This window comes from Hyperoodon ampullatus (assembly GCF_949752795.1).
Source record: "Hyperoodon ampullatus genome assembly, chromosome: 1".
Taxonomy (NCBI): domain Eukaryota; kingdom Metazoa; phylum Chordata; class Mammalia; order Artiodactyla; family Ziphiidae; genus Hyperoodon; species Hyperoodon ampullatus.
The window spans coordinates 196,904,352-196,965,299 of NC_136914.1; the positions used below are offsets into that span (position 1 = coordinate 196,904,352).

Below are 60,948 nucleotides of genomic sequence, written 5' to 3' on the forward strand. Positions count from 1 at the left end.
GCTTCAATGCCTAACGTGAAACTCTTGTGCAAGTTCTCAGGTCCCTCATCTGTAACAGGAGGGAGACACAACTCTCCTAAGGTTTACTTGTGAGCTGTAGATGACAGCACGCATGTAAAGTGCTTACATGCTGCCTGACACATAAGCACTCGCTAAGAGGGTATTATTTTATTTTTCATATTAGCATTTATTTTTATTAAAAAAATTTTTTTTTGGCCGCGTTGGGTCTTCGTTGCTGCGCGCGGGCTTTCTCTAATTGCGACAAGCGGAGGTTTTTCTTCACTCTGGTGCGCAGGCTTCTCATTGTGGTGGCTTCTCTTGTTGCAGAGCAGGGCTCTTAGGTGCTCAGGCTTCAGTAGTTGTGGCGCACAGGCTCAGTAGTTGTGGCTTGCGGGCTCTAGAGCGCAGGCTCAGTAGTTGTGGCGCACGGGCTTAGTTGCTCTGTGGCATGTGGGATCTTCCTGGACCAGGGCTCGATCCTGTGTCCCCTGCATTGGGAGGTGGATTCTTAACCTCTGTGCCACCAGGGAAGTCCCAAGAGGATATTATTATTAATATTACTAGGAGGCCAAGTTGTGAAAGATGCTTTCTTAAAATGTGTTGGTTTGGGTAACTTGTTTCCCCAGTTACCCAAAAGATTGACTGTAGTCATTTTCAGACATATCAGCTGGAGAACGCCAGGAGGGGAGAAGAAAATCAAATGAGAGAAAGGGAATTATGCATCCCTTTTGGTGTCAAATCACTAAAAACCCTGGTGGCCATTTGCACCTAATTTCTTTTGTAGCATCTTGAAAATGAAGCAAGTAGTGGAAAGAGCAAAACTTCCTTAAAGAATGGATTCTCACAAAGAGAAAAATAAAAAAAATAAAATAAATAAAAAAGAATGGATTCTCTTGCTTCTTGCTGATGAATTACTGAGAAGCAAATCTCTACACTCATGCCTGAGGGCACAAAACTGATTTGAATATCGTGGGATGCCAGATCCAAGAATTCCGCATTCTTTGGAGGTCGGGGGGGGGGGGGCAGATGCTGCTTTGGGGAATTTTGGAGAGATGGGTGGAGGTTGGTCAGCAGGGGGCCTGGTAGAGAATGAGAGCAGGCAAGGACATCGCTGTGCTTAGGAAGCAGGGCCGAGATGAAAATGAATGGGTCACACCAATGGCCTAGCCTTCAGGCCTCTGTTCATCAATCTAAAAAACGCTTGCTCCAATATGTCTCATGTTGTTGCTTGGATGAAAGCATGTGTACATAGTAAAATCCCAATGCTATACATTTGTACTCTATTCGACCAAGGGTGTAAGGTTTGGCTTTGAGAATGTTTCTTGCTCTTAGATAATCAAAATAAGATGTTTAAAGTGTTGAGCTGGGTGGACCTTTGGGAGTAACCAGAAGGAGAGAAGGCACTTCTGTCCACTTCCACTGTATTAATGGAAGGGCCTGCCCTAGGTCAGGGGTTTGGGTGGGGGACAAGAGGAAGGGACAGGGCTTCCCTGGTGGCGCAGTGGTTAAGAATCTGCCTGCCAATGCAGGAGACATGGGTTCGAGCCCTGGTCCAGGAAGATCCCACATGCTGTGGAGCAACTAAGCCCATGAGCCACAACTACTGAAGCCCTCACGCCTAGAGCCCATGCTCCGCAATAAGAGAAGCCACTGCAATGAGAAGGCTGCGCACCTCAATGAAAGAGTAGCCCTCACTTGCTGCAACTAGAGAAAGCCCACGCACAGCAACAAGGACCCAACACAGCCAAAAGTAAATAAATAATACATAAATTTATTAAAAAAGAAAAGAGGAGGGGGAAGTTTGAAGGCAGCTGCTGCTGGGAGATCCATTTTTTTCTGACTGGGCAGGGGATTCATTAATTAGAATATGCTGCGTTTACTTGAGAAAGACTTACTACTCTGAAGTAATTCAGTTAATGAAGCGTTTACTTGAGAAAACCATTTTTATGGTTGGTGAATAGAGCTGACTACTCTGAGAGATGCATTCTGATTGAGGCTGGAGAGATAAAAGGAGGAAGCCAGGAAGAGGGAAAACAAGGTGGCACAGGGAAAGAGGGGGAGAACCAGAGAACATGAGAGAGACGGCAACGGAGAGGAAGACAGATCATTTTAAACGGCCTGAGGGAAAAAACAACAGCAATTGCAGAAATGGGGCAACAAGCCTCACCAAACTAATATAACCTTAACAAGGTTAAAAAATCAACAACAATGGTGTTAAGGTAGTAGCTGACATTCCGGAAGCTGTTGGAAGCTTGTCAGAGGTGATTGGAAGAGTTCACTGGGGGAACTCATTACACAAGGCCAAATTGAGTCACATGGGTGTCCTGGGAAGGTTAGCAACACTTTGTCAGCATTCATCAAGAGGAGATGCTGAGCACCGTGGAAAGGGCAGAAGGGAAGATGGCGGGCGTGCCTATCGGGTATCGGCCCTTCTCCATTACCTCAGCAAGTCTGTCCTGTCTCCAAACTTGCTTGCCCTGTCTCTTAAACCTGTCTTCGAAACCTTCGGTTACCTCGACCCACTTTGATGAATGCTATTTTAGTGACCATCTCTAGTCACTGGGCCATGCCTCTTAGGGATCTTTCTGCCTGCTGCCCCAACTGGCTGAACCAGGCGATTCTTCCAGGTATGCATGGCTCTCTCTGTGAGAGGAGGTCTTGGAAAATCACACATTTCCAGGGATGTTTGAAGTCCTTTTTAAACTGGCAATCTAAGTTGTGCTTGCATGGTCTACCTGTTTATCTGACTCTGTAAGCAGGAGATAATCTGAAAGAATCATGTCCTACGGCCCAAGGAGTAAGGGCAACTGGACTTTATACAAGGGAGAAGTGGACAGAGATACCTATCTCCTCCCTTAGGCCAAAAGAACCAAGGGCTTCTTCATTTGACCCTGATTAGAATTAGAGCAGAACCAGAAAGCATGCTAGACCCTGGTTCTCAGAATCTGTTGCAGCCCGGGCTGCCACTTCCAAAGAAGGAAGGTTAATCATGGTGAGCCCTCCAACAGGAGGAAAGTAAGGACCCCAAGGGGTCAATGGCAGCCCCTCTGTTTGACTCAGTGTGACCCCTGGACAAGGTTCCATGGGGTTAAACAATGTGATTCCACCAGTTGGTATTTAAACTGAAGGCTGCTCCACTCTTAGGTTCCAGAAGATACTATACCTGAACTAGGGCTTCTAACACTCAGACTTTTTCTGGGCACACTCACAGGTTGCAGAATTTTAGCTCCCCGACCAGGGATTGAACCCGGGCCCTGGGCCCCAGCAGTGAAAGTGCCAAGTCCTAACCACTGGACCACTAGGGAATTCCTGACCCAGACCATTCTTGAGGGTTGGGAGCAGAGCCAGCCAGGTAGCCCTGGGCTTGTGGGAAGAGAACTCTCAGGTCGTTCAGTGAACAATATCATGTGCCCCCTCTGTTCCAGGTCCTCTACTCAGGGCTGGAGAACCAGAGAACAAGGATAGGCCCTCATCCTCGAGGTGCTCACAGTGGAGTGGGAGAGACTGATAAAGACATGGGTGATTACAAGACAGTGTGATAGACACACTCTTTTTTTTTAATTGAGATATAATTCACATATCAGAACAGTTACCCTTTAAAAGTATACAGTCCAGTGGTTTTTAGTATATTCATGAGGTTGTGCAACCATCACCACAAACTAATTCCAGAACATTTTCATCACCGCAAAAAGAAACCTTATACCTGTTAGCAGTCACCCCTTGTATCCCCTCTCCTCCCAGTCCCTGGCAATCACTAATATACTTTCTGTCTCTGTAGATTTGCCTATTCTGGACATTTCATACAAATGGAATCATACAACATGTGGCCTTTTGTGTCTGGCTTCTTTCACTTAGCGTAATGTGGAAAAGGTGCATCCTTGTTGCAGCATGTATCAATACTTTGTTCCTTTTTATGACTAAATAACATTCCACTGTATACATATACTACAATTTGTTTATCCTATCATCAGTTGATAGACATTTGGTTTGTTTCCACTTTTTGGTTATTATGAACAATTCTGTTATGAACATTCATGTACAAGTTTTTGTATGAACATATGTTTTCAATTCCCTTGGATGTATACCTAGAAGTGGAATTGCTGGGTCATATGGTAACTTTATGTTTAACTTTTTGAGGAACTGCCAAACTAGCTTGAGTCAGTTTTCTGTCCTTTTAACTGGCAGAACCAATATACCTTGCTGAATGAAAAGCATGGGCCACTTTATTATTTTATGTATTATTACCTTATATATTTTAATAAAAATTTTCTGAGGATATGTATATGTACTACTAATCATTTTAGACAATTTTGAAAATGCAGAATAGTTTAAAGAAAAAAAAAAGAAAAGCCTCCATATCCCTCAATGTCCAAGGTTACCTCTATTCCCATTTGGTTTGCTTTTTCCCTTTTAATCTTTTTTTTTTCGGTACGCGGGCCTCTCACTGTTGTGGCCTCTCCCCTTGCAGAGCACAGGCTCCAGAAGCACAGGCTCAGCGGCCATGGCTCACGGGCCTAGCCGCTCCGCGGCATGTGGGATCTTCCCGGACCGGGGCACGAACCCGTGTCCCCTGCATCGGCAGGAGGACTCTCAACCACTGCACCACCAGGGAATCCCTACGTTCAGTTTTGTATTCTGCTTTTCTCTCCAATCATTATATTGTAAGTAGTTCAGCACTCACTGTTTTATAAACTGGTCATCAATTTTATTTATTTTAATTTTTCTTTAATGTTATCTTTATTTTTCTTACTTTTGAAGAGGGGCTTAAGGTTGGGAGTGGGGGGATTTGGGGGCAAGAGGAGGGAGGTGCCAAATAGAGTATGTACGTTGAAAGAGAAAGAAAAGAGAGCAGAGATGGCCCTTGTTTGCTTTCTTATATGTCCCTATTTTATCCTACCTGGTTCCGGGAAAGATTTAAGGCACTGCTGTCCTTGTGGCCATAGAACAGCCCTTCAGTCTCTTTCTGGTGGCCGCACTGCAGGGGCTGCTGCTGTTCTATGTGCCTGTGCCCTGAGGCTGAGCCAGAGCTGGCTCCTGCGGGCTGCAATGCAAGACGGCCAATTCGCAACCCTAGCAAAATCAATCTATTGGAAACTAATGAGGCACAAATAGTTCATGCACTTTGAGGCTGATCTGCCAAATGAGATAAACAGGGCTCAATCAGCAGGGAGAATCAATGATGCAAAAATGCATTTCAGACTAGCATTATTTCCCCCCTGGGATGCCCACGACATCACATTCTATTGTTTTGATGCTTCTGTGGCAATTCTTGTCTAAGCCTCTGTGGGCCAGGCCAGGAGAACTCCCTAACCCAGGGTTTCCTGTGCCCAGGGGTTGGTAAATGCCAAGATTTGGCAGCTGTGAATGAGGGGCCTGGGCAGCCAACATGTGTGAGAAGTGGGGACTTTCAGTTTTGTAAGAAAACGCTAACTTCTGTGTTTCTAAACCACCCTCTGTAACAGGTGATGTAATTAGCAAGGAACAGCATTATGAACTTTCCAAGAGAGCAAATCACAAAAGGATTGTCTTAGTAATTCACATTTATAAAACACAAAATATAGAGTGATTTTTTTAATTCCATAATTTCTTGAGCCACTAAGTTTATTTTCCCTTAAACAGTCTATTAGGAAGATATGATCATTGTGAAAAAATTGGAAACCATTGATAAGCAAAAAGAAAAACTTTTTTTTTAATACGTTGGCCACACACGTTTCATTTTTTTAAATTTAATTTTATTTATTTTTGGCTGCATTGGGTTTTCATTGCTGCATGGGCTTTCTCTAGTTGCAGCTAGCGGGGGCTACTCTTCGTTGCTGTGCGCAGGCTTCTCACTGTGGTGGCTTCTCTTGTTGCGGAGCACGGGCTCTAGGTGCGCTGGCTTCAGTAGTTGTGGCACGTGGGCTCGGTAGTTGTGGCTCACGGGCTCTAGAGCGCAGGCTCAGTAGTTGTGGCACACGGGCTTAGTTGCTCCGCAGCATGTGGGATCTTCCCGGACCAGGCTCGAACCCGTGTCCTCTGCATTGGCAGGCAGATTCTTAACCATTGAGCCACCAGGGAAGTCCCAAGAAAAACTTTTAAATCATCTCTAATAAATTTTATTTTTATCTTGCAAAATTTCTCCCACCATGCAGAATTATTTTAAAAATAAGTCCATGTAAGCAACCTAAGTGTCCATCGACAGATGAATGGATAAAGAAGATGTGGCACATATATACAATGGAATATTACTCAGCCATAAAAAGAAACGAAATTCAGTTATTTGTAGTGAGGTGGATGTCATACAGAGTGAAGTAAGTCAGAAAGAGAAAAACAAATACCATATGCTAACACATATATATGGACTCTAAAAAAAAAAAGGTTCTGAAGAACCTAGGGGCAGGACAGGAATAATGATGCAGACGTAGAGAATGGACTTGAGAACACAGGGAGGGGGAAGGGTAAGCTGGGACGAAGTGAGAGAGTGGCATGGCCTTATATATACTACAAAATGTAAAATAGCTAGCCAGTGGGAAGCAGCTGCATAGCACAGGGAGATCAGCTCAGTGCTTTGTGACCACCTAGAGGGGTGGGATAGGGAGGGTGGGAGGGAGACATAAGAGGGAGGAGATATGGGGATATATGTATATGTATAGCTGATTCACTTTGTTTTAAAGCAGAAACTAACACACCATTGTAAAGCAATTATATTCCAATAAAGTTGTTTAAAAAAAATTCCGTGTGATACATGCTGTTTTATAACCTACTTTTTATTCCAATCAGGCCTTTTCCACAGTGTCATGACATTGCCTGGCAGGGTCTCATGCTCTGTCTGTTTGGTAGCCCATTTGGCCCTTGGGGGGCCTAATTGGAATGGTTTGGCTCAGGCAAGTGGGGAAGGGACAGGTTAACATAAAATCTAACCCCTTAAGGGGGTGTGTCCTGCAGGAATTGGGGTCCAAGATTCATGAGAAGAGTACAGAGGGTATAGGAATGTAAGTAGTTTTTTTTTTAATTAATTAATTTATTTTTGGCTGCGTTGGGTCATCGTTGCTGCGTGCAGGCTTTTCTCTAGTTGTGGCGAGCGGGGGCTGCTCATCGTTGCAGTGCGCAGGCTTCTCATTGCGGTGGCTTCTCCTGTTGCAGAGCACCGGCTCTGGGCGTGTGGGCTTCAGTAGTTGTGGCACGCAGGCTCAGTAGTTGTGGCCCATGGGCTTAGTTGCTCTGCGGCATGTGGGATCTTCCTGGACCAGGGCTCAAACCCGTGTCCCCTGCATTGGCAGGCGGATTCTCAACCGCTCTGCCACCAGGAAGCCCAGGAATGTGAGTAGTTTTAAGCAAAAAGCTAGAGATATTAATTGAGGCTAGAGTGTAGTGTCCTTGGAAGCTAAGGTCATGATCTTGAATTTTATCTGGTAGCCAGTGAGGAGTCACCAAAAGCTTTTAAACAGGGGAGTGGTGTGATGGAGGTGGCATGTAAGCACAACCCGTCAGGTGGCAACAGCAGGATGGACTGAAGCTGAGAAAGACGGAAGGCAGAACAACCAGTTGAGAGGTTACTTCAGTAGTCCTGGCGTGAGGTAATAAAGGCTGGGAGGTGACCATGGGCAATGGAAAAGAAGAAACATTTCGTTCATCTTCTCGTTCATTCATTCAAAAAATATTCACCACTGAGAGCCAGGAACTGTGCTAGATCTGGGAACTGAATTCCTAAAGGAAGACATGGCACGACTTGCCTTCTGCTTAGATACAAGGTCCTAAGTGAAAGGTTACCAAAGATGACCCCCCCCAGATGACTAGGATCATGGTGCTGTCATTAAGAGAAATAGAGGAGTCAGGATAAAGACGAAATTTGAGCGTCTAAGAAGAAATCGTTCTGAATTTAGTTTGGTGATACAGTAGGACAGGAAGATGGAACCACTCATCAGACAGGTGGAGATGTAGGACTTGAGCTGGAGAGGGAGGTCAAGGCAGAAGGTGGGGAATGTGTGTACCTCAGGAGTGCTGTGACTTAGGAATTTCTGAGCGAGCCTGAATGAGCTCCATTCCACACTCAGAGCAGCAAAAGAACAACACAGACCTGGTAAAACCTGCTGCCTCATTCCTGTGATTCCTGACACTCTGGCTCCATCACACACGTAGAGATGATTTTTCAAGGTTGATTATTCAAAGCTTCCAATCTGGCTCCTGTTTCACCTCTGGCTTTGATAGTGCTCTTCCGCCTCTCAGCTAGGAAGGGGTAAACTGTGCCCCTGCAGGCAGATGGTAAACTGTGAACAGAAATAAACTCTCTTAACATGTAGCAAGTATATTTATATCCAATCCTATAATACTGCTGCAAGCATAATTATAGCCAATCCCATAATTGCGTTGCGGGTGTCAGGCATCAGAAACCAGCTCATTGTTGGTGATCAGGAGGATATGGCTACTGGGACAGCAGCCACAGGGACAGTTGCTGCCCACCTGTGAGAGGACGGGGTGACACGGGGCAGGGCAGTTTACAGAGTGTCCAGGGGCTCTACCAACACAGGTGGGGAGGGAGGGGGTAATTTTGTGGGATACATAGCTCAAACTCATGCTTTTAGTCTTACTTTTTAGTAGAACTGCATGCTTTTAGTCTTACTTTTTAAAAAATTATAAAATCAATGCTTATTCACTGTATAAGGTTTACGAAATATGAAAAACTATCTATAATCCCACAATCCAAAAGTAACACTGTTAACGTTTTTATATTTGCCATTGCAGCATTTTATTTTGTATGTATGTGTTTTGTGTCATACTGTAAGTAAAGTTTTTTTCTAACAGATTTATTTATTTATTTATCTATCTATCTATCTATTTATTTATTTATGGCTGCGTTGGGTCTTTGTTGCTGCACGTGGACTTTCTCTAGTTGCAGGGAGCGCAGGCTACTGGTTGTGGTGCGCGGGCTTCTCACTGTGGTGGCTTCTCTTGCTGTGGAGCACGGGCTGTAGGTGCGTGGGCTTCAGTAGTTGTGGCATGCGGGCTCAGTAGTTGTGGCTCGTGGGCTCTAGAGCACAGGCTCAGTAGTTGTGGTGCATGGGCTTAGTTGCTCCACGGCATGTGGGATCTTCCCAGACCAGGGCTCGAACGCACGTCCCCTGCATTGGCCGGCGGATTCTTAACCACTGCGCCACGAGGGAAGCCCTGTCATATTGTAAGTAAAGTTTTTTTTCTCACTAATATCTTGAGTACTTCCCTATATCTACATATGCTCCAAAACATTATTTTAAAACTTTTCATTATTGTGGTATATCCAAAAGATGGAACACTCTACAGCAGTTAAAATAAATGAACTAGCGCTTCATGTATCAACACAAATATATTTTTAGGTAAGATTAATAAAAAGATAAATTGCAGGGCTTCCCTGGTGGCGCAGTGGTTGAGAGTCCGCCTGCCTTTGCAGGGGACACGGGTTCGTGCCCCGGTCCGGGAAGATCCCACATGCCGCAGAGCGGCTAGGCCCGTGAGCCATGGCCGCTGAGCCTGCGCATCCAGAGCCTGTGCTCCGCAACGGGAGAGGCCGCAACAGTGAGAGGCCTGCGTACCGCAAAAAGAAAAAAAAAAAAAAGATAAATTGCAGAGTCAAATATATAAGTCCATTTTTGAGAAGTAAAATATAAAAACCAATATTATATATTGTTAATGTTGACAGACATGTAAAAAGTATAGAAAGGGCTTCCCTGGTGGCGCAGTGGTTGAGAGTCCGCCTAACGATGCAGGGGACACGGGTTCGTGCCCCGGTCTGGGAAGATCCCACATGCCGCGGAGTGGCTAGGCCCGTGAGCCATGGCCGCTGAGCCTGCGCGTCCGGAGCCTGTGCTCCACAACGGGAGAGGCCACAACAGTGAGAGGCCCGCGTAACCGCAAAAGAAAAAAAAAAAAAAAGTATAGAAAAATGGGTGGAAGGAATTTTCTCTGGTGAGGGAGGAAAGAGGTTGAAATTAAATGGGAGTGATACAAAGAGGCTTTGTTTCTGTAATTTGTTATTTCTTTAAACAATAATCTAAAACAAATATGGCAAAATCTTAAGGCTTATTAAATCTGCGTGGTGAATAAATGTGTTCGCTATATTCTCTGTATTTTTCTGCACATTTGAAATATAGAATAGATTGGTTTTTTAATTAATAGACTATTTTTTAGAACAGTTTTAGGTTTACAGAAAAATTGAGCAGAAAGTACAGGGAGCTGCCATATACCTTCTCACCGCCCCCCAGCATACACACAGTTTCCCCTATTATTAACATCTTGCCTTAGTATGGTACATTTGTTACAACTGAGCCAATATTGATATATTCTTATTAACTAAAGTCCATAGTTTACAAAAGGGTTCATTCTTTGTGTTGTATAATCTATAGGTTTTGACAAATATATGACATGTATCCATCATTACAATATCATACAGAGTAGTTTCACTGCCCTAAAATCCTTCCTGTTCTACCTATTTCTCCCTCCCTACTCCCTCCCTCCACCCAAACCCCTGGCAACCACTGATTTATTTTAAAATTTTATTTATTTATTTGTTTGTTTGTTTTTGTCTGTGTTGCAGGCTTTCTCTAGTTGCGGTGAGCGGGGCTACTCTTCATTGTGGTGCGTGAGCTTCTCATTGCGGTGCGTGAGCTTCTCATTGCGGTGGCTTCTCTTGTTGCAGAGCACAGGCTCCAGGCGTGCGGGCTCAGTAGTTGTGGTGCATAGGCTTAGTTGCTCCGTGGCATGTGGGATCTTCCCGGACCAGGGCTCGAACCCGTGTCCCCTGCACTGGCAGGCGGATTCTTAACCACTTCACCACCAGGGAAGTCCCAACTATTGATCTTTTAACTGTCTCCATAGTTTTGCCTTTTCCAGAATGTCATATAGTTGGGATGATACAGTATGTAGTCTTTGCAGATAGGCTTCTAAATAAATTATTTTAAAATCAAAACTTTCAAGCCAATCATAAGAAGAAAACAAAATCCACCAGGAATTTCACTATTTTGAGATAATCACCATTAACCATGCACACCATGTATCTTTTTTTCATGTAAATGGCATCACTATTTGCAAAATGTTATATTACTTTTTTTTTCACTTCACAAAAATATATTATGAAACCCATGTGATTCAGAATTCTTTCTAAGTCCTTTAAGAATGTTTTGTGTTGTGGAATAGTATATCAGTGAGCTTACCCTTTACTATTGGACATTTAAGCTGTTTTCACGTGTGGCAGGAATCTTTTCTGGCTTTGGGGAGCCCCCCTTCCCCCCTTTAAACTAGAAAAGGCCCTTGAAATCTCCAGACAATTGGGAGTATTCAGCTTTCTAGATATGTGTTGCTTAGACAACATGCTTGACATTGACTGTGATTTCCTTACAGCCAAAGATACAGATTGTTTACTTTTTTTCCTTCTTTCATTGCCAGACACAGAGTCTAGCACAAAGCAGTTGCTGGGAAACATGAGTTGAATGGATCTAAGTGCCTCTAAGCAAGGTACTCTGGGATGGACTCTAAGGAAACTCCCGAACCCCAGAGAGACGGACTTTTTCAAGAGCTTGTATCCTTCACTAGAAACCCAAGGAAGAAATCAGGGAGGTCTGTTTTGTAGAGCAGAGCTATCTGGGTGCCATGAAGAACTGGGACGCTGGCATTGGACAGGAACAGAGGGCAGTGGGCATGGATGCCGAGAGGCTGTGGCGCGTGGGACAGTATGAATCAGCCCCAAAGCCCTGGGATGACTAGAGTTTTGTGTAGGCGGAGGAAGTGCTCAGGCTCCCCTGAGAGTATTTTCTTTTTTTCAGTCAGTTTAATCATACTGGTTGAGTACTTAGGATCTGGAATGGGACTTCTGGTTCAAATCCCAATTTAGCCACTCTCAGACTTTGGGCAAGTAGCTGAGCTGTGATGGCTTCAGCCCCCAAAGGAGAATAGAATACAAAAGCACCACCTGAAAGAGTTGTTGTGAAGGGTAAATGAGATTATATATGCAAAGCGATAAGCAAAATGCCGGGCACTTACTAAGTGCTTAGCAATAATAATAATAACAACAGCAATGACAGCAGCAGCTTAGCATCTTTTCTTTAAAAAGGCAAGGTGATCAGACAGCAAGAGCGTGGATTAGCCAAACCAAGAAAGTCTGTATGATTCTCACACACACACTTTCCTCCTAGAGAAAGGCCCAGCACATGTCACAATGCCAGGTATGGCCTGGATCCAAGTGGGTAGGGAACCATAGGAGCATGAAATGGAAACACTCTACATTAGGGAACTCAAAAGAAATTTGAGTTACTTTAATGATTTTTGCAAGCTACCTGCCAGTCTATGAACACTCCCTGTGCTTTTACGTTTATTCTCATGTGTAGCCATCTCTAGCTCCCATCTTTTGTTTGGTTGCTAAATCAAGCCATTGCAAGTGGATTTTCCAATGGATACATGGCTTTGAATTCACCTAGTTCTACTTCCCACTCAATGAGGGGATTTCTATCCATAATATCCCTATATCTCCTCGTCTAATCTAGGAGACATTCTGGATTCCTCCCTTTCCTTCAGTCATTTCCAAGCAAACCTTGTTGATTCTTGTTGAGATCTAAAATCTCTCCTCTCCCTGGTATCACCCCTGGCATCCTCCTAGAGCAAGGCTTCTTCCCTCACCAAGACTGCTAGGATCCTAACTGGTCCCCTTACTTCCACGCTTGCAATCTCACAGTCTATTCTCCCCCAGAACCAGGGTACCTTTTAAAATGTCAATCACATCATGACTCTCTCCTCATCTTAGGTTGAGTTCCCCAGAAGCAAACCCCAAGACAAGAATTCATAAGCAAGTGTTTTATTTTTAAAAGTGCCCCAGGAGAAACTGGAAGGGAGTAAGGGAAGCTGCACAGGCAAGCGGAAGACACTAAAGGAAGAAGCCTAGAAGGCTGCAGCGCACCCCGAACGTTGTTTCTGGGCTTTCACACTCCTACTCTACTGACTGAGTCCTGGGCTAAGGGCAGTTAGGGGTTGCTCTCTGCGCATGCAGGTAAAGAGCTCCAGTGGCCCAAGGGCTCTCCTTGAAACTAAGTTACAGGAGTCAATTCTTACAGCAAAAGTGCACAGATGCTGGGGGACTGGCACACAGTAACCATGATGGAATCCAGAGAACCCTCAGCGGAGCACCCACAAGACCCACTCCAGTTTCCTCCCTTATTGCCTATCTCAGACCCTTGTTTATTTCCTTCATAACCCATGTCATGATTTATAAGTAGTTTATATAATTATTTGTCTCTATATTTGTTTATTGCCTGTTTTCCCCAATAAAATACAATCTCCAGGAGAGTAGTGAGCATATTTGTCTCCCTAGAATACAGATGGCACATTGTGGATCCTCCACAGAAATCTGTACGAATGGATGAATGAACGATGGACACCTTCAGTAATGGGGAGCTTCGACAGCCGGAAGCAGCTCATCCCACTTTCAGAAAGCCTTGACTGAAAGTCTGACCCAAGACTGAACTGTAATCACCTCCCCGTCACACCCATGGGTCTCCTCTCTGGAATGACTCTGGAGATGACCACCACTTCCAAGTCAGTCCCTCAAATATCCAGTGTCCCACCTTTCTCTCCTCCGGACTAATTAACCACAGCTTCTCCAAAGGCTCCTCTTTTGACGTGGATTTTAGAGCACTGGCATCTGTAATTTCACTAGTCTGAAAAAATTTTTCTTCCCTACCTACAAAATGCATAGCAACCCCTCCCATACCACCCTGAATACACCCAATCTTGGGTGGTAAACTGGGTCAAGCCAGATAAGAATTTGGAGAAGCGAAGCTGAACGTTACCCAGCCAGGGCTCCAGAGTCAGCAGCCTCAGGTTGAATCCCAGCCCACTTATTGTTAAATGACAGATCTTGGGCAAAATACTTAATTTCTCTGAACCCCAGTTTCTTCATCTGTACAGGGGAAAAAAATAAGAGCACCTACCTAACAGAGTTAGTGTAAGGGTTGAATTAAATGAGACAGTGGATGTAAACCACTTAGCAGAGTGCCTGGCACATCTCTAAGGACTTGGAGTTTCCCCAAACCTTACCTTGGACCTAACAGCTCTCCATGCCTCTGCACGCTACTTCTTTCCCAGCCAAATCCTCCTGCTAACCCAGCTCCATCTCCGACACCCCCAAGCTCCTTCAGTCAAGATAAGGCTTCAAGCCCTGTGTCCAGATGTTTTCCTGGCTCTTATTTCTTCCCATTTTCTCCTGCTCACTGTCCGCTTCAGGCTTCTACCTCTCCATCGTACCCCTTGCTACTTGTCCATCCATCCACATGTCCATTCTCCGTTTCTCTTTTTTGTCCTTCTTGTTCAATTCTTGCTTTTTGTTTTTCCTCCTATCTTTCTTACATCATGTCTTCTCTCATGGAAACTCTAGTAAAGTTCTTTTTTGATTTTCCTTTTCTATTCTGCCTCCTACCTTGGCTCCAGATAGAAGAGAGGAAATGATCAACCTAGTAACAGTAAAATCAGTTAAGTGCTAATTGTATCACCACATAGGCATCTTAAGCTACAGGCCATTTTCCATCACTCCTTGCCACAGACTGAGTGGTAAAATCAAGGCTGGAAAGGAAGCCATCAGCAGTGAGGACTGAGGGGAAACAGGAAGCTCTCTTTCCCTCTCACCTATATGTATGCTTCCCGTTCCTTTCCTTGTCCGCTGCGTTAGTACACTACAGTGAGTTGCCTGTACTGTTCCTGACTTTAATGGAAATCCTTCAAATATTTTGCCATTAATTAGGATTTTTTTCTAGGTCTTGTACCAAATAGCTTTTATCCAATGGTGGCAGTTCTCTTTGATATCCAGTTTGCTAAGCTTATATAATATGCAGTTGTGAGTTTCTAGGTTGGAAGTAAAGCATGAAAATCAGGGAAGCAGGGTGATAAGTAGGTTGACTTGTGAGGTGTCCTGGGAACATCAGAAGAAAGAATTGAGGCCAAGCACTCAGGCTGGGGGATGATGGAGCATCCTGTCCTGAGGGACTTTCATGGCTCTGAGAGTTACTCCTATACTCAGCTCTTAAACTGTGACACTGGGGTTCAAAGACTCTCCTGGACACTTGAGTGTATCAATGACAAAAGTTGGCTCTACTTATAGTTCGTGTTTCTTCTTTCATTAATTTAAATAAGAAATTATGAATTTTCAAGAAGCTTTTGGAACTTCTTGAATTGGAGCAGATAACTGAAACTTCATCCCTTTTCACGTGAAAGTTTTTTGGAGGTGGATCTGATCCTGGTTTTCCATTCCAATCAGCTGCTGTGAAAGCCACTTCTTGTTCTTGCTGGGGGCAGATCAAGCCTCTTTTTCTCCTTGATAGAAATTCAGGAAGGAAACCAAATAATTCCCAACAGAGACAAGAGTTGACCACAGTACCATCCAAAAGCACTTTTAAAGATTTCAATCTTGAATATGAGAACACTGGCAACTGAGGTTGGTTACTGGCTCTACACTGTCAGCTAGATAGAGGCTTGGGAGGATATTTGGTTCTGCCATTTTGACAGGAAAATCTTCTTTGATGGAGAAGAGGTTGCAACTGAAGCATCACTGAGGTGCCCTTTAACACTGGAAAATTTCAGTAAAAGTGTTTGTGACAAGCATCCGAAATAAAATACTAAACTCCCACATATAGACATTTCTCAGTAAACTAACCTGCACACACTGTGGGACTGGTGAAAGGAGGGACATTCTAACATCAAAGTTAATCAGCGGGGCATCTACTGATTGCCGTTCTATGCCTATTATGTGGTGGCCCTGGGGGTTTTTGTTTTGTTTTTACCATGATTGACAGAAAATTGGCCAACCTGCCCCCAGATAACCAAGAGTTGACTGTGCTTGACTTCTTCACTTAGTTCCACTCTTAACTGAAGAGGGGTGAGGAAAATAAGTGCTAAGAAACCTGTCATAGAGGGAAATTTGAAACAAACTGGTAATGTGTCAGACAGCCTTGGAATAGTCCCAGAAGGTGGCAAGTAAATAAAATCTATGAGGGAAAATTGAAAAAACTGGCATAGGTGAGCCTTAAAAAAAAAAAAAAAAAGGTGACAGGCTCATATATGACTGTTTCTAGTACAGCAAACTAGATAATGTACATATTCCAAAAACATCTCCGACGCTCAGCTGACGATGCACTGGAAAATGTAGTGGACTTAGGAGAACTAGGCACTAGTCCCACTTCTGCCAGCCGATGACTTGGCAGTCTCTTTGTCTACCTCATTTTCACCTCCATAAAATTTTATAGCTGGAGGACTTTGGGGTTCCCAGCCAAGACTCCCTTTTAGGCTCCACAAAAGAAGAAATGTTTGGACATTTCAAAGCACTCCAACGATATAGTATATTATTTTTTTATTTATTGAAGTATAGTTGTTTTACAATGTTGTCCTTGTTGTTTATTTTATATATAGTAGTGTGTATATGTTAATCCCAAACTCCTAATTTATCCATCCCCCGTTTTCCCCTTTGGTAACCATAAGTTTGTTTTCTATGTCTGGAGTCTATTTCTATTTTGTAGTAGTGTTTCCCCATCCCAAAATTATTTTGTTTAATATATTATTTTTATGACACATTTGTGTCATATTTTAGATTCCACCTATAAGTGATACCATATGGTATTTATCTTTCTCTGTCTGCCTTACTTCACTTAGTATGATAAATCTCCAGGTCCATCCATGCTGCTACGAATGGCATTATTTCATTCTTTTTTATGGTTGAGTAATATTCCGCTGTGTGTGTATACATATATATATATATATACACCATACAAAGATATAGTATTTTTAAATTATTACATAATACCTTTATTTAGTGATCAGAATCATTTAAACATGGGGCTTGCCAGGATAAAGAATAACAGAAGAGGTGCTCAGTGATAAGAGTTTGGGAACCGGGCTGTAAGACACTCTAGAGGAGGGATGGTGCCTGCTTCATCTCAAGATCCTCAGTGCTGGCACGTACCTCCTAAGTGCTCATTAAGATTCAAACATACACAGTGCAAAGAGAACATAAAATAAATTCCCATGTACCCATGGGAACATGGGAACCCAAGAATCATCCCTCATGGCCAATCTAGCTTTCCTATGCTCCCACCCAACTGACTTCTAAGCCTGCTCACAAATTATTTTGAAGCAAGTCTCAGACATTGTATAATTCTACCCACAAATATCCCAATATGTCACCCTGAAAGATAAGTACTTTGTAAATACAACATCATTACACCTAAAAAATGAACAATAATTCCTTAAATATCATCTAATGTAAATTCAGTGTTCAAATTTCCATGATAATATCCGAAAAATGTTTTTTAGAGTTTGTATAAATTAGGATCTAAAGATTGCTATTGGTCACAGCAATATATTTTTGGATCCATCTCCTAGAGAAATGTAGGTAAAAACAAAAATAAACAAATGGTAGGAACTAATTAAACTTAAAAGTTTTTGCATAGCAAAGGAAACCATAAACAAAATGAAAAGACAACCTACTGAATGGGAGAAAATATTCGCAAACGATGCGACTGCTGAGGGATTAATTTCCAAAATATACAAATAGCTCGTACAGCTCAATATCAAAAAAACCAAACAACCCAATCAAAAAATGGGCAGAAGATCTAAATAGACATTTCTCCAAAGAAGACATCAGATGGCCAAAAGGCATATGAAAAGATGCTCAACATCGCTAATTATTAGAGAAATGCAAATCGAAACTACAATGAGGTATCACTTCACACTGGTCAGAATGGCCATCATTAAAACGTCTATAAATAATAGATGCTGGAGAGGGTGTGGAGAAAAAGGAACCCTCCTACATTGTTGATGGGAATGTAAAATGGTACAGCCACTATGGAGATCAGTACGGAGGTTCCTTAAACTATAAACAGAGCTACCATATGATCCTTCAATCCCACTCCTGGGCATATATTGAGAGAAAACCTATTTCAAAAAGATACATGCACCCCAATGTTCATAGCAGCACTGTTTACAATAGCCAAGACATGGAAGCAACCTAAATGTCCATCAACAGATGAATGGATGAAGAAGATGTGGTATATATATATACAATGGAATATTACTCAGCCATAAAAAGAATGAAACAACGCCATTTGCAGCAACATGGATGGACCTGGAGATTATCATACTAAATGAAGTAAGTCAGACAGAGAAAGACAAATATCACATGATATCGCTTATATGTAAAATCAAAAAAAAAATGATACTCGGGAAGTCCCTGGTGGTCCAGTGGTTAGGACTTGGTGTGTTCACTTCAGTGGCCCGAGTTCAATCCTTGTTCGGGAAACTAAGATCCCACAAGCTGCACAGTGCAGCAAGAAAAAAAAAAAAAACGATACAAATGAACTTACATACAAAACAGAAATAGGCCATAGACATATTACAAAATATTAAGTATAGCTCCCTGTGCTATACAGTAGGTATATATACATAACGGAATCACTTTGCTGTATACCTGAAACTAACACAACATTGTAAATCAACTATACTTCTATAAAAAATAAAATACATATCGCAATTGGGTGATATGTATATTAAGTTTTGTTTAATCTAGACTCACCATACAAACACACACACACTCACACACACACACACATTCTCCTTGTGATTTACATTTTGCAGGGGCCAGGTCACTTGTCCTAGGGTTTTCCACAGGGGATGTTGCTGGTTGCCTCTCCATCATATCATTTAACATGAACCTTGTATTTCCTACAAACTGGTAGTTAGATCAAAAGACTACTTGTGATGGTTCAGGTTTTTTTTTGTTGTTGCTTGTTAAGAATTCTTCATAGGTAGTTTTTTGTATTTCCATCAGGAGACATATAATGTCTTTTTTTTTTTTGAAAGTGCTTTTTAAAAAATATTTATTTATTTATTTTTGGCTGCGTTGGCTCTTTGTTGCCGTGCTCCAGCTTTCTCCAGTTGTGGCGATCGGGGGCTACTGTTCGCTGTGGTGCGTGGGCTTCTCATTGTGGTGGCTTCTCTTGTTGTGGAGCACAGGCTCTAGGTGTGAGGGCTTCAGTAGTTGTGGCACGCAGGCTCAGCATCTGTGGCTCGCAGGCTCTAGAGCACAGGCTCAGCAGTTGTGGCGCACGGGCTTAGTTGCTCTGCGGCATGTGGGATCTTCCTGGTCCAGGGCCCGAAGCCGTGTCCCCTGCACTGGCAGGCAGATTCTTAACCACTGCGCCACCAGGGAAGTCCAGTGCCCTTTTTTTTCACATTAGCAGCCATTGATGATCATTGCCTAGATCTATTATTTAATTAACAGTTGTAAAAATGTTGATATGCTAACCTTATTTCTTAGCTTCATGTCTTCTTAATTTATTAGCTGGCATATTTCTATAAAAACTTCCCCTCACCAACAATTTGGCTATCCTGACATACAGTTGGAAAAGGGATTGCAGAATAAACACTGTTTCTTTCCCTTTATTTACCAGTTTCAAAATAATAGGCTGATTCCTGGAGTAGCCTTCAAAAGATGACAAATGAGGTGTTTGTTTTTTTTTTTAAAGTGCTGTATGAACTCATGAGTTTAAACATATTTAAGGAGCTTGAGTTCAATGAAGTTATAATTCTTACTGACTATCCCGTCATTGGCCAAGGGGACTGTGGGAGCCCCCGATCTGCTCCTGATCCCTTTTGGGCCAACTCCAGTAGAGTTTGATAGGCTCTTACTTTCTGTGGACTCAACTTCCTAGATAACGTCTCAGGTCCTTCTTAGCACTGCCCTCAGACCAGGGGAAGAGGGGGCCTGCCCTTGGCCTCGCGTATCATATATGTTGAGACACAATGTGTTTTTTCTTCTTTTGGTCTCTCATAGGAAAGTTTTCTGAAAGGTAAGTGAGTGATCGAGTCATAAAGGGAGGGGACGTGTGTAGGCCCATCTGGTCCTCTCAGGCCAGAGAACGAGGGCTGAGGCTGCCAGTGAATGTGGTAGGGGTGGGGGATGAGAAGACAGAATCACAGCTTCTGCCCTGGGAAGTCAGGGAAAGAGCGCCCGCTCTGGTGTACAGTTGGCCCCTCAAGTCAACCCAAATGCGTGTCTAGACAGAACTCATTCCCCAGTAACCACCTTCCTGCTCATTCCTCCTTTCCCACTCCCTGCTCCTTGGCTGTGATGGTATCTAAAGTATCAGGAGGCATCCAAAACTGAAAAGTAAGGTGTGGGGAAAGGGTGACCTGCTCACCTTGACTCTATTCTGGGTACATCCAGTCACCACCCAGGAGTCCTGGGCCCAGGACCAGCTTCTACCCTGCCCTGTCTCAGCACGACCATACTACATATGACTCTGGCATCCAGCTGGAACAACCTAGGGAGAAGCTGGTTCCTATAACTTCCACATCTCAGAGAAGTGGGCTATAGGGAGAAAGAAAGGCCTGACTGGGAGCATGGGACATCGGTGGATATAGCTTGATTTATAGCTTTTAAACATTTAGACATACGGTACATGGGGAAATATTTGCACTTTTGCAAATATCAGGGCAGCGTTGGTCCTTCTGGCTCAGACATTCCAAGTCAGTTTTTGTATCTCGTAAGTAAGGAGATGTAGACTTCACAGTCCAGTCTCGTCCTTTGCCCAAATTTTTCCTCTTCCTTTCCCAGTCATCATGGAAAACAGACTGTCTTTGGCATTACTGAATTCTGAGCATGCTTAGAATTTGGCTTGGGGCTTCTGCTTTTCATTTAAAGTTGGTGGAAACCTGCAGTTTTGGAAGAACATGCAGGAGCATGAGACACATCTTGGGCTCACCATGGTTCTCCCTTCTCTCAGAAGAGTCCTGATAACAAAGGGTGACCTTCCTCAGTTAGTAACATCTATATGACCCTGCATCTTGGCTATAGTTGATTAATTACAGGGCAGACACCTTGCTGAAACTCTCTCATCTGAGAACTCTGCATCTCAGAGATGCAGAGGCTGAACTTTTCTGAAACAGTCACATCAATGACATGATCCATGGATGCTGGCTGCAGAGGTATCTGGTATTGTCCTAATTCTTTCCTTGTCTAAATCTTCTTTGTTCATCTCTTTCTTCATTTAGGTGACACACTCACTGGCCTTCAAAAAACTATTCTTTTGTATATTAGTTTGAGCTAACCTATGCCAGTTTCTATTGCCTTATGCACACATACCAACAAACAAAAACTCTTAACTAAAACCATTGTTAGAAGGACCACTGGATGAGGAGCCAAAGTACCTGGATTCACCTCTTTTCCACTGACACCCCCATCCCTGTCATCACATCTTTAAATCCCAGACATTTTCTCTGACTATAGCCAGAGCTGAAGCAATAAGGTGAAATAAAATAATAATAATGATGATGATCATGGTAAAAAAATAATATCTATCATTCTTTTTTTTTTTTGCGGTACATGGGCCTCTCACTGCTGTGGCCTCTCCCATTGCAGAGCGCAGGCTCCGGACGCGCAGGCTCAGCAGCCATGGCTCACGGGCCCAGTCACTCCGCGGCATGTGGTATCTTCCTGGACAGGGGCACGAACCCGTGTCCCCGGCATCGGCAGGTGGACTCTCAACCACTGTGCCACCGGGGAAGCCCTGAGCACTTTTTATACCAGGAACTATGTTAAGTGCTTTACCTAAATTATATGACTTAATCTAATCCTCAGTAACAACCCTGAATTCATCAGGAAGATTTTGACTCTACATAAGCGAAATCTCAAACTCACAAGAGCTTAAATGTAAGGGAATTAGTTATTTTATATGTAACAAGAAGTCCCTAGCAAGGGCGGCTTCAGGATTGGTTAAATCAGAGGCTTGATAATGTCATCAGGGACCCAGGTTTTTTCCATCTTTTTGCTCATTTGGCTTGGGTCTCTAGGCTAGCACCTCATGACTAAAATAGCTGCTGAATTTCCAGGCATCCAGTTGAACATGACAATGTTTAGCAGAGGGATGGTCTCTTCTTTGTATCTCTTTTTAATTTTTATTTATTTTTTTTATATTTAATTATTTATTTTTGGCTGTGTTGGGTTTTAGTTGCGGCACACGGGATCTTATCTTTGTGATGTGTAGGTTCTTTGTCGCGGAGCGGAGGCTTAGTGGGCCAGGGGCCCTTGGGATCTTAGTTCCCTGACCAGGGATGGAACCCATGTTCCCTGCATTGGAAGGCAGATTCTTAACCACTGGACCACCAGGGAAATCCCCTTGTATCTGTTTTTTAAGTACAAGAAAAGCTTTCCAAGAAGCTTCTGGTTGATCACCCCTCTCACCTCAATGGCCAGAACTGGGTCATCATACACACATGTTTAATCCAACCATTGCCCAGGGAGTAGAATTACTACAATGGGCCTAGACCAAGCATGACTCACTCCTGAGTTGAGAGGGAAAGAGGTGAAACACTCTGGGAAGAAAAAAAAAAGAGGCCATTTTCAGCAAAGAAGGGAGGAAACTGTTAGGCAGTTAACCAACAGTGCCTGCTACCAGCGTGTGAGACAAATAGGAGAGGCAAAGCGAGTTGCCTAAGGTCAAACAACCAGCTAATGGCAGGTGTGGGATCTGAACCCAGAACGGTCTGTTTCTAAATCCTGCTCTCTTGCCCTACACTATGAAAGGCAGTTAGTTCTCACCAGATTATTTTGCCTTTGAGGAACTCAAGTCTCTACAGCTATCCTGGGCAATTCATGAGATGAACTAGTGTGGGAGCTACCAGACAATCAGATTCCAGAGACCAAGCAACATAGCAACCTCGTTGCTATGGAGAGGACCAACCTCCTTTGGTCTCCTCTCCACAGTTCACTCCATTCTCCCTGGCCATGGTGGAGAGGAAAATTAGAATGTAAATTCAGCAAATAGCAGCCTTCAGTTCCAGATTTCTGGCTCTATGAGTGAGCCTCATAGTGAACAAACATCCCTTTTTATGTCCTTTCATTTTTCCTTTTATTCTGGTATCGCCCCCTTTGGGGGATTCCTTCTCCCCAACTTCAATCATTTGGTTCTGGTGAGGACTTTCAATGACAGTACCAAGGAGTGACATCAAAGTAGTTGACAAATAGGAAAGCACAGACACCAACCAATCAGAAGGGATATTTGCAGCAGTGGTAAAGCAGGGTCCTGGAAGCCCCTGGCTGGGTCAGCAATGAACTCTTTAGTTGTTGGATCATGGGGAACTCCAGGATGGTCCAGGGAGGGCCAGATAGCCATGGAGGTGGAGGATAAGGAACTCAGGAGGCTTGGGCAAGTAGGTATTTACCAACTGGTAAGGAAGCATTTCATTTAGTGAGTTCTTAATTTCAGATATTGCATTTATCAGTTCTAGAATGTCGATTTGATTCTTTTGTTATAGATTTCAATTTTGCTGAAATTCTTTACCTTTTCATATATTGTGTTCTTTTCATTTTCTATATTTTCTCTCACATATTTATAATACTTATTATAAAGTCCTTGTCTGCTAACCTAAATGTCAGAATCATTTGTGGGTCTGCTTCCATTCTCTGCTATTTCTCTTAATTATTAGTTATATTTCCCTGCTCTTTGCATGTCTCATAATTATATAAAAGAACCACAGAGGTTGTAGATGATATTTTCCTCCAGTGATGATTCTCTTTTTTTTTTTTTTTTTGGCTGCTCCGCGGTATGCGGGATCTTAGTCCCCTGACCAGGGATGGATCCCGCGCCCCCTGCAGTGGAAGCACGGAATCTTTTTTTTTTTTTTTTTTAAGTTTCTGCTTTATAACAAAGTGAATCAGTTATATATATACATATGATCCCATATCCCTTCCCTCTTGCATCTCCCTCCCTCCCACCCTCCTTATCCCACCCCTCCAGGTGGTCACAAAGCACCGAGCTGATCTCCCTGTGCTATGCGGCCTCTTCCCACTAGCTATCTACCTTACGTTTGGTAGGAAGCACGGAATCTTATCCACTGGACCTCCAGGGAAGTCCCTCTCAGATGGGGTGAGGGACAGATCATCTCAATGTAGTCAGGGATTCAGCTGCGCTGGGGCTGGATGATAGTTGTATTAGTCCCAGTCCAACGTTGGGTCATCTTGTTCCTTGGAGGGAGCCCACTCAAGCTTTTGACTGACAGTATGGTGGGTCTCTGTCTTCTCAACCCTGAGAGCCTGTGGAAGATTCAGTTCTGTTCTTAGGAGCTCAGGCTCTTTGGTTTCTTGCCCCACACAGTTTCAAAATTTAGCAAATGTCTTGAGGGGACAGCCGTCATGTTTGATGCAGCCCTCGTCCCTCTAATAGGACTTTGTTTCCTACGTACTGCAAGTCTGTGGGAAATTTCCCTCTGCTATGAGACACTTCTAGCCCAGCCTCTCGTGCTGCATCCCAGAATTCAGCAAATGTTGCATGGGGAAAACTGGCCATGTGTTTAGAGCTCCTCTAGATTCCAATGCCAGATCACATGGATCATCAAAAGCTCTGCCAGTTTCTATTTGTCCCAGTAAAGACTTTATGCCCGGGTCAAGCTCTGATTTGGCAAATATACCCAGGTAAGAAAATGGTCAGAGATTATCAGCTCATTTAGAAAAGGCTCTTTCCTCTCCAGAATTTTAATTCATTAGTCTTTGTTGCTGCTACACCTCTCCAATGCCTTTAAAAATATGATTTTTGTAATTTATCCAGTTTTTTCTAGTCCCAACAGGGACACTGGATTATTGCTACATACTACATCCTACCAGAAGAGGAAGTCCTATGAAATTATCTCAAGATGTAACCATGGCATGGTTATACAGGTATATATGGCTGAATCAACCCAGACCATGCCACGGCCCCTCCTCTACATCTGCACTACAGCGGGGACAGGTGGCCCAAGTAGACCAACTAGAGTCCTTCTGCACTGGAACTGGGAGCCGAGAGCCTTTTTATTTTTGTGGTTGGTTGGGGGCAGGGGTGGGGTGGGTGAAACAAAGCTGTGAGAATAAGTCTGGAAGCTTCCACTGGCTATGTCCCATGCTCATGGAAGAAGCCAGTTTCCAGCAGGAGGAAATAAAGCCCTCATGCAGAAAGGAGAGGCATAGGAGCGCTGAGGGGATATTGGGATCCCTGATTCCAGTCACTCGCTCTTGCTGTGGTTTGCTAACCTGAGGTACAAATTTCTCTTTTGTGTCTGAGCTAGTTTCAGTCTCTTGAAAGGGTGGGCCAGCTCTAATATTTTTGCCCTCGGGCTTTATGAGGCACCCTGTGTCCATATAATACATTAGCTTTTTCTTCTTAGGCAAGGTGGAGGTGGTTTATGTTACTTGTAACTCAAAGAATCTTAACTAAGACTGCTTCTTTAATGACAGGCAGGTTCAGAAGAGCCTGGTGAAAGGTTATCTCCCTCACTGCACAGAAGGAAGAGAGGGAGGATGCATGATAATATTGCTGAGACCTCAGCTTTGGATCACGAATCCTCACTACAAGGGGAAGTGGATGCTTTTAGATTCTGGACACCCAACTCGCCATGGGAGGAACTTCAGACTTACCTAAGAAGTCAGCCGAATCTGTCTGCCAAAGCCATGCTGTTTTACTTTAATCAAACTGGGAAACTGCATTCTTATCCTCAACAATATTCAAAGCTGGGAGGGAATGGAAAGAGGTAGATTCCTGTGTTTGCACATTTTACCCACTCCTGGGGCTCCGACTTGCTGATGAGCCTGAAGTTTACACCAGAGGGTAAACAAGATAGCTATTTGGACATCACACACCACTTTGCCAGTTTCCGTTCTCTTGAATTATTTACCATCTAATTGTATGCATTGAAACAGAATCTGGCAACACAGAGTCAGAGATGTAGCCTTATTTGTGCGTTAGAGAAGGAAAACTCAAGTTCAGTGAAGGACCTGGAGCAGAAACACTTTATGGCTTTCTGACGTTCCCTGGCCTTGGGAGGGCTGTAAGCACGGGGGTGAAACCGGCGCAGCAACACAGCGCAGACGCACTGGGAGCCACGGGCTGGAGGCGCCCTAGAGCTCACTAGTCCAGTGTCTCCCCTGAGGCCACAATCCCCCTACAGGGCAGAGGCCCAGTTCCAGGACTTAGCCCCCTGAGCCTTGATTTCTTCTCTGCAAGACAGACTGCAAAGGGGGATGGAATGGAAAAATAAGCCTCTCTAGATTTAAAAGATTCTTATCACAAATTTTATTTTCACCATCATACCACTAATTTCCCTCAGGAATAAATATCAGTAGCTATGAAAACAAGAAAAATATTCAAAAAATATTTCAAGTAGTAAAACAGAAACTTTGGAAAACAGAAAAGTATAATGGTGAGTAAAACTCACTATTAGTCCCACTACTCAGTAAGAATCACTCACAATAGAGGGTGTGGAGAAAAAGAACCCTCCTACACTGCTGGTGGGAATGTAAATCGGTGCAGTCACTATGGAGAACAGTATGGAAGTTCCTTAAAAAACTAAAAATAAAGTTACCATATGATCCAGCAATCCCACTCCTGGGCATATATCCAGAGAAAACTCTAATTCGAAAAGATACATGCACTGCCCCCCCCAACAATATTCAGAGCAGCACTGTTTACAATAGCCAAGACATGGGAGCAACCTAAATGTCCATCAACAGATGAACAGATAAAGAAGATGTGGTGTACATATACACAGTGGAATATTACTCATCCATAAAAAAGAATGAAATAATGCTATTTGCAGCAACATGGATGGACCTGGAGATTATCATACTAAGTGAAGTAAGTCAGATAGAGAAAGACAAATATCATATGATATTGCTTATATGTAGAACCTAAAATCTGACACAAATGAACTTATTTACAAAACAGAAATAGACTCACAGACATAGAACACAAACTTACGGTTACCAAAGGAGAAAAGATGCGGGAGGGATAAATTAGGAGTTTGGGATTAAAATATACACACTACTATACATAAAATAGATAACCAACAAGGACCTACTGTATGGCACAGGGAACTATATACTCAATATCTTTTAATAACCTATAATGGAAAATAATCTAAAAAAGAATATATATATGTGTGTGTATGTATGTGTATGTATATATATATATGTCTACACACACACACACACACACACATATATATATATATATATATAGCTGAATCACTTTGCTGTATACCTGAAACTAATATAACATTGTAAATCAACTATATTTCAATAAAAATATAAAAAGAATCACTCATAATATTTTGATACATTTTCTTCCAGTCTTCTTCCTAACCAAATATATATATATTATAATTGGGAAATTTTAACTAACCTCTTTAAAGCCAAGTTTTTTCTTATTTTCTTTTCTTTTCAAAAAGAAAATACTTATTATTTACCTACATTATTCCAGGCATTATAACAGGGATACAAGAAAATTTGATCAAAAATAACTTGGTTAAGATGTCAATATGAACAATAAATATCTTTTCACTGTTGTTTTCTAATTATGAAAGAATTCAAACAGAGAAATTAATATAACAGACATTGGGCTTCCCTGGTGGCGCAGTGGTTGAGAGTCTGCCTGCCGATGCAGGGGACACGGGTTCGTGCCCCGGTCCGGGAGGATCCCACATGCCGCGGAGTAGCTGGGCCCGTGAGCCATGGCCGCTGAGCCTGCGCGTCCGGAGCCTGTGCTCCGCAACGGGAGAGGCCACAACAGTAGAGGCCCGCGTACCGCAAAAAAAAAACAACATATATATATATATATATAAAACAGACATCACTGCACCCACCATCAAGACCAAATCTTAAAATTTTGCCATATGTGCTTCAAATATTTTTTCAAGGAAGATAAAATATTACAGGTATGGCTGAAGTCCTACTGTCCTGGACCCAGAATAACTACAGTTGACCTCTGAACAATACAGATTTGAACTGTGCAGGTCTACTTATACACAGATGTTTTTCAACAGTAAATACTACAGTACTACATAGTCCATGGTTGGTTGAATCTGTGGATATGGAGGAACCACGGATAGAGGTAAAGCCAAGTATTTTCCTTCAACATTCTGTAGTGAGCCTCTTCCCCATGTCAATCAATATTCTTTACAAACAAGGTTTTTAATGGCTAATTGTTTTCAAATAGTTCACTGCAAAGAGATATATACTTAAAATACTATTAAGATTCAATGGATTCAGTTTGATTTCACATGAAAATCTAATTGGGGTACTACAAAAGATGCTGAAACAACACAGACTCACAGACTAGATAGCGAGGATCAGGAACAGACCTGTAAGCAATTCTTTACCAGGACAATTTCAGGCTGCACAGTTACCCCACTACTGGCCTATGAATAGGAAGGGAGAGAAAGGAAGCGATAGATGGATTGTCCAGGCAAGGGGTGCATGTGAGCACTCACATGAGGATGTGTGAGTGGGGAACAGACCCTAGAAAACTCATGACGCTAATCACTGAATTTATTAATAACTGCCATTTTGTTATTCCATATGCTATTATGGTATAAAAACTATAGGCCAAGTGCCACCTTTACATTCATATTTCCTTCTAGTCTTTTTTCTAAGCATAGTTTTTTTTTCCTTTATGTAATTGAAATCCATAGAATGAATATTTTTGACAAGCTCAGTCTTTAGGTTTGACTTGTATAACCTTAGGATAGAGGAAAAGGAACTGTATATCAGTAGAAAAATTTATCCATTTACTAGCTAGGGTCCTATTTACACCATCAATTTCAACTCAAACCAACATTATTTTGAGATTTGCAAGGAAAATGGTTCACTTCTTACGGATAATTTTTGGAATGGAGAATGAAGCAGGTAGACACACATACAGTGTGGGAAGGCTGATGCTTCTTTTTCCTCATAGGCAACTAGGGGGAGGGGAAGGGGGTCAGTAAAGGCATGTTTGGGGGAAAGTTGGAGAAGCATCCACACCTGCTCATTATATCAAATGTCTAGGGACTCTGTAAATAATTCAGGTGCAGTCGGCTCCCTCCAGGGGCAGGTGTTGAGGAGAGTTTCCAGACAAGCATCTCCTCTTGCAAAACTGGAGCAGACCTAGGATCTGATTACTTGAAAAGGGGTCTAGTTAGTAGCTATGGCAACCTCCTTCTTCTGCCTTACAACTTGCCTTGGGCTAAGATACAGGAACTTCTGGGAAAACACTACTGCTACAGCCTGCCCTGGTGGTTAAGAGCTTTGAAGTCTAGCTATCTGTTTCTAATCTAGGTTCTGCCACTTTGTAACCGTGTGACCTGGGAATTTATTCAACCTCTCTGATCCTTGGTTTCTGTGCCTATAAAATAGAGATAATTCATTCAGATTGCTGTGGCATCATCTGTAAGGCTCTTGCTATAGTGCCTGGTACATAGATTATCTCCTAAGAGTGTCCCCACCTCATTTCCTAGGAAGAGATGTTTGGACTTTAAATAAAATAGCAATGTACAGAACTAAGTGAAAACTATTCTTCAGAACAAAGTAAACAGTGCAGCTAACAGTTATTGAAGATTTACCATAAGCTGGATATTGTGCTGAGTGTTTTATATATAATTTCACAAAACTCACTTATGGATAAGTTTATCAAAGTTCTGAGATGTTAAGACACTTTCCCCAGCTCAGACAGCTAGCAGGTGGTGGAATCAAGATCCAAACTCTCATCTGCCTCTTATCCATAAAAAGCCTATGTTCTTACCTTCTAAGTAAATGGATCTCTGGAAGTTATTTTACTGTGCCAGCACTTCATCTCCAGGTGGACAGTCTGAGGATGCTGGCACATGGAGCTCATTCAGACTTGGACCGACCTCCTTAGGTCTGTGGGGCCTGACTGCCCTCTAGTGTTAGAGGAATCTTAGGGCCAGGTGGAATCCACAGCGAGTTGTTTTTTTTCTGAGGTGGTAGTTAACCTGCGTCCCCTCCTGTCTGGAGATCTGTCTAGTCTGGTGTCTTCTTATTGGCCAAAGGGTTTCTCCTAGGAATAGGGGTAAAATAGGTGGTAGAGACTGGGAGTTAAGAAGAAGAATTATCTGGGGATAGAGCAGTAATGCTCAGGTTAAGCTTTGAACCATTGTGGGGCGGGGCGGGGGGGAATAATGTCTCTTATTCCCAGCACATGGCACATAATAGGTGCTGACTGAATACTGAAGTTTTACAACTCATCCTCACTAAAGGGGGAGGGGGAGTGCTGCCAAAAGAATGGTTTAAAGGTCTTCACTGATTTTTGCCAGAAGCACCAGCAGAAAAAAACACTGTAACATTAACCCACCTTCCACTCCAACAGACTCCAAGGCATGTTCCGTGCACGGCTAGGCGAGAACGACGACGCTGCTGTTATCAGGAAATGAGTTGGGGTCAGCAAAGACATATGACCAGTTTAGGCTGCCACCCTCCCACCAGTGTCCCGAATGGCCCACGGATCTCAGAGAAGTCTCACTTCCACCTCCATAACTCTGCCCAGGTAGTCCATGTCACTAGGTGGTCAGTGAGCACCTGTGTGCACTGCTCCTCGCTGGACATTGGGGAATCCAAAGACAGGCTTACTAGGTGGCTTATCAGAGGGAGATGAACACCCCCCCCACCCCAAGTCACAGAGACTGAGCCGGGTTGCTGCAAAATAGGAAGAGATGGTTTCATAAAATACAGGATATAGAGCAGACAAATAACACCTACTATAATCCAGTCCTCGGCTGTCCAATTTTCTTCCCATATGAATAATTTTGTAAATGCCCCCATACTATATGAATATACGGAATCATTCAGACATTAATTTTATCACTATTATATTTACCTTTATAATTATTACCATCTTTATTTCTAAATAATAGAAAATCTAAACCCAAGTAAACTTGGCTTGATGAATAAAAACATTTGTTGAGGGCTTTTTTTCCCCCTCAGTGGGGAGGTGGGAGTTTCAGGATTGGTTGGTTCAACAGCCGGTGCTGCCAGGAGTTGGTGGCCAAGAAAGGGAAGTAGCAGGGCAGGGCCACAGAAGGGATTTCAGAATAAAAAGCCAGCTTCCTATAGTTAGGACAAGCCACATACTGGAAGACTGCTGGGTGGGGGTACCTGTGAAGCTACGGCTGCCTCCTGTCCTTCTTTTGGGAATCTCTCTGCTTTTGGTGGAAAAAGGGAGAATCTGATAGCCCACACTCTCTGCAGAAATGGACTAAGGACTGAGGTGGCTGCATAAGGGAGAATGGACTTGTTGGATGACTGAGCTTTAGCTGTATTTTCTGCACTAAACTCACTCCCATCCCATGCCCTAAGAAGGGTGGCTCCAGTAGAGGTTGTCTCCCAGCTGTCTTGGATGTACTACCTTCCTGTTTACCCACATAACTTCAGCCCCAAACTGGTATATTCACTGCTCCCCAGACCTGCATTTCATCCCCACCTCTGGCTTTTGCTTCCCCAGTCCCCTGCCTGAATGCTCTCGCCTCTCCTTACCCTACAACTTGTCTTTCTCAGGGCCCAGCTCCAGGTCTGCCTCCTCAGTGGAGTCTTCGCCAAGGGCTTGGCCTTCTTGGGTCACTTTCTATTTTCGATTCCAGGGGCGTTTGTTGTGTGGTTGGGAGCTGATTGTGGTATTTGCCATAGAGTTTCAGGCAGGACTTTGTTTATTGCCTTTTCAGGCAAGCTATGCCAGAACTCCCCACTCAGAGGGCGGGGCAGGCAGGATAATGTGGCCGACCATGTAAGGGTCTGGATGAGAGGTGCAGCCTGGAGCCAGCCGGGAACATGCTCCCCACGACACCGTAATTCTTGTGCTCGTAAAACCTCCTCAGAGGATGAAAAGAAACATGGAAGTCAGTACTTATTTCTTTGGGAGGGCCCCCACGAGACAAGAAATCCTTCAACTGCAGACTGTCAGGCACCAAGGACCTTAAGAACAGGATGGAGGGAGGCAGGGAGGGCTTAGGGCTGTCACTGAAGCAGGTGATCCTGAGGCAACGCCACGGGCAGAACAATCCACGTGGATGCCGTGTGGACACGGCACGAGGACAGCACGCTCATGTCAGTCACACCCACGAACTTCAGACCATCACGGTGTTTTTAGTCCCTAAGCTCCTGGGGCTTCATAACATGTTTTCCTTTCCTCTCTCTCAGCCTGAGTCCCTCCCCTGGGGATCTGCCTGTGCTGCTTCCACTGACACTGCTGAGGCAGATGGCCTCTGTCCCCAACCAACTTCCAGAGAAGAGACTGTGTAACAGCGAGGTGTGAGGGCCACAAGGGAGGGAAAAGGAAGAGGGTAACAACAAGTGACGGAGAAAGCTTAAATCATGCACACAGGCTTCTCATAAGAACTTTATTTCTCAAAAAGGGGGCAAGAATCCAAAGTATTAAAATAATCCTCTAATTTTTGTTTTGGAGGGAGAGGATAGGATGACAAAATAATTCATATAAAAATTTCAAGCACAACGGCCGTAGGTCCTTCATCCTGAAACTGCACCTCCTGTCTGCAGCTCCAGGTTCCAACCATGTCACAGGTAGGGCTGAGCTCCTGGATTCAGAGGCTTACAGCTTATTTATATTTACTCCACAAATAAATATAAAAAGGTCAATCTTCCTAGTACAAATGATTCAGTCTATTTTTGTGACTGTTTCTAATGAGAATGCTAAAAAGAGCTGCCTCTCTCTCAATTCCAAATCTTTCCTTTTTGAAGACGACTAAGAGTGTGAAAGAAATGAAACGTGGAGACTCATCAGGTACGACTGGCTCTTATAACAACCACATGCCAAGGGAGACTCTACCTCATTGAGGTGATAAAAGGTAAAAAGCGACCGTGATTTTTCCATTGCCTTTTATGTGGGGAAACCGCACCTTTCTGTTTCTATCATTGAAGGGAACTGCACTATGTGAAGCTAAGTCCCCCTCTAGCAATTAAGCAAAATCCCTATCCAGAGCAATTATTTTCTAACTTAAAAAGACAGAAAGAAAAGGGTGAGCTGGAATGAGAGTCCTTAGCCCAGGCTGATGTTGCCACATGGCCCAATAAATGCTGAGGGGCACTTTCCAACAGGCAGGCCCTTCCAGGAGGTGGGAGACAAGACCTGGTTCACCCCGAGAGGCTTAAGATGAGTTTAACTGTGAAGACCGCTCGGAACATGCCCGGCTCTCCTCTGAATGCTTTCAGTTGGTGCTTCTCCGAGGAACAGGGAGGTTCTCGTGAAGGTACTTTAAACTTCCATGCTCTGAGAAGTCCGAGACCACGTGGTCCTGGCCTCGCAGCAGCCACTTGGTAGTAAGCAGTCCCTCCAGTCCCACTGGTCCCCGGGCGTGGATTCGAGATGTACTGATCCCCACTTCAGCTCCTGTGGAAAAGCACGGATGAGGATGTGGCTTTCCCAGACTCTGCTTCCTGACCGCCCGCCAGGCCTACGTCTCTTCCTTCTCCTCACTCTCTGCCCTCTCCTGACCCATCCTCCCTGGGCTAGCCTGACTTCCTCTATCCCCATAAACACGTTCTCTGGTTGCTGTGAGTCACGGTCAGGCCCCTTCTTTAATAAAAGAAGAAGGGGCCTGACCGTGGGCCTCTCTCTTGTATTTTATCCCCAATCCATTTTGACAACACTACAAGGACTGTCTCTGATATCTCTCTTGTGTCTGGATTGTGTACCATCATCTGACATTTGGGTATTGTTTCAGGTGTACGACAGTGTATAGAGGTTTCATCTCCCTGAGTATCCTTTAAACCCTAGATGGTAAGGGACGTGTTCTAGGTATTCCCTAGAACGCCTAGCTCCTAGGTGCTCATGAGATGGCTGCTGACTACACCAAAGAGAGCTTTCCGTTCTCCTCCCTCCTGCTGCAGCCTCAGACGCGGGGCACCGGGGCTCTTCCTGGGTCTGGCCTGGTGCTCTGCATGGTGTGCAGTTGAGGCGGGGCTCCTTTGCTCATCACAGCTTCACTGAGCAGGCCTTGGGCTGGGACCCGGGGATGAAGTGGTGACCAACTGACGCAATTCATGGAGCTTGTATTCTTGTGGGCAAGGCAGCCAAAGAACAGTTCAACAAGTAATTCCATGTGGTGATGGGGTGCAGTGAAGGGTGCTGGGACAGAGACCGTGTGGCAGGGCGGCAGCACCCTGGATAAGGTGGTCAGTGGGAGCCTCCCCGAGGAGGTGCCTTTGGCTGAAACCTGAACGAGAAGGAGCTGGCCGGGGGACAGCAGTGGAGAGCCGCTGCAGGCAGAGAGGAGCAAGCGAGGACCCGAATGCAGAGGTGCCTGGGGCAGTGGTTGGCAAGGAGAGGGTGACCACTGGCTTCAAATTCTGGGTTAATAGCGTAGAGACCACATGACTTTGGGCAGGTTACCTAACCATCTCTTGCTTCAGGTTTTTCTTTTGGAAAAGGAAGAAAATAATAGAATCCATTATGCAGAACTAAGTGAGATAATGCATGTGATGCACTTAGCACGGTGCTGGAAATATAGTAAATGCTCAATAAATATTATCTGTTACTGTTATTCATGCATTTCACAGGAACTTAACCCAACCAGAGTCTGAGCTTTTGCTCTGAGCAGCTGATGGAAAGACAATGGAGTGGTCTTTGCTCCTCCCCCATCTTGGACTTTCACTTCAAAGCTGGGCACCTCAGCCCTTACAAGGGTGCTATTTCTTCTTCAAGAACATGGAATACAAAGATCAGTGCAAGTGATGTGATAATTAAATCAAACCCCAACACAACAGAAACAGGGAACTAAAAATAAAGAGTCCAATGACTAAGAATAACAGCAAAATTCCCTTTAATAACCTTTAACAATTCAGTGAGAACTATTTCTCTAGGCAGTCCTCTATTCAAACGTTCAGAGGGATTAAAATGTTTTAAGTAGTTGAAATAATTCTCAGATGTGCCATAAATGCCTAATTGGAGCTTTGTAAAATGGTACCTCTGAAAACCAGCGACTGTCTGAGAACTCCTTATACTACTGGGGGATGGAGAATTTATTACTAACAATGGAAGTGGGGAGGGTGTCTTTCTGAAGCTTTTTATTTCAAAGTCTGCTTTAGAAGTCAACCTTGCACCTCTGGGTTTACCTGTTTGTTCTTGATGCTCATACTTCAGCCCAGCATAGGTACTAACACCTTCTTTTGTCCTGTCCTCAGGGTGGATTCCTAGCTCTGAGGCAACCCGGCTGTGACCCTCTGAAGGAGTAAGTCTGCAGCGGCAGTGCTCTCATGGGACCTTGGCACGCACACCTGTCATAATCCATGCATGCAGACACACTGTGGTCTGCTGTACATGGCAGAGTCCAGGCTCTGGACTCACGGAAGTCTGGGTCTGAACACCAGCTGCATGACTTTGGGCAAGTTACTTCATTTCTTTGAATCTCAGTATCCTCATCTATGAAAAAGGAAATACAAGTACCTACCTTCTTAGCATGTGAAATGCCTAGAACACAGGACTTCTACCAGTTCATGGTAGCTGTTATCATTCTCTCTCATAAACCAACCTTCCCTCGGTATGTCTGCATCATCTTGATCATGCACGTGACTGTAAAGGCCAGGTGTCTCCTCCACTCTCACCATGCTCCTTGGGGCCACACAGTGATTCACAAGGGACTCCTTTCTCCCCGACCAGACTCTTTCTTACCCAGTCCGAAGCGGTAGCCATCAGAGAAGCGAGTGCTGGCATTCCAGAACACACAGGCACTATCCACGTGCTGGAGGAAGAACTCTGCTGTCTTCTCTGCAGCATAAAGGGAAGAAATTGAGTTAGGATGGCCCAGGGAGAACATCCCTGCTTCCAGCCACTCAACAGGGTCTGACTGGGGCAGGGCCCAGGCCCCTGAGGTGCTTCCCCACGTATTAAACATGCAGACTTGTGAAAAATCTAAAACAGAAAGAAGGCAAACCAGCTTCATCAGTCCTGTTGTTGAAGGAGTAGGTACCTGGGAAAGACTGGGTAGGAATCCAGATCTCCCTGCAGACATACCCTCAGTGCTGCAATGGCCTGTCTACACTATCTGTTTATAGGCTCTGAGTCAAATGCCAAAGTCTCAACTCAAACTCCACACCCACCAAAGTCTCAACTCAAACTCCACACCCACCAGCTGGGTGACTGTGGACAGGCTTCTGAACCTCTCTGTGCCTGAGCACAATGGGGACTGACAATATTACCCAGCTCCCAGGCTTGCAGAGAGGATAAAACGAACCAACAGCCATGGAGCACTCATCCCAGAGCCCAGCAGATGGCAAGTGCTCAAGTATTAACTGTTTTCACTGGTGGTGCTGTGATTCCCCAGTAAACTGACTGGAAGTTCCCTGAGGGGGCCATGCTGGCATCCCTTACCATCGGGCCTCCAGTGCCTGACACCCAGGCTCACCTGTGGAGGGAATGAGTGACTGTGGAGAGTTGGTTTTGCCCTAAACGAGTTGGTTCTGCGCTTAAACTCCTGAGCCTTGATTTCGTCAGCTGTAAAATGGGTTTATTCTAGCAACCGGGAAAGACTGCTGCATGGATTAAATGGTAACGCCTCTGACACAGAGTGAGCCACGTTTAAAGTGGAGCGAATCACCTCCTCCCTCGGGGCCACTGTGACAACACAGCGAGATAACAGATGTAAAAGCACTCAGCAAACCAGCAAGTGCCGCCCACACCAGGCACTGTTATCAGTCCGATGAGATTACGTTCTCCTGCAGGCTAAGAGGGGCTGAGAGGAGCAGGGTCAGCTTGGAGATCAAGGCAGAAAACACAGAAAACGCAGTCCCCGTGCGCTGCAGCCCCTGCACACTTACCATTCTCTGTGACGATGACGTCCGTGTGGGAGCTGCCGTACTTGTGGATGTGGTCGATGGCCTCCTGCATGCTGTCCACCACTTCAATGCACAGTTCCAGGTCCCCGTACTCAGTTCGGAGGGACTTCACTTCGGAGGGGCTGAAGGTCAGATAGGAGGCGAACTTGGGGCCTGCGTGAATCTTCACCTGGGACAGAGGAAGTCCGGGGCAACAACATAAACACAGCAGAAAGAGGCAAGCGCACACTCCTCCCTCTGGGATCCAACAGCAAGATGAGCCTGAAGATGATGAGTCCAGGGCTCCTGTGGCCTGGAAACTAAACTAGTCCCTGCTTCCTTTTAGAGGCAGCCTTCCACCCTCCAGGATGCTCTGCTTTGGGAAATGCTGACGGCCACCTGTCAGCAATGGGCCCCCAGTAAAGCTGGAGCAGGAATTTAAGCAGGAAGCCTCTGAATGTGAAGAATGTGCAAGGCATTTAATGGGCTATTGACATAAGACCTTGACTGCTGGCATTTTACTAAAATGAACACGTGACTAGAAAAATCCCATTCCCAGCATGTGGGACTTAGGCATTGGACTCAGATGGAAAGAGGGAGATGCCACAAACACACTTCTACTCCCTCTGCCCTGGAGAAGTCCTAGGCGTGCTTTAGAGGAAAATAGTACTTGGCTGGAAACCACTTCAAACTGTGGTTAGTCGTTAGATTTCTGACTTTGTCAGTCTGGCCCCATCTCCAGGTCCAGATTCTGGGGCTAATCCTGCTTCTGGCTGGAGGAATTTAAGGATGCTGAGGCTGGTCACTGGGGACCCCAGTCACAGTGTGATCCCACTCAGGCCTTGTTCTCCGAGACCTTCCCAGGGCAGCGTTCACGCCTTGATTCTTTAGGGCCAAGCTCTTGACTTGGCTCAAGTCACAACAAGCCACATTTGTCATGTCCTCGTTGCTCCCAAGGCCCTGAATGATTTCCTATCTGGGGCCACACTTCCTCCAGGCCTGGGGTCCAACCATGTTCCCCAGGGGCTGGAACCCCACCCGTGTGCAAGCCGTCCTCTGGTGTACTTCCTGCACTACAAGGTGCTGAAGTACACATACTGGCTCATTCTGACTTGAGGAATTTCAAGGCAATGCTGAGGATGACTGAGGATATTGTGGGTTTGTCTGAATCAGAACTGGGGGTTTCATTCCTGGATACAGGAGAGCTTTCCTCCTGTCCAGTCCAGGCCAGTGTGGTGCCTGGCATACGTCAGCACTCAAACAGGCCACTAGTGGAAGGTCAGGCCCCAAACGTAAGTGATCATGTGATCTAACTCCCTTATAATTTGTGGGGTACATTTATTTTCATTTTCTGAACTGGGACCATGCCACATTTATAAGCTGACTGAAGTCTTCCTTTTCAGCAAAAGGATGGAAGGGAAGAGACACATGCTCAGGGTCAAAGCAACGAAGACCAGCAGTCACTTTCTCTACTGCTGTGCTAGTTTACATAATTCTGACATCAGATATTAAAGCTTAAAATGCATCCTGACAGAAAATTTAAGATTGTCCAGTTTCACCTGGAGAACATCTATCTTTCTTGCAATCAGGAATTTAGGATGGAGCATACATTTATATTCAAAACTTACTGGCACTGGTGGTTTATAATCTAAATGACGTGGTAAGAAAATAATCCAGAGAGGACATTCTACAAACTGCTCACTCCCAAATATCACTGTATTAATAAGCACATTAATACTGGTAATTGAAGATATCTGTGGAGGAGCAGCTATATATAAATTTTGGGTTTGAAAACATTTCTGCACAATCTTTTCAAATCAAATCCAAACAAGAATGTGTGTTCAGAAACATAAACTGTATGCTGCCTGAATAAGAGGTGGCAGGAAAGAGTCCATTCAGTGGGCTGCCATGTGACCTGCTTTATCTTTGAACCCTCTTAACACTGAACACACACCACTTTGGAATGAAGCTATTTGTGTATGGGTTTCTTCTATCCACTAGACTGTCAGAGGCAAAGGCATGTCTTACTCACTGTGTACTCAGCACAGAACTTTGTATATGGCAGATGCTCAAAAATATTGCTTCTCACATTTCCTTAAATGGTACGGCAGCTGCTCCCAGTATGATCCCACAGGCTTCTAAATCTCGGGAGGGAAGACAGGAAGTGATGGACTTGTCCTACCTGTTCCACTCTCAGCATGTCAATGATCTGGTCAAATAATGGCGTTCTCAGCAGATCTCGGTGGATTAACAGAGTCTCTAAAGCATTACAGGCGGCTGGATATTCGCATTTAGAGTCTCTAACTGAAAGAGGAGGACAAAAAATTGTTTCTATTAACATGATCCAGAGCCACGAGGACATGACAAATATCTTGCCTGCATAAAATGGGACACCACTGAGCTCACCTAGTCTGGTGACCTTGTCGACACTGGCCTCTGAATCCACGTACATGTGGCAGATGCCTTCACTGTGCCCCATCACTGGAATGCCCTTAGCAGTTTTCTGGATGTTTCTGACTAGCTGAGAGGAGCCGCGTGGAATGATTAGATCTATCATTTTGTCTAGGCGGCAAAGATCTTCCACTTCTTCTCTGGTATTCACCTGAAAAGGCAGAGAATAAAAGATAAAGACGACATCTTCTGACCACACAAAATATGGAAGTAGCAGCATCCCTTTCACAGATAAATGTCTGTATCTCCTGAGAACTAAGTCTGATGCTCTGAAAACTTATTCCAAAAACAAGATTAAGGAACATCCCTGGTGGTCCAGTGGTGAAGAATCTGCCTTCCAATGCAGGGGATGTGGGTTCGATCCTTGGTCAGGGAACTAAGATCCCACATGCCGCGGGGCAACTAAGCCCGTGTGCCCCAACTACTGAGCTCACGCACCTCAACAAGAGAGCCCGTGTGCCACAAACTACAGAGCTCAAGTGCCCTGGAGCCCACGTGCCACAACTACAGAAAGAAAATCTGCATGCCACAACTAGAGAGAAGCCCGCGTGCTGCAACTAGAGAGAAACCCGAGCAGACCGCGCGCCATAATGAAAAGATCACGCATGTCTCAACAAAGATCCCATGAGCCAAAACTAAGACGCAACACAGCCAAAAAAAAAAAAAAGGAAAATAAATAAATAAATATTAAAAACAAAAACAAGATTAAGTTCCTGATCATGGGAACTGAAAGTTGTCCAGCAAATGCTTCTCAAACTCTACACATTAGGTCCTGTGCTCTGCATTACAAAACATGCAAGACAGGGTCCCTGCCCTCAAAGAACTCAGAGTCTGGTAGGGAAGACAGGACTACCCTATGACTAGCCATAACACAGGACAGACACTTTTAAGATGCTAGAAGAGGTACAACGTGCTATCTCTGGAAGTTCGAGGAGGTACAGAGTATGCCAGGCTCTGAAGATCACAAAAGGAAGTGGCTGCTCCGTTGGCTCTCTAATCACAGTCTAATGACATGTTGGTCTTGCTAGGGAGTCACGGTTCTCCACGACTTCTGCTGACAACCTCTACCCTGGGATGCTGGCTAGAGTGACTAAAGTGTTTGTGTTAGAACTCTGAGATTATGGGCATTTTTTCCTTCCTCTTTTTAATTTACCCCCATATGGACATGTTACTCACAAGAGAAGTACAAATATACATGTACAAGAAGGTTCATGGCAACTTTAATCTGTATTGCACCAAACCAGAAACAACCCAAATGTTCATCGACAAAAGAAAGGATAAGCTCTAGTAGGTTCATATAAATGGAATACTACACAGCAATAAAAAGGGGAAAAGTACTGCTAGATGCAACAATGAGGACGAATCTCATGGACATGAGAAAGAAATACCTGAACAAAAGAAATACAGATAAAAGAGTGCGCTTTGTATTATTTCACTTATATGAAGTTCAAGAATAGGCAAAAGAAATTGAATGTGAAGAAAGTAAAAAGAGAGTGGTTTCCTGGTGGTGGGGTGGGGCCTGCTGATGGGGAAGGGCACAAGGGAGACTTCGGGGTACTGGAAATAGTCTGTATCTCGATGCGGGGGGTGGTTATATGCGCGTATATATGCAGACACAATTACAGAGCTGTTCACATGTGATTAGGGTACTTTATGTATGTTATACATCAATAAGAAGGAGGAGAGGAGGAAATCTGTCGAATTAAACTAGGGTATGGAGCAGCTGGGATTGGAGCCCCTACAGCCTGTACTCTTTCTACCCACTATGTTGCCGTAAGAATAACCCAGCTTCTTGTCAGGGAGCATGTAACGAGGCAGGTTTGTAGACACCCTCCTAGCAGCCAACGGAATCCTGGAATGTTGGAGTGAGTGGGCCTCAAGGGAAAAAGAGAGGGATCTGGAGTCAACCTAGGTCCAAGTCTAAGCTCTGGGTGATTCTGGCTAAGTTATTTTACCAATGAGCCTATTCTTCTTCCATCTATAAAATGGACCTAATAATTTTTCTCACAAGGTTGTTGTGAGGATTAAATGAGATAATGGAATGAAAGTGCCTTGCCCACAGTAGGTACTCAATAAAACTATCTAGGACTTCAAAACCTCCACTGGACGGTCGAGGAGAGTGACACAACGGTTAAAATATGACCATAATAATAATAGCGTTAACAGCATGACCTCATACTTATAAGCTGCATGACAGTTTCTGACAAACCTTCACAAAATGTATCTGTCTGACTTGGCCTAAATCACTACCAGTGAGCAGAACCCAGGCCTCACTCACAGTCTGGGTCTGGTATTCCTGCTGCCTGTGACCTTAAGAATGAAGGGCTAACAGGCATTCTTGTAAATCAGCGGTACCAGGACACAGCTGTATGAGAGGGACCTTCCTGAGCCACTCAAGACCCATCTGGGTCAAGGTAGCCCTGCCACTGTCTAATGTCACCGGCACACTGGACCTGCTGCTCCTCCAATCAAACCTGCCTGTACTGGCTCAGCCTTATGTGGCCTAAGCTTTGCTTCAAACACCCAAAGACCTGACCTGGCCCCTGTGGGCCTGACCTGGCTCATTCCCAGGGACCTACCAGCTGTACGGCCTCCTTGACTCCGTGGATTGAGAGGGCCTCCTGGGTCAGGAGGTGAAGTATCCGGTTGCTGTGTGAGGCCTCCTTCCCTCCTTTGAGTAACAAGCCATTACCACTTGCGATAGCCAAGGCTGCCACCTGCAGATCAAAGAGGAGAGCAATGAACCAAAGGGAAAAAGCAGTAAAAGTAACGGTAACATTAGCACTCGCTGAGCACATTTCCTGTGCCAAGCACTGTTAATCACTTTGTAAGGCCTACCATGTTTAATCTTCACAACATTCCCGTGAATTAAGTACCTGTTTTATCCTCTGCTTTACACATAAGGACACTGAAGCACAGAGAAGTTGGTGACTCCCCAAGGTCACACAGCTTATAAGCGGCAGAGCTGGGGGCCTTGACTCCAGAGCCAAAGCCCCGGATCTTAGGAACTATACTGTACAGCTTCCTTAGCACCATTACACTGTAACCTGAGTTAAGTGCCCAGGGTCACATGGGCACTCCCCTCTCTGGCCACGGTGGAGGACAGGTGCTCAGCAGCCTCTTGACTCAGGTGTTGTTCCACCTGACTCAGGCTGGGCGGCATCTCTGGCCACATCCTACCCTGGCCCTGTCATTGTTCCGAGAGCTCTAATGGCTGGTGCTGAGACCCTGGAGAGGACTAGAGCTGCCAGCCCCTGGACAGCTGCGGCAGAGACTGCTGGGAGGAAGAAGCAGGCCATCCAAGGGGAGGGTTAGTTACCCTGTTAGAGCCAAGAGCTAATGACACTCACCTGATCATCCAAGGCCTGAAGTTGAACTTTCTGAATGCTCTCAGGATGAATGAAAATCTTCCTGTTTTTGTAATGTATCAAAAGAAACTTTAAAAAACTTGCTTGAATACCTTAATCTCCAGATTAATGGTTCTTAATCCCTTTTTGTTTTTGTTGCTCATGAACCCATTACAAAAATTATGTAAACTTTTCCCAGATAAACGCACAAACACACAGCATTCTACATATAACTTTTAGGATTCATGGATTCTGTGATGCCATGTGAGGAACCTCAGCTGTAACTGGCTGAAGAGGAAACCTTTCCCATATGAAGTATTTGCTAGTATGGATAAAAGGTAGCAGAGAAAACTTCATGAACACGGCCTACAGAGAGACTTAAGACCCACTTCTACCAGCTGATGGGAGTTCTGCAGTTATCTCTGGGGGTTATCTGTGAGACAGATATGCAGCCAGAAAGGGGCTCAGGACAGACCCCAATGGTATGGGAGTCCCTTGGTGGACCAGCTGGTTTTAGATCATGTCAGGGAATAGCCTCCACAGAGCATGTGGGACTCCCATGGTCACCTATGCCCTAGCGTAAAAAGGTACTGGTTCTTATTTATTTATTTTTTAAATTATTATTTATCTATTTATCTATCTATCTATCTATTTATTTATTTATTTATTTGGCTGTGCTGGGTCTTCGTTGCTGCCCGCTGGCTTTCTCTAGCTGCAGCGAGTGGGGGCTACTCTTCGTGTGGTGTTCAGGTTTCTCATTGCAGTGGCTTCTCTTGTTGCGCAGCCTGAGCTCTAGGCATGTGGGCTTCAGCAGTTGTGGCACGCGGGCTCAGTAGTTGTGGCTTGCGGGCTCTAGAGCGCAGGCTCAGTAGTTGTGGCACAAGGGCTTACCTGCTCCGTGGCATGTGGGATCTTCCCAGACCAGGGATTCAACCCGTGTCCCCTGCATTGGCAGGCGGATTCTTAACCACTGCGTCACCAGGGAAGTCCCTTTTGTTTGTTTTTAAATAGAATCTCTCTGTGAGACTTTGGGGCTAGTGCAAAGAAAAAGCTGGTATCATCCTACTGGACAGTCCAGTGGGGAAGTGGTTCCAGATTTCTGGGAGAGAATTTAGGACAATGAGCAAGACCACCCTCTAATACCACCTTATACTTCAGAGCATGGCCACTTGGCAAAACCTCTGCCACATGGTTTTGCCTCAGCCTGTGATTTGTCAGATTTCTTAAAGGGGGTCACATGCTAGTTTCCATTAACTACTGAAAGTTCTTCTTCCTAAGAGATGTACCTATAGGAAGCCATCTGCGACACTGATAATAAATGGGTCTTTTTCATGGGCAAAACCAGCTATTAGATGAATGAGCCTGCAGTAGGTTAGCAGGGACTCTGTGGCCAGGGAACAAAGTGCTCCAGTGAGCTAAGTTTTTGTTTTTGTTTTTGGCCGCACTGCACGGCATGTGGGATCTTAGTTCCCCGACCAGGGACTGAACCCGCACACTATGCAGTGGAAGCACAGAGTCTTAACCACTGGACCACCAGGGAAGTCCTAAGTTTTTTGGAAATGTACTCCCGTGTCATGGCATGGGAGATTCATTTGGGATCAAGGCCCAGCTCCATCCTTACAAATGTCACACGAAAATTAACTTCTATAAGCTTCAGTTTCTTTAACTGTAAAATGGACATATGAATTACCTTTTTTAGAATTACCAGAAAAATCAAAAACGTAAATTGCCTTAAGCGCAACCTGAGAATAAAGTCTCAAAAATTACCTCTGGGGGAAGGAAGGAAGGAAGGAAGGAAGGGAGGGAGGAAGGAAAGGAAAGAAAAGAAAGATATCTTCAGGAGATTTATCTGAGTCCTGAAAAGAAGCTCTTCCTCCAATTCCCCACCCTAATGCCAGGCATTAGTCACATACCTGGGGTAGACAGTCAGGGCGAGATTCAAAGATGACCAGTAGAACTCCAATTGGGACAGTCACTTGTTCGAGCTCCAAGTCTTTGGCAATTCGGGTCCGGCGCAAAACCCGCCCCACACTGTCCTGTGAGGAGGCTGCGATCTGCCGCAGACCGATAGCCAGGCTGTTCAATTTAGACGTGGAAAGGCTCAAACGTTTCACCAGAGGAGCTGCGAGTCTCCCTGAAGAGGTGTGAAGAGCACATGATGAAGCAGTAGACCTGGGCGGGCTACGGCTGTTTTACTGAACACATGGCACTGTGTTAGGAACAGACATGGAACTCAGGGGGTCTCAGGGAGACAAGGACATGTCATTTACACAGCTTTTCTGGGAGGGGCAGCTGGGCAGTATACTTCATCATGTAAAGGTGTGGACACCCACACCCTTGGTGCCAGCAATTTCGGTTCCAGAAATTTATCATTTGTATCAGCAAACCTGCATGTAGTGAAGATACTTATCACAGCATTTTTATTATAGTGGGAAACTGGATTCTACCTATAGATTCAGCCAATGGGCTACAATGCAGTTACTATAAATAAGTATCTATATTTACTGATATAGAAAGCTGTCCAGGACGTAGTTTGTGAAAAAGGCAAACTATAAAACAGCATGTATGACATCACCCTAGTTATCACACACTGCATATACATGTGCAGAGAGATGTCGGAAAGCATCAAGAACAGTGAAGATCTCTGCCTATCTTTCTGCGTTATTTTAATTTTTTATAATGAGTGAATTATTTTTATAAGCAGAAGTAATAGAGATGTTTTCTTTTGAAATAAAAACTTAAATAGAATTATGGTAAGTTCATATACAGAATTTTCTTTAAATTTGCATATAACAGCATGCACAGTGTGATCACCTCTCTCTTCACACACACAAACACACACATACTCAGGAAAACCATTTGGAATCACATATCACAAATCATTACTATGGTTAATGTTGAATGATCTTATGAAAAATTTCCCCTTCTTTTTTTTTTTTTTTTTTTTTTTGCGGTACGCAGGCCTCTCACCGCTGCGGCCTCTCCCGTTGCGGAGCACAGGCTCCGGACGCGCAGGCTCAGCGGCCATGGCTCACGGGCCCAGCTGCTCCGCAGCACGCGGGATCCTCCCGGACCGGGGCACGAACCCATGTCCCCTGCATCGGCAGGCGGACTCTCAACCACTGCGCCACCAGGGAAGCCCTTCCCCTTCTTTTTTATAGTCACAACCACCAAGATAAAATTATAGAAAGACTTCTACTTTGGAGGGGAGGAGCCAACCTTATATTAAGAAAAAAAAAGAAACCATAATTTTATCAACTAATTACATCAATTTAATTAATTTTCTTCACTTCTCCCCATGTGCTAAAAATCGTTTTAATTGTAGTGCATATTAAATATTGTACTCTAGTTTTTCACCTCATAATGCACGTACATTTTCCATGTTGCCAAAATTATTTTAATTACTACTAAATATTCCATTGAGTTGATACAGTTCAATGTACATGACTGTATCTGTGTTATTAGACACTCAGGTTGTTTCCAGTTTTCAATGGTATAAATAATCCTGCTGTAAGAAACTTATACAGAGCTATTTTTTCCTCTTGCAATCTTTTCTTAGGGATAAATTTCCTGAAATGGGCTCACGGACTCAAAGGTGATTACCATGCTTGTGTATACCTGAGACTTTGTTCTTAAGCCATGTGTGTCCTTGCGGATTTCCAGAGAGAGATAACTGGGATCAGAAGTCAGAGTTCTACCAACAACTAGGTGTGTGACCTTGAGCAGCAGCTTTAACCCCTGTGGGTCTTAATTCTTTTAACTTAAAGAATTGGATAAGATGTCAATAAAGATTTCTTCCATTTATTTAAATTTTTTATAGCTTTCCAATACTGCAAAAATTCAAAAGACCAGATGTAAAGTCTAAAGGAAGTTCCAAAGTAATGGCTCAAAAATGTTTTAAGGAATGAAAATAATGTTGATGAGCCCTGCAAGGTTTCTTTAAAGGGAACACCACTAATTCGGATGTTCAATTTGAGGCACATTTATTCACAAGAAAAGGAAATTAAAAACTCCGTAAAATCAACCCCCATTACTTTAGGGTGGAAAAGATAGAGAATTAAGAAAAGGAGAGAAAGATGAGGGCCTACCTGACTCCACATATTTAGCTGTCTTCAATGTGAGTTCAGCCATCTCACTTACGCTACCATTAGCACCTCAAGGGCATTTCTGGATGGCAGACTACACGCTGGTTAAGGAACTAGAAGATAAGCTATCTTTCAACACAGGCTGCACAAACTATTCCCACAACTATTTGACATGCACTGTCCATCTGGGTTTCGTTCCCAGATCTGCCACTGGCTGTATGGTTTTAGGCATGTAACAACTTCTCTCCGCTTTAGTTTTCTCCTCTGTAAAATAGGGATAATAAATAGTAGGTACCTTATAGGTACCATGTTCTGAAGAGAAAATCAGATCCTGCCTGTTAATCCCTTAGCATAATGCCCAGAAACACAGAAAGGCCTCAGTAAATGTTAGCTGCTATTAGCTTAATGTCTAAAATAGTGAAGTCCTCAACCTTTTTCTTTTTTGTCTTGAAATTGCCACAGTAGCCATGGCTTGTGACTGTGGGGAATGGAAGGAAAAAGCCCCTCAGTGGGTGGGGGGTGGGTAGGTGTTATATGGAATATCTGAGAAAAGGGGTGGAGGTAGTACGTGTACTTTGAAAACTCCCAATGAATACCAGCCACCAACCCTCAATAAAAATGATGTATACAGTATGTAATTTCTTCCATAACCATCTTGACTTTAGGCAGACTATGATATAAGAATTATTAGTAAAACAGAGAATAAAACCCAAAGTAAATCTCTCTATTACTAAGTTGCCTGGTCTTTACCTTCTGCCTCCTCCAAGTCTTTTTTGTTGGCTAACAGGATCTCATCTCGATGGTCTGTCAACAGATCAGCCAGATGATGGATAATCTCTGCTCTCTAGGAAAAAAAGATAAAACATTAAAACAAATAAGCAAACATGTTGCCCCATAAAGAACGCACACCACACTTTTAAACCTACTCTTCTGAGTGTGCCAGGCCTTGCTCCTAAATCCCAGTCATCAACGACTGAAACCTCCTTACTTCACTCATTCGTTTCCCACCACTGCTCCCCTCATTTCTCCTTCCTCTCTCACTACTAACCTCCCCATTTCTTCTCACTTTTCTTCCTCTTTTACCACTCTTGATCATGATGATTAGCAAACCACAGCCTTGTGGTGGGGGAGAGGGTATGATGAATTATTCAGTTTGCTCATGAGACAGGCGCCGGCACTTTGAATCAGCATGACATACACATCTCACCTATTTAATAGCACCAGCTGTAAAGCTGATTTCCCAGGTAAGTTTTTGCATCTAGTTCTTCTTTTTCGACAATTATTTATTAAATGAATTCAGTCAAAGGGGAAAAACCCAGTCCTGGATGCTGGAGGAGACCCCAATCCTTACCCACCTAGATAAGGAAACATGGCAAATCAGAGTAGTGATTACTAAAGGAGTAAAAGAAGTGATTTAATAGAGAGAGAAGCTAGGGTTCTCCTGGGCTTTCCTTTTCCTACTTGTAGTTATTTTAAATTTTCTTCTCCCTTCTCAGGCCAAGGTACTCCCCAGAAGAAACCTATATACATCACTTTCAAATCCAGCCTTAACACCACAACCCTTGGGAAGCCAGCATCCTGCTGCCACCCGACCTTCTCACACTTCATCGTGTCTGCTACTTCAACTGACTGAGTCACTGTGGACAGGGCAGGGCTATGATATGGAGCAGGCTCTGAACTTCCATCTTCTAGGTAATCTTGGTGATTTGGATGAGGTGGGAAAAGTTACTTTCCTACATTTCCCTGCCCAGTATGTGGCAGGATTTGGGAGCCTCTCTGGTCTCATGATTTTCATGATACTTTTGATCAAAACATCATAGTGATGCAAAGCTACCTTAGGCTTCAGCCTATAAAAGACAAAAGGGAAAATGAAATTTAGAAAAAGAAAAAAGGCAGAACAAATCTGAATCAGAGTTGTAACTCAGATCTAACTCTGCGGGACTCGAGGAATAAAGGGGGAAACAGCAGGCTTGACTGTGCACTAAACCTCACAGTTATGACTCACTTTGAAAACTAACAGAACTATCAGCTAGGGGCATTACCTGCTCAGGTTCCAAAGTGGCCAACATCCTTCCTCCTGATCGAGCCATTTCTCCCTGCTGCTCCACGGTAGGGCCTGCAAGAACATTTGCAAACATCAGCTCACGGTCAGCTCACTGCCCCCTCACTATCCCAGACGTGCACGGGCTCCTTGCAGGCACAGAGCACACACTCAGGGTCTTGGCGTGCTTGTTTCACATCCAGAGATCACTCTGACCAATAAACTGGCAGAAGAGCATACCAGATTAACTCAGGCAGAAACACAAGAACCTGTCTGCATTTTGGGGGCAGACAATATGATTGATGTCTTCTAGAGTTCTTCTCAATTCCACTTTGGCTTACATTTTCTAATGTGTTTGCATTTCTGAATGTAGATTATATGGCAATGCTATCTTTGTGAACACCTGAGAGAGCACATACTATTTCTTATGCATCTTTGTATCTCTAGTGTTCATTAGTATCTGGCATCCAGCATGGGCCTAGCAAATGTTTCTTGAGAAAATGGATGCTTATATTCTTTAACTTAGTGATTGTAGTGAGAATAGGAGGCCTAGTTAGGCAGGTTAGATAAGTTTTACAAAACCAAAGTAGAATCCAGTTTTGCAAGCAGTGTTCGAAACTATACCATATTTCATAATGTTAGTGAATGAATTTTGTAAGCTCTCCTCCCAGAGGGAGAGCTCAGTCTTCAGCTCCATCTAGGGCATGGAGTTACTAGCAATAATCCACAGACCATGGGACTTTATGAAGAACTACTTACCTGCAGGCTTTACTTCGGAAAAGAAGGTGCCAACTTTCTTTCCCTCCACAATGTCTGTGATGACGTGCCCAGACACCTTCGGGTGGGTCCCATTGGCAATGACCACAGAAGTACCACCTTGCAAAGCCCAGAGGGCTGCTTTCACCTAATGGGAGAAGTTAAATCCATGGATGAGATTCAGACCTTTGTAGGGTCTAGGCCCCTGCACTTTAAACATGCAAAAACATAGAAAATACAATGTGATATTGAGCAACTTAATTATCTGTAGGAAGGTTCTGCACAACTCAGAAGCTCTCAAGACACGCTCAGCCCATGCACTCTTCCCAACCCAACCCTGGCATGTGTTGTCTAAAGATAAACCAATCTGCCCCTTGTGCTCAGCGTGTTCTCTAAGACTCTCTAGTACTGGGACACATAACTTCTACATTTGACTTATTGTGCCAGCTTGCTGCTTGACTGGAATCTGATCACGAGTACTCTTGAGCTTTTGTACCTGGGGTTCTTGTCCTCATCTCTGCCATTGCTACGTATGATTCTGTACCTAAAGGGTATAACTTCTTAGAACAATTAATGGGAGAGAAGAACTTTTTTTTTTTTTTTTTTTTTTGGCGGTATGCGGGCCTCTCACTGTTGTGGCCTCTCCCGTTGCGGAGCGCAGGCTCCGGATGCGCAGGCTCAGTGGCCATGGCTCACGGGCCCAGCCGCTCCGCGGCATGTGGGATCTTCCTGGACTGGGGCACAAACCCATATCCCCTGCATCAGCAGGCGGACTCTCAACCACTGCGCCACCAGGGAAGCCCGAGAAGAACTTTTTAAAGGTTTCATCAAGAAATATTTGAGCTCTAATATTAACACTTAGAGGATTTATGAATTATGAAAAAAAATATAGACCCTGCCCTTGAGGAGGTTATAATATGAACACACGCTTAATATATTAATAAAAATACATAGAAAGACATGACTAAATATAGGTACACAATATGCATTAAACCTGTATTTAGATATGTGTATCTTTAAGTGTGTATGTGCATCAGCCCTCAATTTCAAAAGTAAGAAGGATAAAATACAGTTTGGTTTTTAAATTGTTACAGGCAATAAAGGCACCAGATTCTTACCTTGGCTTCCATGCCACCCATTCCCACTCTGGACTTGGTTCCGAATGTCACGGACTGCTGATCACCGGGATAAAATATATCAATGAGCTTTGCATCATCTGACCCTGGGGGGTTGTCAAAGAGGCCTAAAAAGTGGACAAGAGTCGGTAATGCTGTTCAACAGATGTGAGCATCCCCCGAGACAGACCTCCACAGGGACCTGCCAACTATAACAATTCTGTACTCGACTCATCCAGATAAATTCTGCTATTCCAACCAGCTCGAACAAGAAAAGAGGTCAAGGGATTCGTAGAGTCTACTCACACTGAAAACCAGCTCCGGGAGGATGCACCTTACGTACTTTTATAACAGTGCCTGATAAATGAACGTTTGCCAGCATCAGAGCACGGCCATATCCCTGACACAGAATTTACTGGCCCTGCCCACAGTCTACAGGGAAGCTATCCTCACCTTTGCCATTTCTACTATGATGCTGAACCTTAAGGATGCAACTGAAAAAGATGAGTGGCTTTTGCACAAACAGTGCAGCAGCTGTATACTGTTTAATGTGACTCTTTCCAAGGGCATGACATAGGAAACACGTTCTCATTAACTCTCACAGTACCCTTTGAAACAGTCACATTACACTCCCCACATTATGGGTAAGCCTTTCTGAAGGTTAGGCTGAGTCAGCAGAAGAGCGCATGACTATTGGCCTTTCAGTCTGGATTTGTCACCACAAAGCCTGTGTACTCTTTATAACTGAGTAGCGTGACATAAAATAAGAGGTACACAAAATGTTACATGCATACCATCCGAGATTAAAAATCCTCACAATTTCACTTCAAAGAAGAATGTGTCTGAGCCTTAGAAGGGGAAAAGAGGGCCTGAGAAAATGGAGTCATGTCAAGGTCTAAGGGGGACACAGACAGGGAGGAACTGCTAATGGTCAGGAACTGGCTGAAGGACATTTTAGGCAGTGATGTTTTTGGTTTTTAAGTTACTGCTTTTCCTGTGCTAAAATATACCCCTGTGCTCCACTGTTCCAAATCTTTTTTTAAAAAATTAATTAATTAATTAATTAATTATTTTTGGCTGTGTTGGGTCTTCGTCGCTGTGCATGAGGTTTCTCTAGTTGCGGACAGCAGGGGCTACTCTTCGTTGCAGTGCACGGGCTTCTCATTGTAGTGGCTTCTCTTGTTGCAGAGCACGGGCTCTAGGCGCACAGGCTTCAGTAGTTGTGGCTTGCGGGCTCTAGAGCTCAGGCTCAGTAGTTGTGGCACACGGGCTTAGCTGCTCTGTGGCATGTAGGGTGTTCCCAGGCCAGGGCTCGAACCCGTGTCCCCTACATTGGCAGGTGGATTCTTACCCACTGCGCCACCAGGGAAGCCCTATTCCAAATCTTTAACACAACTGTGCCACGTGCATCCTCTCTAGGAGAGTAAGTGAATCAGAGCAGTGAGGACATCAGTGTCCAGTGCACAACAAAATAGTGCAAACCACGAGCAGCAATTACAGGGAGAGAGAAATAACCTCTCACAACCCCTATCCGCCTCAACCCAGCACCCCACAGTTCCCAGGATCTTCTGCTGGGTTCTTCTCAGAAGGCACTATGCTATGAGATCATGAGTAGTACTGGACAATTCTAAGGCAAACCCCCAGAGACGCCTAGGAGTTCCTAGCATTCTGATATTCTGCCTCCTCCTCTTCTTCTTTATAGCAGCTCTCAAACCCACCAAGAGCATATTTAAAATTCAGATATTGTTCTAAAAATCAATATTCAGTGGATAACTAATCAGAGTTAAAAGCACAAGCCTGCCAACGACCAGTTTTGGTGTTTGAGGCTGCATTAAAACTAAGGTTTACTAGAGTCTAGTTCAAGTTGGATTTTATATATTGATCTCTCAAACTCATATCCTTTGCCTTGCTAGGCAGTATAGGAGAGAAGAGTGTAGATTTTTAAACTGAAAAGATTTAGATTCGAAACCAGCCTCTGTCAAGTATTAGCTATGTGACTTTGAATAAACCATTTAACTAATGTGAACTCAATTTTTAATTTCTTCATCTGAATAATAGGCTAATCTACCTACTTTGCAGGGTTGCTACAAGGGTGAATAAATTGACATTTATAAAACACCTAGCACAGTATTTGTACACATCAGAAGTTGAAAAAAAATCTTGTGACTAACCAAAATGCCTTATTCTCCAGAGTGGCTTACTCTTACCCCAGCTTAGTTGTTCCTATCCTGAGACTTCAAATTTATAGTGAATAAACATGGTACCAAGACTTCATACAGGTAAAGATACTGATCTGTAAGTATGAGATCTCTGACCCTCCACGTGCACAGAAGACAGATCACAGCACTGGTACCTGTCCCTGCCTCCACCAGGCAGCCCCCTGTCCTTCACTTATGCTGCTGAAGCGTAAACTGGGGAACAAGTCCTGCCATATTAACCTGCCATGGGTGTGGGCAGGGAACTAAATAGGTTTTTCTGACTTCTTGGGAATGTAATGGGTGACTTTTGGGATCCTGTAGGTTTGGCCTATTTTAGACACATCTACCATATCTATGGGTCAAAATGTAAAACGGGAACAGCTTAAGAAAGTGAGAAGAGTGAATGGAGAGCCAAGTTGGAGCCAAGAGAGTCCCCTCCACGAAGAAGGCGAAAGCAGAGAGGAAAAGAGTTAACAGAGAAGAACACAGTGGCCATACAGCCTGGATTTTCTGCAGTGGCTCCAATTTAAAATAATGTGTCTTGTGATTTACATTAAAACTAAAAGTGATCAAGACCCCCATGAGGTATCACTTCACACCCATTAGGATGGCTATAATCAAAAAGGCAGATACCAAGAGGGAAGTGTCGGTGAGGATGTGGAGAAACTAGAACCCTCATACACTGCTGGGAAAATGTAGAATGGTGCAGTTGCTTTGGAAACCAGGCTGGTATTTCTTCAAAAGGCTAAACATATGATCCAGCAATTCTACTCCTAAGTAAAATAAAGAGCATCTTCACACCAAAACTTGTGCACAAATGTTCACAGAAGCATTAGTCACAATAGCTTAAATGTCTATCAGCTGATGAGTAGGTAAATAAAACGTAGTATATCTATATAGTGGAATATTATTTGGCAGTAAAAATAAATGAAGTACTAATATGTGCTATAATATCAATAAACCTTGAAAATATTAAGTGAAAGAAGCCAATCACGAAGGATCACATACCGTATGATCACATTTATATAAAATGTCTAGAACAAGCAAATCAACAGAGACAGAAGGTAGATTAGAGGTTGCCAAGGGCTGGAGAGGAGAGTTTCAGGGGAAGTGAGCAATGATTGCTAATGGGTATGGGTTTCTTGATGGGGTGATAAAAAATGTTCTAAATTGTGGTGAGGGTTGAACAATTGTATGAATATACTAAAAATCACTGAAATATAAATTTTAAATACGTGAATTATATGTTACGTGAATTGTATCTCCATAAAGCAGTTATAAAAAAACATTAAAGTGCCTGGAAATAACATTTCAGCATTCAAACTTCATCTCCCAGACCACCCCCACCTTCTTTTGAATCATAAAACCCTTTTCAGACCATATGGCTCAGAAAATAATGGTCCACAGTTAAAAAGATCAGAAGCACTCAAACAAAGAGGGGAACTCATGTGCTCACACATGTAGTATTTAAAACAAAGACTGGATAAAAAGAAAAGGCATTACTTTGTACCTTCTACATCTGAAAGAACAATTAAGAGGTCAGTCTTCATTTCCACAGCCAGACGGGCAGCCAGGCTATCGTTATCTTTAACACTAATAACCTAAAATGCAGGTAAAAAGTCGTGAGCTTTGCAGTTCAAAAAGAAGTTCACGGAAGTACTCAGCTAGGCTCTGGCAGGAAAAATTAACAACCCTGAGTATGTGCATGACAGCTTTTACAGGCCTTTCAGTGTGCAAAACACCATGCCTACTGGCAACCCCCTTTCCAAACATGCACCCTTCTATCCACAGACATACATAAGCCATGCTCACAGCACCACCTTAAATCACTATTGCGCCTCACCCAGTTGAACGAAACCCCGTCTTCAGAAGAGCTTATGAAGCCACTGCTCCAGGATGCCAGCTTCTCTCCCCATTTCTCCATCTTGTTTATGCCCTATGTCCGGTGTTAGTACATGCAGCATAGCATGGCATTAGTGTCTACAGCATGCTCAGCCCTCGGTAATACTTTACCCACATTTACCCCCTGGAGATCGCTATTGGGCTCTGCTGGGGGCACAACAGCATCGTTTGTATTGACAATGGGGACGATGTTCATTCGGAGGAGTTCATGAAGTGTCCCATTGAGGTTCCGGCGCTTCTGCTCATCGTGGAAATCCAAATTGGTCACCAAAATCTATGGGGATATATGTATATGTATAGCTGATTCACTTTGTTATAGAGCAGAAACTAACACACCATTGTAAAGCAATTATACTCCAAAAAAGATGTTAAAAAAATAAATAAAAATAAAAGGGTAAAAGAGATTGAAAACGCAGGAGACAGGAAAATGATGAACTTCCGAGGAACAGCATCCAAAGGATGCTAAGAGTAGAGGAGTTAAACTTCAGGTCTCTCAGATCCCGTACAGTTCAGAACGGAACACACATCTTCGGAGACTTATCCATTCTTTTGGAGATTGGAAAAAAGTTAGAATCACCTGGAAGATTTATTTTAGGATGCTTAAGACTTTTGCAAAAGTACTTAATCCTCAGAGAAATATGAAATCTCGTCCATTTACAAAATTAAGAAAATGAATGTATCTACTTTAGAGGGATACTGGAGGGAGTAATGACTGCCATAAATTTCTAAAATATCTTTGTATCCCAGCATCTGAGTCAAAGTCTGGTCATACATAGTAGGTACTGAAACATGTGGTGAATGAGTGAATGAACGGTTACTCTGCCTGGAAAATGTATTAAACTACATGCAATAGGGCCATGTTGTTCCTGTTTTTGCTCTGTGGCTGACCACTGCCAGAGTCAGCAAAGACACGGTCAAGTGGGATGAGTCTGAGAGGTTTACGGAGGTGAGTCTTTAGTCACAAACTGAAAGAAGGGCTGACATAACTTCGTTCGGGGGACGGGATGCACACAAGCTGCTCAAAGGCAGAGTGGAGAGCCGGGTGTGGGGGCCGGTTAACAGCTCCACTCCCTGGCTTGAATCAGGGTACTAGGCACTGTTTAGCAGGAGAGAAAGATAAAGGGGGGGTGACAGCAAGAAACAAAATGGTAACGAACTCCGAAGCTCAGGAATAAATGTTTCAGTGAAATCCCTGCAACGTTCATGGAAGAGGGTTCTTGTGATGTAGGGCAGCGCGGAAGTAGGAAAAGGCTGGAGGCAGATGGCCAAGAATTCTTGGAAGGTAATGAAACAGTCCAAGTGGGAATGGTTAAGCCCTGAACTAGGGTCTGGCTATGGTAACTGAGAAGATGACAGCAGCCTTAATGATATGGAAAATGTGGGCGAAGAAGACAAAATGATAGCATCACCAAGGGAAATAATTTACTCACTCATTTGATAAAAAAGTTAATGAGTACCTCTGAAATGCCAGACCCTGTACTAGCTGTTGGGATGCAGAATAAAAATGTTGATGATTTGGGGAAGATGGAATGGGTTAGATTGTGAATGTCCTTTCAGAAAGTTTAGCCCTGTAGGAAAAAGGCCTGGGAAAAAGGTGAATATATAGATCCTGGTTCTGGTGGTGGAAGGTCAAACAATAAAAGTAAACACGTGTGTGTAGGAGAGGCAAGCAGGAGGTATAAAGGTCCAGTGAAAACACCTGTGGCTCCAACAGCTTAACAAACAAGACATGGGAGACAAGAGACCAGAGAGAAAAGTATGTGCTTGGAGAAGGGCAATCTGTTAGGATGCAAATAAGTTTCATTTCTATGAATGAAAAACAGCTGTTGTCCTTGTTTAAGTCTTTAATCTGACAAACAACTTATGGGAGATTTTCAAAAGCCCCTGATAATGGTCTTCAAAACAAGATTACTATAGAAAACAAGGAACCACAGGATAAGGTGCAAAGGTACAGACTTCTTACAGATCAGATCATGGGGAAGGCAAAGGTGTGGGAGTGAAGGGGCCCCTGGATGAAGGCTTGCTGGAAACTGGAGGGCACAGAGCTCTTTTACATCAATATTAATAAAAACAACGGCTAATGTACAGTATTTTTAATGATACTTTCACTAAAACAAACAAACGAACAAAACACCTCAAGAAGTATCATACCTGGGAAAAAACAAAACAAAACAAAAGCATAGTTCCTGGATCTAAGTTTCCTCACCTGGCTCCATGCACTTTAAAAAAAATTAAAGACTAAAACTGTTATTGCACTATGGAGGAAAAAAGAGCTGATAATAAAAGGAGACAAAAATTGAGATTTCCATTGCATTTATGTAACCGAAAAAAAAAATCTAAGATTACAGAGAGTGGGGTCCCAGCCACAAACAAAAGTGTCCAAGTCCATGCCTTTCTGTTCCAGCTCCCTTACTCAAGGACACTCTGGTATAATACCAGAACGTCACTGTGGATAACAACTTAAAAATGATGGAGAGAGATTTCTCTGGTGGCGCAGCAGTTAAAAATCCGCCTGCCAATGCAGGGGACAGGGGTTCGAGCCCTGGTCCAGGAAGATCTCACATGCCGCGGAGCAACTAAGCCCGTGCGCCACAACTACAGAGCCTGCGCTCTAGAGCCCGTGAGCCACAGCTACTGAGCCCGCACACCTAGAGCCCACGCACCACAAGAGAAGCCACCGCAATGAGAAGCCCGTGCACCGCAACGAAGAGTAGCCCAGGCTTGCCATCACTAGAGAAAGCCCGCGCACAGGCAGCAACAAAGACCCAACACAGCCAAAAATAAATAAATAAATTAAATAAATTAAAAAAAAACAATGGAGAACAGAAAAAGTGATAGGAGATGCAAGAGCCAACCCAAACCTGTATACATAACATCATCTGTGTATAATAACATCTGTGTAAATGATAGGATCAGAGGCAGCAAATTTGAAAGTAACTTGGGGAGTAAGGTTTTTTCAGTTGTTTGGTGATATTTAGATGTTTCTATTTAGTGTGTAGTTATATAGCTGATTAAAAACACAACTGAAAAAATTCTGGAAATTTAGGTAAAAAAGAAATAACGTAGAAAGAAGGTTCTAGCACATTCAGGGGGGAACCACTAAAAATTTTTAAGTTCCATGAGGACTAGAACATGGCTGATTTGTTCACTGCAGTATCCCCAATGTCTAACAGACTCCTTGGTACACATGGTGCTCAATAAATATTCGCTAAATGAATTAAAAACCAACCAACCGGGCTTCTCTGGTGACGCAGTGGTTAAGAATCCACCTGCCAATGCAGGGGACACAGGTTCAAGCCCTGGTCCAGGAACACGCACATGCCGCAGAGCAACTAAGCCCGTGCGCCACTACTGAGCTGAGCCTGTGCTCTAGAGCCCACGAGCCACAACTACTGAAGCCTGCGAGCCTAGAGCCCATGCTCCGCAACAAAGGAAGCCACCTCAGTGAGAAGCCCGTGCACCGCAACGCAGACCCAACACAGCCAAAAAAAATAATAATAATAAAATAAATAAATAATTAAAAATACGAAAAACAACCAACCACCAGCATTTCCCTTCAACACTTAGTAGATATCTATTATATAAGGCAACCAGGTGCAAAGAGAAACAAGCCAGCTGAAGTCAAAGAAGCCAATGAAATAAAGATATCTAACCTTTCTATCTTCAGAAGTATCAGTACTTGCAGTAGTCCTAAGAGTTATTTGTATAATAACAAGAGCTAACACTTACTGAGAAAGTACTATTTAACAGACATATTAAATGCTTTTCATATATTTTCTCACTGAGCCCTTCCAAAAACTGTTTGCAATAGGCACTGATGACATCCTCATTTTTCAGATGAGGAAACTGAGACACAAAAAGGTTAGACTTAAAAACTTTCTCCAGATCTCCCAACTAGCAAGTGGTGAAGCTGAGACTGTATCCTGGCAGTCTGGCTCCAGAGCCCTGCTCATATCACCTTGATCCACGGGAATCACCCTCACAGGTCCCACACCCCCCTTGTGGAGGTCAGCCTCTCACCTGGGCAGCGCAGATGCTGTACTGGGTAAACATGGCTTCATACAAGGCCATCAGCCCACTCTGTCCGGCGGCTGCACAGGCTCGGGCTTCTAAGACTGGAATTGCCTGTAACATGCCAACAGACAAGGTGTGGCTGGGGCGAGGGAAGGAGGCCTGAGGACCCTGTTACAGGGGGTGGGGAAGCCGCACTTACCATCTCCTTCAGCTGGTTCTGCCCCGAGTGTAGGGCCTGCCGCACGCTCTGAGACAGAAGGATCTCATGGCGCAAGCGCTGCTTGCCAAAGGCTACAGCTCCACTAGTCACCAGCATCATCTCTCGGCCTTGATTCTGCAGTACTGACACCTGACATTGAGGAAGGAAAAGGTACAAGTCCTTGTAATATCTCTTTCCTCTCATCACAAGAGATTCAGGTAGGGTGGACTAATGAGTGGATCCCAAATGCCAGTTTACAGACCAGCACTGGGCTGGCTCTGGAAGTATCACCCAGGCTGTTTGGTAAAAATACAGAGTCCTACATGCTTCCTTGAATCTGATAAGTAGGTGGCAGATAGAAATGAGAAGTTTTTAATAAGGAGATTCTGGTGTGTAGGTAGGTTTGGCAACCACAAGACTTGAAGATATGTGGAGGAGTCTATAATGTGGAAGATCCAGTTGTTTCAGGAAATAAAGCCCAGAATACAAGTCTGGAGCCAGGAATTGCAACATAAACTTAGCAGATGGCTTCTCAAATTCTAAGGCATGACCTGGGGAGACGAAGCTGTTTCTGGGGCATGTCTGATTCTCATGCGTTGCCTCTGGCTAGACCAGGGACAGTGCTGTTCCACTCTGTCTGCCTAGAACCAGTTTTGGTTACTTTGTTTCCCACCCAGGACGGATCCACATGAAAGAGTCAAAGATTCAATATTCCTAACCTGTCCATTCCTCCTGATGCTTGAACCTATAACCTAGCTCAGGAACTCGGAGACAGCTATGATAAACCATTATCTAAAAAAAATAACTTATCATCACAGAAAATTTCATACTTAACCAAAGTGGTAAGAATCGAACTACAAAACCCTATGTACTCATCACCCAGCTTCAACAACCACCTCTCATGGCCAATTTCTCTCTCCAATATTCCTTTTATAGCTCCACCATTATTTTATTTTAATTATTTATTTTAAAAAATACTCATTTATTTATGTATTCATTTGGCTGCACCAGGTCTTAGTTGCAGCACGTGGGATCTTTACTTGAGGCATGCAGGATCTTTACTTGAAGCATGTGAACTCTTAGTTGTGCCACGTGGGATCCAGTTCCCTGACCAGGCACTGAACCTGGGCTCCCTGCATTGGGAGCACACAGTCTTAGCCATTGGATCACAAGGGAAGTCCCTCCACCATTATTTTAATATAAATCCCAGGCTCCAGACACATTATTTCATTTGTAAATATTTCAGAAAGCAATTGCTAAAACAGAGGGTATATGCACACCTCCACAAAACCATTATCTAAAATATTTCAATAATTTCCTAATATCAAATATCTGGTCAGTGTTCACATTTCCCCAATTTTTTCAGCTTGCTCAAATTAAGATGAAAATTAAGCCCACATATTGCAATTAGTTAAGTGTCTCCTAATTCACTTTTAATCCATAGGTTCCTCTCTATAATTTTTTCCCTTGTAATTTGTTAAAGAAACTGGGTTACTTGTCCTTTAGGGTTTCTCAGCCTTGACTTTCCTGCTTCTGTCTCTGTGGTATAGTATTCCTGCAAACTGCTGTTAGGTATGAAGGCTTGATTTTTTTTGTCAAGAATTCTTTACAGGTCATGGTGTCCATCAAGGGGATACATAAGGCCTGACTGTCTTTCTTTTTGTGATGTTAGTTACTGTTGATGATCATCACCAAGACCTATTAATTCATTAGGGGCTATAAAATGTTGATATTCTAATTCATGCATTTCTTCTTTATTTACAGGCTGGAATAGTTCCATAAAGGGAAACTTTCCTTCATTAAATATTTGGCTACCTTGAGGTATGGTTTGTATATGAAAGGCAGCACAGATATGTGTCTCTTTCTCTTTATTTATCAGTTTCCAAAATGAGTGGGTTCTCTAGAATCCTTCAAGATGACCAATGAATTTTTTTAAAGTATAATTGTGATTCATAGATTTAAACATATTTCATGTGTTTAAATTCAGTGCAGTAATTATTGATGTTCAGATATTCCCATCTTTGACCAATGGAAGCCTCTTTAAGTCAGCTCCAGAGTCCATCTAACACGATCAGATGCCCTGGACAAGACAGTTGACTCCATATGTTAGTACTGCACTGATCTAGAAAACTGTTCCTTAAGGTCCAGGGGTGTCCCCAGAAGGAGAGCTGGAAACCTAAGCAAACCATTACCAGGTTCTCCCCACTGTCTTCATCAAGTTTCTCCTTTGCTCAAAATC

At 43.8% G+C, this 60,948-nt stretch overlaps 1 protein-coding gene across 3 annotated transcripts; it reads right to left on the reverse strand.

Annotated features, from left to right (window-relative positions):
* Window positions 1-32,997: 32,997 nt before the first annotated feature.
* Window positions 32,998-58,844, reverse strand: ALDH18A1 (aldehyde dehydrogenase 18 family member A1; the record flags this gene model as incomplete). Of its 3 annotated transcripts, none has more annotated exons than XM_079714228.1 (15): window positions 58,710-58,844; window positions 58,517-58,621; window positions 54,618-54,770; window positions 54,105-54,195; window positions 50,400-50,524; window positions 49,285-49,429; window positions 48,527-48,600; window positions 47,235-47,328; window positions 44,313-44,533; window positions 41,632-41,769; window positions 39,008-39,203; window positions 38,784-38,905; window positions 36,605-36,791; window positions 35,460-35,555; window positions 32,998-33,179 (listed from the first exon to the last, which is right to left on the reverse strand). In XM_079714228.1, exons 1-15 carry the CDS (start codon window positions 58,827-58,829, stop codon window positions 32,998-33,000), a joined length of 2,049 nt encoding a protein of 682 aa, XP_079570354.1. In that variant the 5' UTR covers window positions 58,830-58,844. The 3 variants fall into 3 exon arrangements, with proteins under 3 accessions (XP_079570354.1, XP_079570353.1, XP_079570355.1); XM_079714227.1 differs by having other exon boundaries at window positions 54,612-54,770; XM_079714229.1 differs by lacking the exon at window positions 58,517-58,621 and having other exon boundaries at window positions 54,612-54,770.
* Between the last annotated feature and the right edge of the window lie 2,104 nt (window positions 58,845-60,948).